Source organism: Tauraco erythrolophus, chromosome 1 (assembly GCF_009769465.1).
Source record: "Tauraco erythrolophus isolate bTauEry1 chromosome 1, bTauEry1.pri, whole genome shotgun sequence".
Classification (NCBI taxonomy): Eukaryota; Metazoa; Chordata; class Aves; order Musophagiformes; family Musophagidae; genus Tauraco; species Tauraco erythrolophus.
In genome coordinates this window covers 285,006-345,953 of record NC_141465.1, presented here as the reverse complement: position 1 = coordinate 345,953, position 60,948 = coordinate 285,006, and the positions used below count along the sequence as shown (strand labels likewise).

At 51.3% G+C, this 60,948-nt stretch overlaps 2 protein-coding genes across 2 annotated transcripts; one reads left to right on the top strand and one right to left on the bottom strand.

Annotated features, from left to right (window-relative positions):
• Positions 1–3,226: 3,226 nt before the first annotated feature.
• On the bottom strand, positions 3,227–24,243 carry WDR3 (WD repeat domain 3). The gene is made up of 26 exons (XM_086608250.1): positions 24,073–24,243; positions 22,616–22,825; positions 22,054–22,172; positions 20,691–20,769; positions 20,265–20,360; positions 19,688–19,798; positions 18,562–18,663; positions 18,347–18,444; positions 17,346–17,441; positions 16,785–17,015; positions 15,884–15,977; positions 15,406–15,507; positions 13,212–13,297; positions 12,628–12,763; positions 11,864–11,920; positions 11,084–11,184; positions 10,829–10,940; positions 10,579–10,713; positions 8,971–9,021; positions 8,232–8,297; positions 7,338–7,430; positions 6,732–6,779; positions 5,901–5,944; positions 5,286–5,414; positions 4,416–4,509; positions 3,227–3,809 (listed from the first exon to the last, which is right to left on the bottom strand). The coding sequence occupies exons 1-26, from the start codon at positions 24,241–24,243 to the stop codon at positions 3,654–3,656; spliced, it is 2,817 nt and encodes a 938-aa protein (XP_086464376.1). The 3' UTR covers positions 3,227–3,653.
• A 688-nt stretch (positions 24,244–24,931) lies between these two features.
• GDAP2 (ganglioside induced differentiation associated protein 2) lies at positions 24,932–48,052 on the top strand. The gene is made up of 14 exons (XM_009983688.2): positions 24,932–25,070; positions 25,266–25,512; positions 27,045–27,184; positions 29,895–30,048; positions 31,510–31,598; positions 34,198–34,274; positions 35,300–35,459; positions 37,116–37,266; positions 38,195–38,271; positions 39,623–39,699; positions 40,266–40,405; positions 40,994–41,048; positions 46,290–46,433; positions 47,314–48,052. Exons 2-14 carry the CDS (start codon positions 25,337–25,339, stop codon positions 47,359–47,361), a joined length of 1,488 nt encoding a protein of 495 aa, XP_009981990.2. The 5' UTR covers positions 24,932–25,070; positions 25,266–25,336; the 3' UTR covers positions 47,362–48,052.
• Positions 48,053–60,948: the final 12,896 nt, after the last annotated feature.

Here is a 60,948-nt window from a genome sequence, read left to right as displayed (position 1 = left end):
TGTAGACGCTTTCATTTATTAAATCAGATTAACATGAATAAATATTTCGTCTGTTCCCTGTTAATGGCAAACATGGTCCAAAAGTTGCCCAGCCTTCTGACATGGCTGTCTGCAACAAAATACAGAAATCTTCCCACTGCGACTCCAGCGTTTGATGCTCTGCACTTCAGAAGGGTGCCGGATGGTTCCCAAGGGGTTATTTTGCTTTGAAAGGGGGTTATAACCTGTGCTGAGGCACCTGGAGTCTTTTCTAAGTGCTGAGCATGGTGATTTCTGACCAAATCAGCTGATGAGCATGATGGTTTCATTGGTGTCACCTGTGATTCTTCAAAAAACAGCTGCTGCTCTGCTCTGGCTGCTAATTCCCAGGTGTCCCTTTGCTTTCACCATCACAGGTTTAACTCTCCGTGTGCTCACCTACCTTTGATGAGCAGCAGACACCACCTGGGGACTGGGAGCGCACAAGGTGTCGCTGGCAGAGGGACTGTCATTAGTGGCAGACACTGGATCGGGACTGGGAGCACACAAGGTGTCACTGGCAGAGGGACTGTCATTAGTGGCAGACACTGGATCGGGACTGGGGGCACACAAGGTGTCACTGGCAGAGGGACTGTCATTAGTGGCAGACACTGGATCGGGACTGGGAGCACACAAGGTGTCACTGGCCCCGTATCCTCTGGAGCACCATCGACACCATCACCCTCGGCTGCTCCTCTGCGCATCTTCCCTTCCCCGCGGCCGTTTTTCCGCTTTGCCCCCGCTTACGCAGGGTGACTGAATTAACCCCTCGGTGTCTGTGGGACATCGCGTTCCCTATCCGCGCGCGGTTCCGCGTTCGTTTCGGGAATTCATTTCCAACGCGGCGCTTTCCCGCGCTTCATCCCTTTCCCAGCGCGTCACCTCCGGCGGGACGGGCGGTTTTCCGTGACGCCGCCGGGCGCGGTGCCGCTCTGCGCCGCCAGGGGGCGCCTCGGGCTCGGCGGTACCGGGGGGTCCCGGCGGGGCCGGGCTGGGGCTGCGCACGGGGCTGGCGGGGGCGCGGGGCGGTCCCGGGCGGGTCCCGCCGCTCGGCCCTGCCCCGCCGGGCCGGAGATCCGCGGCAGCGCGGGGAGGGAGCGTGGGGCTGCGGCTGCCGGTTCTCGCTCCCGGCCCGAGCCCGTCCCCCGCCCGCGGCCCCGGGACGGGCATGGCGGGGACCGGGCCGAGTCCCGGCGCGGCGGACAGGAGGAGCCGCGCTCCGGGCGCTGCCCCGGGCCGGCACCGGAGCCCGGCAGCCGCGGTCCCGAGTGCCCCCACCCCGCGCCGGTCGCTCTTACCTGGGGCTCCGGGCGCGGTTCCCGTCGCTCTGCCGGTGCCAGCGGCGGTAAAAGGGCGGCGGCGGCTCCGCGCACACACCGAACGAAGGCTGGAAACCTCCGGCGGCGCTGGGGCTGCCTCGGCACCGTCTGCCCGGATGCCGCTGTGCCCGCACCGGGTCCCGGGCCCCTCGGCACTCACCGGAGAACGGCTCGGAGAGGGGACGGGGCGTCTCCGTGCCCCGAAGTGCCTCCTTTGGCCGGGCCCGACCGGAGGGGCCCCGCCTGCCCCGGAAAGGGCCAGAGGGGGCTCCGGGGCCGAGCCCCGACGCGCGGGGTTCTGCTGCCGGGCCCTGAAGCAGCACCGGGGGCCGGTTCCCCGCCCCCAGACCCGGGCCGGTCCAAGCCCAGCGTTCACCAGGTGAGCCTCATCTCGAGTGCCCGAACCACACGGCTGAGTGTGAGCCCCAGGTGACAGCGATCCGTCTGATGTCGTGCCCTAAAACTGCCCAGGTGAGCCCGGGGCTCGACCCCCCCCCCGATCCGGGGCTCGGCCTCTGTTTCTGAGCCCTCAGCCTGTCCGAATGAACCTGGATTCGTGCCCCAAAACACACGTCTGTCTGTTTCTGAGCGCCAAAACACAGCACTTAGGTCTCTTTCGCACCCCTGAAACTGCCCAGGTGAGCCTGGTTTCACGCTGGTTTCACTGGCCACACAGGGCCGGATCCCCCGGTCCGTTCCCAAGCACCGCCCGACACGGCCGGGGCTCCCGGGCCCGGCCCGACATCACACGCGGGGCTGGGGGGTCCGGGGCTCAGCAGCACCGGGGGACCCGGGTGTTTCCCGGGCCCGAGAACGGAGCCTGGAGCTGCGTTCCCGGGGCTGGGAAAGGTGCTCCGGGGGCTGGAGCATAGACTCAGTGCTGGGAGTTCGGGCTCGGAAACAGAGACCCGGTCCCGGAGCGGCACGGACCCCCCGGACTTCCCCCCCGCCGGTACCTGCGCCCGCCGCCTCCGCGCGCGCCGCTCCCGAGCCGGGGCGCCCCCTGGCGGCGCAGAGCGGAACTGCGCCCCGGCGCCTTTTGAAGCCGCGGCCCACGGCGCGCGCCCGCCCCGCGGGGCCGGCCCGACCCGCCCCGACCAATCCGCGGGGCCGGCGCCTCCGGGCAACAGCCAATAGCGGCGCGGGGCGGGGCCAGCGGGGCGGGAATCACGGGCAGAGGGATGAACGGGGCGGGAATCACAGGCAGAGGGATGAACGGCGTGGGAATCACGGGCAGAGGGATGAACGGGGCGGGAATCACGGCCGGAGGGATGAACGAGGTGGGAATCACGGGCAGAGGGATGAACGGGGTGGGAATCACGGGCAGAGGGATGAACGGGGCGGGAATCACGGGCAGAGGGATGAACGGGGTGGGAATCACGGGCAGAAGGATGAACGGCGTGGGAATCACGGGCAGAGGGATGAACGGGGTGGGAATCACGGGCAGAGGGATGAACGGGGCGGGAATCACGGGCAGAGGGATGAACGGGGCGGGAATCACGGGCAGAGGGATGAACGGGGCGGGAATCACGGGCAGAGGGATGAACGGGGCGGGATTGCCGCGGCCCAGTACAACACTCCATCAGCAGCAGAAGGGCCCACTGTGTCCATGTGTGTATCCGTTCGCTCCCGCAGATGTTGTTCTCTGGAGAAAAGGCCCTTGAGAACAGGCACCCGGGGAACGGCAGCTGCGGCTTTACTAGAGGAATATCAGGACAGACTCCACGCACAAAGCTGTCCCACACAGCACAGACACGTCCGCCTTTAACAGGGCACGGCCCGGTTTGGCCGCCCCACTGAAAGGCGAGCAGCTGCAGCGGACGCTGGCACAGCGAGGGGATGCAGTGCACGCTGGCACAGCGAGGGGATGCAGTGCACGCTGGCACGCTTTGGCAGCAGCCCCGTAGCTGTGCCCAGGGGCTCTGAGCACTGCCCCAAACCGCTCGGACAGGGCACGGCCTCACCACTCCGTGTGCTGGATCCGCTCCACGCAGTCAGCGCTGCCAGAACGAGCAGATCTCTTCCGCAGGAGAAATCAACTCCGTTTCTAACGGGCATTCCGCTGGAGGAAAGCACACGGCTTCCACGGCCACCCCGGACACAGTTCAGATGCAAACATTTGCACAGAGAGCAGAGTCCACCTCAGAGACAACCAGTCTGAGCTGGGGTCGTACACTGGGTTACACCTCACGGGGGCACAGACTTTGTCCCAGTCACCAGGCACCATCACAGATCTTCACCCCAAGAACACCCTCCATGGGCAGCACTGAGGTTACACGGCCTCATCCAGGTGCTCTGGGTTTGGGGCAGCAAATGCTAGAGCACTGCAAGAACCATCTTCTCTTTCTTCTTCCTCTTCCTCCTCTTCTCCTCAAAACGGTCAGTAGCGTCAGCAAAAAACGTCACCTCGTCCTTGGCCTCAATCTCCCTCTTCAGGTACTGGAGCCCTGCCATGTTGAACCCCAGCACATCCTGCAGAGACAGACCAGCACCACACTGGTGGGCACATCTCAAGCTTGTTAGGGGCAGAGTCCTGCACTGGCCACCCTCTACTAAGAAATGATGAAAGCAAGACCATCCACAGATTTAAACAAAGCAACATTTTTACGTTAAAACTTCATCTGAGCAGGAGAGGGGCCAGTCCTGAACTCTGTTCCCCACAGTTCTCTCTTAAGAGCAGCTCTCACCCACTGTATTTCCTGAACAAAAAGTTGCTGGCGGGCACCTGAAGCTGCCTCTGGGAAGATGCCCAGTTTGCATTATTTGGGAGACTAGTAGCCCATGGAAAAGCCCAAGAGAAACAGAGTTTGTTTACCTCCTACATGTTTACAGACTAGCAAGCCGAAGCCCAAAGAAAACCAGGAGTAAAGGAGGGAGGCAGGAGCAGGAGCACAGGCTCATCACTGGGTAGTCTCACATCGGGAAGAACACACGGAAAAGGTTTGCACAGGAGGTAGGTGAAAGGGGCTCAGACCCCCAACCAAGTTTCCCACTGGAACCCACAGACAACACGCTCTCCCAGACATTGGCCCATCCTGTTATTCCAGATCCTGGAAAAGGGGAAGGTGCAACACTCACCCGGGCCTCACTGACTCTGGAGATGGTGGTTTTCTTCAGATTTTCTATCACTGTCACCAGCATGTGGTTGCTTGTGATCTGCCCAAAATGTATCCTGGGAACAAAGCAAGCGGTGATGTAATGCAGCATTGTTCTTAGACACATCAGAAAGTCCCTCTCCTGAGCCTCTGCATTTTCTGGAAATCGGATTTTCCTTAAATTAGGCCTCCTCAGACCAGCCCTATATAACAGGCATGGGCAGATTTATCTGGAAAAGTTATTTTCTGAAGCTTTAACATACAGTGGTTCAAGGGGAAGGTCTCTCTGAGGGCGTGGGCTCTACAACAGCTCTGCCAGCACACGGTGCCACTGCAGCCTTGACACAGGATCTTCCATACAAATGGGACTTGGGAGACCAGGACCAACAGCCCTGTCTGGGCACGGCAACGCCGCACCGATCAGTCCATTCCCACACACCATCCGCTGCAGTGACTCCTCATCTCCTGCACAGACCACATCTTTATTCCCAAGGATGCTTCCCAAGAGCCTCAGAACCAGGGACATACGAGAAGGCCCCAATTCTCCCCACGCTCTTACGCCCCGTGGGTTCATGGCAAGCGATGTCATCCTGCAGCTCCAGGAAACGGGGCGTATTCCCCGGCTCCGCGCTGTCCCGCAGCGCCGTCTCACAGCACGGGAGCAAGGAGCATCCCTCTGCTCACGGAACCGGCACACCGCGAGCTTGTGACGCGCACCTGCGCGAGGGCTCCGGAGGAACCGGCAGCCCACGAGTGACCACAGCCCTGCCACGGCTTCCTGGGGCCCAGGTCGTGGGCAGCAACAGCAACCGAACGAAGACTAGCAGGTCTGTCCAGCAGATGGAAGACTCACTTGAGCAGGAAGAGGAGAGCTCGGCACAGGAGTTCCACTTCTGAGCCCAGGTGAATATATTCATTGAAGAGTCGGAGCACATCGGGGACGTAGGAGAAGGGCAGCACCAGGAGAGACTCTTCCAGCTCACTGAGGAGGAAGCAAAGGGACAGAAGTGTCAGTCTCAGCCACTCGCTGCAGATAAGCAGGGAACACTTCTGCACAGGCAGGTTCTGGTGCCAGAGCTGTGCCAAGCACTCATCGCTGCTGGTCTGTGACCGCCCACGAAGCACGGCGCATCCGCACAACGACAGCCCAGGCCAGCAGACGTCTGGCACAGGGAGCGGGCACACAATCCTCCCTCCTCAGCAACCCCACGCTGCTCTTCACGTACAGGTGCATCTCCAGGCAGCCAGCCCACATACATGAGCTTCATCCAGTGCTCCTCATGGAAGGAACAATTTCCGTTCCCTAATTCCATGCACGCTCCAAAAAAGGCTGCCAGGAACAGTAACTCCAGACTCTCTAGCCCTGCCCATACCCAGCACGAGAGACCGTTCCAGGACTCCAGCCAGTCCTGGGCTCAGAAATCCCATACTCACAAGCCTGTTCAGCAATAAGGCTCTTGGGACTCACCTCGACTTGATCTTCTTGAAAACTTCCAGCACGTAGGCAGAAGGCTGCAAGAGAGGAAAGACACCAGTTCTGCATATCAAGAAACATTCCAGGACAAACATGTGCCTTAAGGTCCATTTCACCCAGTTAAAAACACTCAATTCACATCTTGTGAGATGGACAGATCAAGCTGAACATAACAAAAAGGAAACTCTTCAGCTCCAATCAGCTGCCAGTCTGGGAAGTTCTGCCTCCCCAAAACATAAACCCAGCCTTCTCAGGATACCCTAAACTGGTGAAGAGTATCATGAAAAATCTAATTTATATTCAAAGAGCTAAATAATCTGATGTTCAGTTCAACGAATCTTGCACAAACTGGATAAAAAGCTTGGTGAAACAAATTACACGTACAAAACCTTACACAAGCCCATCTCCCAAAGACTTAATTCCAGCTGCTCCTGTTTATCTGCTGAAAGGGTTTGGCAGATGCAGAGCAGAGCTGGGAATTGCCAAGAAAAATGCCTAGTTACTAAGTCACACGATTTCGTTCACTTCTGTTCAGTCTGTTCAACTTATAACCAAATATCCCAATCACCATGGAGCAAGGGACAGAAACAGAATTAGTAACTGCTGTACCAATGCCACAGAAATAATAAAATAAAATTTAAAAAAACCTCCACAAAAACCCCAAACTGTGTTCACTTTGCGCAAGCTGAAGAGCTGAGTTTTCATTTCGAGTTGAACCACGTAGTCCCCCTTCCCCGCAGCAACCCAGTGTTTTGGCTCAGCCAGCAAATCAACCAGCCCCACGCCAGTTGAGAATGGCCCACAGCCGGTGGGCATTCCACTTACTGTAATATTTCCATAGGCACGGAGGATGGGATTGACGGGAAAGGGAACCTGGAGACACAGAATGGGTTAGAATGAGGGAGGTGGGTGTGTACAAATGCATATTCAGAAAGAAAACTTCACCCTGCGGTGTAAGAGGGCTTTTATCAAGTGTCTTCCTGCAATTCCTGTGCTTCTACACTCCCCAGAACGTCGCTGGAGGCCTTGTTTGCTGCTACTGGACAATCTCATTCTCAGACATACATGACTATAACACGTATGAATCTTCTTCCACTTCTTAACTGTCACTTTTCCCGCTCACATCACAGCCCTTTATTCAGCAGGGAGCGTTGAGATGAAGGCAAGGAACAGGCCTGGGATGAGTCTGCAGCAGCGCGCTCTCCCAGGGACACAGCGTGCATCCCACTGGGACTCCAAACATAAAGATGATTGGAAAGAACACAGCCTTAATGTGCCCCAAAGCACGGGGCACTTCGCTCTCCAAAAGATTTCTGCAAATCTCTGCTCTTTCCAGCTGTCCTGATTCTATCTGCGTGCTGACCCTCTCCACCCGAGCGGGAAGGATACGCCCGACGCACCTTGGGATCGGTGCATTCCTCACTCTTTTACCTCTTTTCCTGCTGCTTTGCATACAGCCTTGTGTTCCTGTAGCTTTGCCATCTCTTCCCGGTACAGCTCGACAGCTTCCATGATCCGCTCAGCCTGTGTGGCACAAGAAGGGCACATCAGCGACACCAGACAAGCCAAAGCTCGAGTCCAACGGGACAGGCAGAGGGGGAAGCAGCGTGGCTGACACGGAGCATCACGGGAAGATAACCTCTACTCCAGACTGCACCACCCTCTGAGCACATCACTCATGTCCTGAAGATGTCAAACACCACCCACATTCCCCCCAGTGCCCCAGGTGCTCTCTGCTGCAGCTTCAATTACTGTCTTGACCTTGAACTGCACTCCCAGCAAGCAGGACCCCTCCGAGGCACGAGCCGGGGCCATTTCAGATTAAGGACTTTCTCTGTATTTACAGGAGCATCAGACTGCTGAAATCTGCGGTGTGAAATTACCCACCCCCACACCTTCCTGGTACACCTCCTGCCTCGGGCACTGCAACACATTTCCACCTTCTGCAGATGCCCACGGGACTGGGCAGCCCTTCGGGGAGAGGCCTAATGCCTGGAGAACATTCCAGCTGCCTCCTGCCTCACTGGGCTGCAGAACCCAAAGGGCAAGAGCAGCCCTGTTGGTCCCACACCTAACAGGCAGAGAAAGCTGCTGCTGCAGGAATCTCACCCCTCATTCCCTGGGGAGATCTCAGGAGGAGATGATTCCTGGTGCTTGACTTTCCAGAGTCAGACCCATCCCTGCTGGCCACAGAGGACAGACTGCTCTTGCTGGCAGTGACAGCACAGGTTACTCCTCTTCAAACTGACGCTCTGACCCTGTGGCCGACCCTCCTTGAGAGACTGGTAAGGCACAAGGCAGTGCTGGTGGGCCCACACATCTTACCGCTTTGATGGTTTCGATAGTCTTCCTTCCTGCCAGCCCCGTCTCCCCTTGCGTCTCTCCAGCCACCTACAATGAAACACAGAGTCTGCAACTCCCTCCTTCCGCAGCCGATACACACAGACAGCCCCTGCATGCCACCACAGCCCATTCTAAGGAAAACATCAGCCCCGTTCCCTAAACTGGTTCTCCATCTGGGAAATCCAGGATTTCCCAAGCGCGGAGCTCTTCCCCAGGAACAGGGGAGCTGCTCTAACACGGAGCTCGGGGAGGCAGGTGAACACAGCTCCTGTTCCACCAACAGAGGCCAGCGATCCCATCAGTGTGAAAACGATCGGGAACACAACCCAAGCACCTGAGCAAGAGGGACTGGGCTTCCCCACCCGTCCTGCCCTACATGGACCTGGAAGCAGCTGTCAGGAGACAGCCCAGCCTTGTTACAGAGCTGGTGCGGACCTGAACTGGGGAGGTAGGAAGGGCAAGGGCACAGCAAGGTTTCAGCATCCGCAGTGACTGTGCAGTTCGGCCAGCTCCACACTCTCCTGAAGTTGCCAGTAGGAAGTAGCAAAGTCAACTGCATCACGGGGCAACCACAGCTTCAGCAGCACCTTCCCCTCCCTGCACCTCCTCAAAGCAAGAAAATTCTCAGTCCTCTCTGACACCTCTTCTTTATCTCTTCCAGAAATTGTTATTCCAGACTTTGTACAGTCAGACTGACACACATTCAGATGGTGCAACTCACCACGGGCTGCTCCTCCTTCGCCACACTCTCTTCATATTCAGCCTCTCGTTGCTACAGGATGAGAAGATGACATATTAACACAGGCGAGCAGGCTGCAAGCAAGGGTACAGGTCCCTTCCCGACTGGTTGAGCAAGGGAGGCTGCAGCTTCACGTAGCCCATAGCAAAACCAGAACAGATCAGCAGAGATCAACTATCCCACTGGAAAATGCCCACTTGTCTCTGGTCCTAACCCCACGGAGAACGCTGGAATCTCCCAGACAGAAAGAGGTCTCCGCTCTGGATGGAGGAACCGTCACAGACAGCCCACCAAGCTGAGACAGAGACAACAGCAATTCAGCACCAGACCTTCCACCTGGCACCCAGCACAGAAGAAACAAGTCTAGAAATGTCCCAGGGTTGTCCTAGCCTGCAAAAGAAAAGAGCCTCCTGTCTGGCTTCTCTCACATCAGTAGGGCCCCATCAGTGTGTAAGTTGCTCCTGGTGTATTCGTGCCCACCTTGTTACTCAAACTTGACCCAAAACACACTTTTCTGGCACACGGAAAAGGAGCTGTCTCTGTCTCTCTCTCCTTTTACCACCATCATTCCTAGCATGCCAACCACTGGGCATCAAGATGTTGCCTATGGGTCACCACAGCTCTCTCCAAACAGGCTGTGACAAAAATCCCCACACTTATTGCAGGTTTCTCATCCACTCCTGCTTCTGCACGTTTCTACATCCTTCTCCCACTGTGGTTTGAGAACTGCTTTAAGAAGGGGAGACAGAGCCAGACTTCTCTGAGCAACACAGTGAAAAGACAAGAGTTACAAATTGTTCCAAGGGAACTTCCAATTCCATATGTGAAACAAACGCATCTGACAACCTCAACAGTGGTTCAGCTCTGGAACAGGTGCTCAGCCAGCCTGGAAAATCTCCTTCCTTGGACATATTCAGGTATCAAGACAAGTCTCTGAGCAGTCTGACACAGCCTTAAGGCTATTCTGCAGTGAGCAAGGGGCTGGACTGGAGACCCTCAGAGTTTCCTTCCTATTGAAGTCCTTCTGTGAGTCCAGGATTCCTCACAATACATGCTCGAATGGAGCAGAAGGGGCTTCTTCCAGCATCCCTGACCTTTAGGGCCTCCTACTGAGATAGAACGGACCTCTCACAACTGGAAAAGACAAACAGCATTTAACAGGAGCTGTGCTTTCCATCGTTCCACACAGCCACCTGCTGAACCACCTCCAAAGCACACTTGAGTTGAAGGAGCACAAGAGAACAAGAGAAGGTCAAAGACTGTCACCAACAGATCTGTAGAAAACCACAGCTACAGAGGAAAGTCTAGGAAGCAAGAGAAGCAAAGCAGAGAGCAAGTTAGCCAGGCATCTGCAGCACGGGCCAGCATCTGCCACATCTGCGGTGCTGTCTCCAGACAGCTCAGGGCAACAGTTTCATCACGCAAAAGATGCCAGTCAACCCTGAGCACCTCAGCGTGAGGCTGGTGTTAGTAATGAGCAAGTTTGCCAAGCGTGGAGCCAGACCCTTCCGCAGGGAAAGATGAGGAATCTGCCTGCTGGGGAGAAAACAGGTCTGGAAGCTGACTTTGGAGGAAGAATGCAACTCTCACCATCTCCCTCTCCTCTTCCAAAACAAGTGGCTCCCTCGTCCTTTCCCAGAGGCGCAGGGACTTGTCATGGGATGCTGACACCACGTAGTCTCCATTGGGACTGAGTGCCAAACACCACACCTCTTGGTGATGCCCCTGCACGGTAGACAGAAGAGGTAAGACATGAACACCACCCAGCTCCCAGCCACTGAGGGAAGAGCTGCTCAGGCAGGGATAATGCTTCCCTTCAACAGTCTCCAAAACTTCCTACCTCCAGCGTCTGGATGTGCTCGAATTTATCTGCATCCCACTGCTTAATCTTGCCATCCTTCCCAGCTGTGAAGAAGAGGTGGGATTTCGCCACAAACTGCAGATACATCACACTGGAAGGAAAAAAGGCTCAAATTCACCCACTTGGGGAACACTGCAGACCTCCCTCCACTCTACACTGGACAAAAAGGTTAATGCTGGATCACAACCCCTTGGAGATAAGTAAGAGCCCAGAGATGCTGTGGATTTGACTGACCTGTCATCATGAGCAAAGAGAGAGCGGTGACAGTCCCCAAAATCCAAGCCCCAGATCTTCACGTTCCTGTCAGCAGAGCCGGTTGCAATTAGAGTGCCATCCTACAAAGCAACAGAGAGAGAGGAGGGTGTGGGTAGCTGGCTGGCAGCCCCAGGAGGAATTGCTGCTGAACCACTGACCAAGCAGCGCTGAGCGAGCAGACACCTGGCTCCTGGAACATCCCTCCACCTCCTCACCAGGTGGCCCACGCTTGGAGTACTGGCACAGCCCACTGACAGCACCCTGCTCTTCTCCGAGCCTCTACAGCCATTTAGCACCTTGGCTGTATCCTGACGTTTCTGGTTTACAGTGAGGCTCACTGCAAGGACACCCCAGAGCAAGCTGCAGCCCAAGAATGACCAGGCATGAAGAGGCTGCTCCACCTCAGCACCTGCTCTCTGCTCCCAGTAACAAAGATTTCAGGCTCCTCTCACATAGTTAGGAACGTTAGCAGAGAGCAGGCTGCACCTCTTAAGAGGAACGTAGGGAACCACCACAGCATTTTGATTCCCACTGGCTCACAAGATGCTCTGGTCAGTTCTGTCATGACTGTGACCCCTCCCAGCGAGCACCAGAGTGTGGGATAAGGAGGGGTTTGCTGTGTCCCATCAAGAAACGGCTAAGTCGAGAGCAAGGAGGTGACAAGAAAGCGCTGTCCTAGAGGCCCTGCTGCCAGCAGAGGTTCTCCCAGCCATCCGTATCACCACGATCCCCCTCACGCACAGCCCTGATGATACTTACATAGGAGATGTCCATGCACAGCACCGGCAGCTTGTGTCCGTACAGCGAGAGGAAAAACTGAAGCAGAAGAAAGGTGCCTCAGTTAGACGTGCCGGGTAGAGATGGGCGAAAACCTCCAACTCCAGGCTAGTTCTGCTCTGCCTCAGCACCTCTGTCTTTCCAGCACTGCCCCACTTTCATTCTTGCCCTGAACACCGTAGGGCCATGATGGCAGAGCTGAAAGAAGGGTGGAAGTACCCAAGCACACGGAGCTACCTCTGGTGCTAATCACCACGGCCTGTGGAGTTTATCTCCACTGCTCTTTGCCTGTCTGTCAGTGCTGGTCTGTCTTGTGTCTTTCCCCAATACTCACCTGCCAAAACACAACTCACAAAACCACCACACACAGCTCATAAGGAAGATTCTCCTCCCCCAGGCTTTGCCTCTGCCATGCCCTATTTAATGCCACGTGTGAGACATCCTTCCCCACCCTTACAGTGCCTCGCAGCTCTGGAGTACCACCATGCCCACAGGGTTTAGAGTGAGCCTTGCCATCTGCAGGTTCATAACACTTTCCAGATGAAAAATGGATCTTCCCCACAGTGGGCCAGCCACAGCTCTGTCAGCTGTGCTAGCAAACAGGCCCCTGAAGCGGGATGCACGGCCTCTCTTTGATTCTTACTAGTGTCCCACAATAGATAGACACTTTTCCCATGTATTCCTGATCTTTCAGGCTGCAATTACATCACTCCCTGCAGAGCCTCAGAGCCCATTTGGTCACGCACCTTGAGCGTGTCTACATAGAAAATCTTCACGGTGCAATCCAGCAAGGAGACGGCCAGCAGCTTCTGGTTGGGGCTGTACCGCACACAGAGAACATCTTCATCCAGCTGCAAAACACGCACGTGTTTCATGGAAAGCCTGGCAACAAGAAGAGGAAAAAAAACAATTGTTATCCCAAACAAGCTGGGAAGAGGTATGAATACAACTCCCACATTGCACCCTGGGAAAGCAAGTTAATTCCAACACCCAGCATCTCATTCCCCCTGGTGACGCGAACAAGACGGGACTGGGAGCAGTGCAGCACTGCAGGCTGACGACCTTCGCTGCTGAATTTACTGCTTAATGGTCGGGAGGCCCGTCCTGTGGTGAGAAACTAAACTCAGGCACAAGCAAGGGATCGGAGCGGGGCAAGTGCCTTTCCCCAGCCAAGCTCAGACCTTCACGAAACAGCCCTGAGCTCACGCTCTCGTGCACGTGTTCCACGTACACGGCACGGGCACTTCCCACAGCGCACATCGGCCAAAGCACCCGTCAGCCACAACGGGCACTGCAGCTGAATGCCATCTGGGAAGGTTTCTTCTCTCACCTTTTCTGCACACTGCTCTCGTCCTTCACGAGCTCAAACTCCCAGAACTTGACACATTTATCGGCGCCTCCTGTCACAAAGCCACGCTGCAGGGGGAAACAAAAAAACTGTAGTGAAACCAGCTTTGCTATAACCCAGGCAAATTCTACAGCAAGGAATCGTCAACACACAAGCAGCTCTTTGAAACGTCCCACATTCCTACAGTATTAATGATTAAGTATTAATGATTAAGTCTCATATGCTTTAATCTGTAAACTGAATGAATCTCAGGCAGATTATTACTTGCTACAGTTTTGATTCCAATAAAAATCACTCCAGCTTCTAGCGCGACGTGACCATGTAAGAAAAATCAGGAAGGCACACATGACAAACAGAAGAAAGTGGAAATTGATAGAAACTGATACGAATCTGAACTGTGGTAATGCAGAAAAACTGACACAAGGAGTAAACGAGACAAACAGATTTCTACAGCCAGGGTGGTGAGGCCAAATAGAGTGAGTGTGCGCATGTAAAATGGGAACATTAAAAAAAATAAAATCTTTTCAGTAGTACTGACCCATTTCTGGAGAGAAGTATGAGAACTATTAAACAGCAATGCTCAGTAAACATGGGCTCAGTAAATCTTTCTTATCTGGTGTGCTCAGGGAGAAATCATAACCACATGACAAGATGGTGATGAAAAACTGCTCCAAAACCTCACGAGGCTGTCACAAAGCAGCCACCTGTGACAGACATTTATAAATCAATGGTTCGGATACCTGGAATCCAAGACTTCGAGACCTGTCAACGTCCATTCTCAGCAACTTTGGAAATACTGGAGAGGATCCAGGAAGAAACTAATGCAACACCATAATTCAGACAGAGTAAACAGGCAGGCCTGGCAACTGTGAGCAGGGTCAACAGCAGTGACAGGTAACTGCATTTCCGCACAAAGTGACCTGACTGTGGGGAAAAGAGCTTATGGAAAACTAATTTGATGGGGATTATCCTTTTCCTTAAGATTAGAGCTGTAGCTGACAACAGCAAGAGTGTTGCTCTCGCAAGGCATGCCTCTTAACACATGGAAATGTGTTACACTTCCATTACAAAACGAGGACAATATAGTTCAAAAGAGCACGTGCTCCATGGATTAAAGACCAGCTAAGAGGTTTCAAAGCTTAATTTTAAATAAGAAATACCTAATAACTTGACACTATGCTGCTTAGATTTTTTTCATTGCTAGAAAAATAATCAGTTAAATAGATCTATATAATGTCAGAGCTATTCAATCTGTCTGGAAAAGAGTGCCCAAACAGAACTAAAACATTAATTTATACACCAGGAAGCAAGGATCTAAGCCCCATGTATGTGCCTTCTGCAAAGCAGTGCCCCAAAATGGGCTTTGAGAGACACAGTGGATTGTTCTCTGAACACGTTCTCACTGCAGAGCTACCACCAAAAGAGCTAATTAAGTCCTTGGACAGATTCAAAAGGCACTGGTGCATTTGGCACTGGTATAATCCCTATCACACAGTGCACCCAGGCCCTGAGGACACCAGCAAAAACAGACTACAGTAACTTAAAACGTCCCACAAGAACAATTAAGACCCTGGAAAACACATCCTGCAGGAACAGAAGTTCAGCCTAATGACCATCAGATAGATCCAGAATGGTTTGGGTTGGAAGGGGTCTTAAAGATCACTTAGTTCCAAGCCCCTCTGCCATGGAGATGGGGAAGGTGATTTGGTCACTCAAGAGCACAGCACAAACAAAAACCACCGCTATGTTAAGGGGATCTTTAATCCAGCAGACAAGCAGCAAGTTTAACAAGGAGGATAATCGGCCGCTGTAGCAGGTTATGAGGGGCTGGAGCTCTCCACAGCTGGAACACATCCACAGGTATATGTTGCTGCACACACGGACTCCACTGGGGAAGTCTGAGTGTTCTCAATCATGCAGAAGCCAGATGAGATGACGAGACGGCCTCACTCAGCCCAAAGACTCATTGCTACGTGCCACACAACTGGAGAGCTATTTCATCAAGCTGTGCATGTATCCACAGCTAAAGTGCTTAGACACTACCAGGGGCATCCTCCACCTCCCAGGATGAAGGACTCCCATACTCCCATCAGCAGTGCAAACACAGCGCTATAGGAAGGAGCAACAGGGAAAGACATGCAACAGATGATGCTTAGAAGGGTGGTGGCCGAGTTACCTGGTCTGGTGAAAGAGCAATGGACCACACTGCCCCGTCGTGAGCATCAAGTGTCTCCATCAGGCTCCCAGAAGCCAGGTCATACAGCTGCAGCTTCCCTGTCTGAGGGCAAAGATACAGCACAGATGACAAACCAGCCCCTCTGCCTTGACGACACACGAGAGCTCCTAGCAGAAGAGCACCTCTGCCACCCATCTCCCGAACAGCTAGCTTCACTAGACAGTTGTTACACACAGACAGCCAAACTCCTGATCTCCTGACTTCCTAAAGCTCTCCCCAGCTGTCCAGCTCAAGGCACAAAGTTACATCAAGAGCCTGGGAAGAGAGCAGCACCTGACTGTCAAAGAGGTTTCTACACCTAAAACAGAGTGCTCCAGATCAGGAGATGCAATGCATTTTTTGTAAGGCTGCCTCAGCAACATTTCCAGAACGTGCTTCCGGACCTGGGCAGTCCGGAGCGCCGAAGGACACTGCTTACCTTGCTGCCAACGATGACCTGCCGGTCTCCGGGGACAAAGAGCGAGCAGAGCGCATACTCACAGTCCATCGTCCGGATGCACTGCAAGGTTGACCTGCAGACAAAGGCAGAGCCGAAAATCTCTTGTCACACACGAAATCTGGCCCACAAAGCAAGACATGCTCCACAGCAGCCTCTACCCACAGCTGTCTTTTCAGCTGGGGCCAGAAGACAAACTGTCACCATCCTACAACCCAAATGCTATCCAGCACTACTGCTCAGAACATTTTCCATAAGAACACACCATTACATAGTTTGCTATCATGACTTACAGCTATTAGGAGCAAGGCCAGAGCTCCTGTTCTCAAACAGCAACTCCTGTCCTTCAGAAGAGGAGGAGTATAAGATAACACGCTCCAAGGAAACAGAGCTTGAAATCAGCACCTCTCCAGAAACACTGGGACAACACTCTAGATCGGAACTGCAGCCTACTCAGCCTAACACTAGATCCTTCAGATAAGATGCCATATGTTCTCTAAAGAACAGGCAGTAACTAGTTTAGGGTAACAGTTAGTACTTCTTACTAAAAAGGGGAAAAAAAAAAAACCAAAAAAACCAAAAAAAAAACCCCAGTCTATACCTGACGGCTATGTATGTTCATTGTGTTGAGAGATACCTGCCACTAAACTTAGCCTCAGCGCTGCTTGAGAGCATCAAACTCCATGAGTCCATTACGCTGTTTGAGCTCTATAGTTTCTCAGTTCCCCTAATAAGGAAAGAAATCAAAGTTTTCTATGTACTTCCTTTACTTCTTTCACTATTTCACATTGTTCCATCGCCTCCTCTCCAAACACAGCATCCCTGAGTTCCGGGAGACTGACACACACAGGGCAGAGGGGACTGACACGACTGGCCCACGTACCTGTTCCAAATCTTCACAGACTCTGCAGCTGCTGAGAGGATGGCGATGTTGTCAGAGCTAAAAGCCAGCGTCCTGACATCACTGCGGTGGCCTCCAACGGTGATGCGGGACGCACGGACAGGCTGTGGGACTTGTTCTGACAGGTTCAGGTGGTACAGCTCAACGACATTGTTCTGCAGCAGCAGTACGATCTTCAGCTCTCCTTTTGGAGAGAGAAGCAAGTCAAACGACCTGTTTGACCAGACAAAATCAGAGCTGTACACGGGCAAGACGACAAACCACAGAAGGGATCAAACATCAGGAACAAGTGAGAAAGAGGAATATAGACAGAGTGCATCCCACAAGCAAGTGCACACTAAGCCACAGAGGTGTGCAAGAAGAGGACCGCTTGTGGAAGAGGTGTGAATGGACTGGAGATCCTGGCAGGCCTCTCTCCATCTCCAAGAGGAACAGGTGTTGAAGGGGAACTTCTTCCACCTTTCCCTGAATCGAGCTGTGCAGAGCTCTTCCCAAGCAGCTGCACAACCACAGCTCAGCCTCTGCAACAGGTTCTCCACTCACTTGATTTTAGAAGAAGCTCTGATGTTAGCGACCCGCTGAATCTCCTCCTGCAGGCTCAGCTCCACGCTCCCTTCAGGCTCCTCTTCAGAGTTCTGTCTAGAAATGTTGGATAATGGAAGAGTGTCAAATAACCCAGCACAGCCACCACAAACAGAGACAGGGAACAACATAAGGAAATCAGTTAGCCTGCTGAAAACAACGGCCTCTTATCCAGCATTGAGAACAGGCTGAGACACTGAAGCCCAGGCTAGTATGCAGACTACTAAAGAGACAAACTGTCCTAAAAAAGGCACCCTCCTCCTCTGGAGCCAAAGCACTTGAGCAAGGCACATCAGAAAGATGGATATAAAACAGATGACAAAAAGCTGTGTTTGACAGGGAGATCAGCTTCTGCTTATCTCCTACCACGCACCAGAAGTCCTCAGCCATTGCCAAAACGCATCTCCAGATTTACATGCCCTGTGCTTCAGTTTCCACCCTGGAGAGACCTCTCCCTACGGGCTGTTGTGAGGCCCCTGCTAAGTGTCAGGATACCCAGAGAGACACTTAACATGAAGTAAACACTAAGAAAGCTCTCACCTGTACCTCTGCCTGTTGTAAAACAGGAGCTGAGATATCAGAGTCACTCTGACTTCTCAGATGCAACTCTCATTGCTGTACATCCTATCAAGGACTTCATTTGAGGCACCAAGCAGTGTAAATATGAATGCCAGGTAGAAGTGAGCAACTCCGAAAAGAGCATTTTATGTCCATTCCTTTGCACACATCGGCTTTTTTTGCAGGGGAAGACTCAGAAAGAAAGGTATTTCCTTAATCTCTGGGAGCAGTGTTGCTCAAACAAGCACCAAGGATGCACAGGAACAGCGATCCCAAAATACAACAGCTAGCACAGACGGAACGACCAGTAGCTTGGAGTTCAATCACTGTGTCATGCTGCTGAAGGGCTGTTCTAACAGTTCTCTGGACACAGACAGCATCCACATACATCCAAGACTACTTACTTGGCTTTTTTCCTTGCTTTCTTCATTTTCTTTTCCAATTTCTTTCGGAGTTCCTCTTCAGAAAGGACAGAGAACACTTCCAGAACAACATCTGTTCCCTAGAGATGGAGCAAACGAAGTCAAAGGCATGCAAAGCCCCGGCTGGCCCTTGCAGAAACTACCTAAGGTCTCTCACAGCTTCGCACAGCCCGACAGCAGAGCCCCCTACTACTTACGTGACAGGCCAAAATCTTGCCCGTTCGGTCGGTGGCCAGAGTAACTACGCGGTCTCTCCCCTCCCGCATGATGGATCCAACTTTGCTGCACTTCACGAGGCGCTACAGAGAAAGATGGAGAACAACTTTGGTCTGAGAGGTCAAGTGATCTTCTCAAGCAAAGTCAGAAACCTACTGGCAAGGGAAGTCAAGAGGAAAAGAGCGGGAAATGAACCTACAGGTCCTCATAGAACAGCTAGCAAGGATAATCTAGAGACGAAACAAGCATTTGTGTGAGCTACAGGCTTATCTCCATATGTTTTGTTGCACTTTAGCTGAAATAACAGTCTCAGTGGAACAGTGACTTTAATGACAAACTATAGTCACTCAAGAGACAGAGCTTTTTATGCCGCAAAGGCAGCAGAGCTCAGTTCCTCTGTCGGAAGAGGCAGAGAAAATGAGAACAGCAACTCTTAAATGGGTGGCTGAAGGAAAAGAAATCCTCTGGAGTGGAAGTTGGAAAAGTACTTAACACAGGTCAGGTACGTACCGTAACTACAAGCAGTCTGAAATCTGAGCAGGACCCCAGAAAGTTCCGCCGGAGAGACAGATGCAATAAAGTCTCCATAAGCAGCACAAGCAGGAAGAGCTTTCTGCAATCAAATCTCTCACCATATTTCGTTGTGGTGCAACTCTGACCTCTCAGCTTCTGCTGCTGACCTGCAAAGCTGCGCACCAGCACTGAACTCAGCAGCTGCCAACCAGCTAGTAACTATTTCATTCCCCTGTTGTTTGATGAAAGAGCTCTCTTAGCACCGTCCAACTCTCTCAACACTTGCTAGTCATCCCCAACCAGAAGGCAAAGAAAAAGCCTTCAGTGGAGACTAACACGGGTATGTGTTCTGGCACACATACTTCTGCTGACGTTTTGCAGGCAGGTGGGGCAGCAGCTGCTGTGAGGAAGATGTTACGAAGCATGACAAGAACTGCCACATTTACCCTAACAGGCTAAATAGGACACTTGGGCTATAAACTCAATGCAGAGAAGAAATCTGTGAGCGACTCTCAAACTCCTGCTGGCTCTGCAGCACCATGCAAACGGGGTCAGGCACACCATCTCACAGACAGCATGGAAAACTGAGCTTACTTCCTCAGGACACTCATCCAACTCCAGGGTCTCATCCTCTTCAGTGTTTTCTTCTGCTCCAGGTGAAGAACCTTTGCTTTTCTTGGATTCTGGCTCATCAGGGTCTTTTACCTGTTCATGGACAAAAAAAACATCAGGAGCACCCTAAACCACAAGAGCCACAGTGTTCTGGTTTCTGTCCCACACCTCACTGCCCAGGAGGAACAGGTCGTTAGCACACAGTGCAACAAAGGCATGGCCTACAGTATGTCCGCAGGCACCAACCACTCCATGTCCTCCCCTGCTTGTCATCCACCCACAAGACTGTCTTCTCTAGCCGTAAGCCAGAAGGCAGGAAGATCTGGCACACTCTGGAAATCTTGTTCTGGAAGTGCTCACAGCATCACTTGAAAGCTCGAAAAACAGAAAATGGCAAAGTCTGTCCCAAGAACAGCTCCTGGACCCCACAGACAACAAAGACATTGCTTTGGCTCTGTTTCCCGGAAGGTCAATCAGATTTAACATGTTCCAGTCCCATCCTGGCCCAAAGACAAGCAGCTGGGCAAGACTTTGAGGTGTTACAGAGGGAACATCTTACCTCCTGGATGTACGTGATATCCCACACCCTCAGCTCACTGTCAGCACTCCCAGTGATCAGACGCTTCTCTTCGGATATCAAAGCCATCCCCCAAACCTGTCCAGAGGCACAACGTGAGGAATTGGCTTATTAACTATCATAACAACAGCAGAGCATCTTTAATTCATTTATTTAAATGGCAACCAAAAAGAGACTGGATCTAGCCGAGACCCCGTCCCGGGATATCTGTATTGGAATTGTCACACACTGCATGTTGACACCAGCTCCTGAAAAGTTTGCAAGTATCTCGTTTGCTTATTCCTAAAGCCTAATGACAAGCAAAATGTATCCCGGTGCCAGCTCACAACTCCTGAGAGCCGGGAATGTGTAAAATGACACACAATCCAAAGTCCCTCCACCCAACAGCTCCCCACACCTCCTTTTTACCTCTGTACGGTGTCCAACCAGAGTTTTGAAGCAGTGCTGGGTGTCCAGATCCCACCACTTCACCAAGGTGTCTTTGCCACTGGAACAAAGAAGAAAAACTCAAGACATGAGGAAAGATTGCTGGAGCTCACATGCTGAGAAAGGTGGTAGAAATACAAAAAAAAAAATCTAAAACATGCCACCATGAATCACAGAGCAGCTGCACGGACACTGAATTTCCCAAGCTATGCAAGAACGAAGGGTAGCAACACAAAGGTCCTGCAAAAAGGCATCTGGCAAGTCACTGAGAACTGCCTCCTCCTCTGGTTTCAGCCGCCAGCCCCAGCGTCACACAGCCTCCTTTCTGCCTTATTTTGGGTGAGAACAATGCTCAGCGTGAGAATCACGGAATGGTTTGGGCAGGAAGGGACCTCGAAGATCATCTGGGTCGGCCACCAGTACTTGTAAATTGGACGTATGAAAACGTCACCAAAAATTCTCTACACAAAGGTCTGCAGTCAGCTGCTTGGACAAAAAAAAACCCACAATTTAAAGGATGGAAAACTTTGCATCTGCGGAAAAACAGGATAACATCTCTACTCTGTTAATAAAATAAAAAGAGAGAGGAACTCTTTATCTCCATTTAGCTACTGAGAGAAGAAAGAAGCGTTTCTAAAGCTCATCTGCAAAGACTTGAAATTGCATTAAGAAACAGGCACCATCTACCAAACCAACAAAATACCACTTGTTCCATCTGAAACAAAAAAAAGCACAAGAAACCTGTTCTAATTTTACACCGACTGATTGCATGCACTTCTCTATTAAGCTATTAGATGACATTTTAATAAATAAATTATTGACTGACATTTGAGCACGAATATCTTCTGTCAACCGTTTCTTATTAAAGGGACACAGTCAACAAGCCTAAAAAACAACTCAAAAAACCATCTACCATCTTTTAATTAATTCCTATAATTACAGCTTACTAGGAAGCAATTTTTCTGTCACCTTGCTGCATGAATTACACACACAGAAGGTAAATCTGCTTAAGATGAACAGAAAAAATGGTTACACATATAATGACCATATTATCAACACTCCTTGTCACGATAATTCCAAGTTGCTGTATTTACCAGCAAGCTGAGCCCTTTTCCAAACAGCACTTTTCAGGACAGCCATTTCAGTTCCACTTACCACATGTGGGTTCAGGCACTGGACTTAAGAAGCATGCGGACATGACAAAATTATATTCTAAGATGCTGGTGGGTCTGAGATATCAGAGTGGAGAGGGGAAATACGGATGACTGTGGCACCTAGGATGTCCAAATTGCAAGTCCAACCATGGCTGCTCTCCCAATCGACCACGACACCGAGCCCAGCTCACCTGGTAACCAACAAGTTCTTCTCCTTCAAGAAAAGGACTTGAGTGACAGCGTCCTTGTGTCCTTTTAGCCGGTACAGACCGCTCTCGTTGATGACATCCCAGACGATGACATCTGTATCCTGGAACACACAGAGTGTCTCCAAGGGACTGGCATTTGTCCCCGCAAAACATCCACATTTGCTGTGAGACTGAAGAGATTTCCTGAGAGCAGCTTCCTCACTCCGAGGTGGAACATCAGGGGTGAGTAACGCAAGTGGCACTCCTTCCCCAGAGGTGAAGGAATTATCCCCCAATAAACGTCCCTCTGCCTCGGCTTGAGTCGCTTTTGCTATTCCTGACCTCACAAGCTTCTTCACCTTCCACAGCTCTACTGGTGCCCCACTCCTGCCCTGCACCCCTGCTGCTCTCCCAGCCCCATCGCTGTCGTGCAGCCCTCACCGCCATCCCCCGGCTATATGCTGCGGCCACGTGACCCACTTAATACCACACATTTTGGTGCAGGTCAGCCTTCTCCATGGACCACCTCTATGAGAGGACTGTCCTCCAGATGTGCAGCCCTCACCTTTGAGCCAGACACCAGCCGGCCACCCAGATGGTCATACTGCAGGGCTGTAACCGCAGCCTTGTGTCCATTGAACGTGATGTTTGCCTCTCCGCTCAGCAGGCTGAAGACACGGATTGATCCATCTTCATACCCAACAGCCAAGTTCAACTCGTCTGGAGAGGGGCAGAGGCAACTGACCTCCTGCTTGAGACCCTTAAGGATAAGCACCTGCAATTTTTAGGAGACAAAAGAGTCTAATTTTGATAAATGGCAGGGCAGAGCCAGAAACTGACGCAGCAGAAAGAATATACTCTGCTTTTCTGCTGAACTTCCAACCAAGTGATTCTGCCACCTCAGAGTTCGTTTTCCAGCCTCCTGCGCCAAACCCAGCATCATTAACCCCGTTTTACCAGGCAGACGGCAGCTAGGAGGGAAGTAATTCCTCACAATCAAACGGGAAACTGGCGCGGAATGAGGGCTGGAACTCAGGAGCCCAAATTTCTGCCCCTGCACGTTAAGTGCCCGAGAGCACGAGGCGCCGTTCGAGGGAAAAGCCCGTCCCCGACGCACCCGCGTCCGGCCTTTCCGGGCGCCGCGCTCAGCTGCGCTCCCGCGGCTGCACAAGGGCTGAGCAGGATAAAAAACCCCAAAACGACGCGCCAGCGGCCGCCGCGCCGGCAGCGGTACCGCAGACCGAACGCAGGGCGCAGCGGGCGGCGGGAGTTCCGGTGATTCCAGTCGGACGGCAGGAACGTGGCCAAGTCCCGACAGTTCCAGCTCACGAACGCGCCACCGGGACACCTTCCGCACGGGACGGGACGCTCCGCAGCCCGAACGCGGGCCCCGCAGCGGCCCGTTCCCCCGAGTTTTCACACAGCGATGGCTCCTGCCCGGTACACCGGGAGCGGCTGTCGGGTCTGCGGGGCGATCGCTCCTGCCCGGCACACCGGGAGCGGCTGTCGGGTCTGCGGAGCGATCGCTCCTCCCCGGTACACCGGGAGCGCTTTCCCACCTGCGGCAGCGATCGCTCCTGCCCGGCACACCGGGTGCGGCTGTCCGGTCTGCGGAGCGATCGCTCCTGCCCGGCACACCGGGAGCGGCTGTCCGGTCTGCGGAGCGATCGCTCCTGCCCGGTACACCGGGAGCGGCTGTCCGGTCTGCGGCAGCGATCGCTCCTCCCCGGTACACCGGGAGCGGCTGTCCGGTCTGCGGAGCGATCGCTCCTGCCCGGCACACCGGGAGCGCTTTCCCGCCCGCGGCAGCGATCGCCCCCCCCGCAGCGGAGGCACTAACGGCAAACGCCCCAGGACCACCCGTGGGCCGGGCCGGGGCACGCCCGGCGCTGCGGCCCGTCGCCGCGGGCAGCCCCCCCGGTGCGCGCGGGCTCCGGGAGCGGCGGGGAGCCGCGGGGCTGCCCCTCCCTCCGGCGGCCCGTCCGTCCGTCCCGCCGCGGCCCCGGAGAGCCCCGCTCTCACCTTCTCCGCTCTCCGCGCGTCCCACACGAAGACGTGCTCGCAGGCCGGCACGGCCACGCACCGGCCCCGCTCGCCGCGCGGCGCCACGAAGGCCGCGCTGCCCCTGGCGCTGCCCACCAGCCCGAAGAGCGCGGCCGGCCCGTACCGCAGGTACTGCCGCGTGAGGCCCATGGCGGCACCGAGCGAACCGCGCCCCGCCCCGGCGCGCCCCGCCGGTACCACCGACGGCCGCACGTGCCCGCAGAGGCCGGAAGCGCGTCGGGCGGGGGGGGGGAAGCGCCGCCGGAAGCGGGGCGGGGCTGCCCCGGGAAGCGGAAGCGCGCGCTGGCCGCTCCGCTCTTTTTGGGTGATGCCGCCAAAGCGGCGCCCGACCGGGATCCTGCGGCCGGGCGGGGCTGGCGGCGGCGGCCCGTGAGTCCCGGGGCCGGGAGGGAGGGACCGCGGGAGAGACGGCGCCCTCCCCGGGGGGTTCTGGGCGCCCCGAGTCCCGCTCGCAGCGCCCCGTCCCGCGTCCCCAGCCCCGTCCCCGCAGCGGCCGTCTGTGCCGCAGGAGCCCCGCGGGCGGCACGTACGGGCGGGGGCACCGGGAGCAGCTCCGCGCGCCCCTCCTCTGTCCCCGCTTAACGGGCCCGGGTCTGGCTGCGCACCGGAGGGAAGCCCCCGGTGTCGGTGAGCCTTCGGGCCGAGCCCGTCTGACGCTCTCACCGCTTGTCCGTCGGCAGCAGTCCCGTTTCGCCCTTCCCGGGGCTGTTCGCGCCCGTGCCGGGAGCCGCCGGGCCGGGTGCGGGGGGACGAGGAGCCCCAGCCGACGCGTGTGCTCCGGGCTGGCGGCTGGGCTGGCGGTGGGTGCTGCCTTTTCGGAACTGTTGGTGGGTGCGAACCTGCGAAAGGGTTAAATCACCGGTGCGGGTGCAGCAACCTGCGTTCAACGTTTTCAAAACGCAAGATCACGAGTCAGTGGGACCGATTTAATAGAAGGCGTTTTCATTTTGCAAAAGGTTCATCTTGCTGCGAGCGTTCCTTTCCCTTGCCTTCCTGCATGCGGATGGCAAACAGAAAGCGGGAGCGGTTGAGTCGGAAAGCTGTTTTCCTGTTTTCTGCCAGCTGCCGTGCAGTCTCCTGAAAGGTCTGGCTGCGTGGTGATTCCTGTAGTGAACAGCTGGTGACCTGGTTTGATTTTTCTCCCTTTAAAGCTCCTGGAAGACTCCAGTGAGAATTGGAGTGTGACAAGTTAGCAGAGCAAAGTCGTTGTTGTTTCCATTCCATGGATCCCTTGGGTGCTCCTTCCCAGTTTGTGGACGTTGACAGTCTGCCAGGCTGGACTGATGCCTATGAGGATAAGCAGCTGGGCTTTCGCCAAAATCCTGTCGAAAAAGCTCGAGTTGATGTGCGATCACCTTTTCCATACAGGAAAGACATCAATGCAAAAATAGTCTTATGGTAAGTTCCGTGTGGCTCTGGTGTGTTTGGCATCGCGTCTCCGTTCACCGCAGGGTCTGGTTGCCTCGTGTAGTGATCTCCTGGAGAACAAAGCCTTTAAACTCCCTTTTCTTAAATCAAACATTACCCATCTGGGAAGAAAATAATTGGTTTGTTCGCTGTAAACCTGCAAGTCTTGAGATTTTGCTCCACCATAGGTTATAAATTGCAGATCCATAAGCATTGCTTGATGGAGCAGACTCGAGCACTTCTGTCATACTGTATGCTTATTATCAAAACCTAATTGGGTACTTCAATACAAATTTTTAATTTTTTAAAAACATACTTGCTGTCTCCTAGCTTTTTTCGTTCTTTGCTGGCTTTAGTCTACTTTCCCTTTTCTGTTTTAGGCCAGTGTTTTTCCTTCATGTGGCTCTCGTGGCTTGCTTTGGGCTACTTCTTTTTCCTTCTCTCCTCCCTCTCCGTTCCGTGTTCTGTCTCCATGGTTTTCTGCCAAATCTACTGATGAAGTACAGTGTGCTGAGCTGAACTCACTCCATCAGTTTTTCTCTCCTGTAACTCAGATACTCGAACATGCTCTCTAGATGAGTAACTCTTTGTTAATCAATGTGAAGAGAGAAGGATTTCTCAGGGATGCAGATTCAGGGATCAGCCTGAACCTCATTCTGGTTAATACATGCAGGAAATGGGACTGTTCATGGATTTCCTGAACCTGATTAAGGAAAGAGAAAAGTAAAAGGTTAAACATCTCTTACAACTTGAGCTTGGGTGCAATAAATGTGGGTGATTACAACTGTTATTTGAATTTCTCCCTGCGCGTGGGAATCTTTATTTCCCTTCCTGTGCTCTTTGATCTCTAATGGCTGCTGCTGTGGCAAAAAGCAGGTCAGGGCTGCGCTGCCACATTGTCTGTTGTGTCCCTGCATTGTTTGTCTTCTGCCTGTCTGATCCCTGAGCAGCGGAATGAACACGATCAAATTGCAGGCTCACAATTCTGGAACAAAAGCAATGACAACTTGTCTGGCTGCAGGGTCGCTCTCGATCCTCAGTGGTCTGAGGAGGAGCAGCAGGAGTGAGGTGCCCTGAAGAGTGTGTATGCAGACCCAAGAAAGCACATTGGGGAAAAAACGTTGTAGTTTTAAAAGTAATACACCACAAGGACTGCCCTCTTATCCCCACGAGAGAACACGTGTTGTTTTGGCACACGCTGCGCTCTGTCCGCTGCGCACCTTCTGCTGTTGAACGTCCCTGCATCCACCTACAGCACCTTTTCTACAGCATCGCTGAGTTGCTGCTGAGGCTGGGAGTTTTTAGGGAAATAACGGGCTGCATGCGATCCCTCTTCCTTAGCTAGAGGCAAAGGATGATCCTGCATGGTGAGCACGTCAGGGAACGCTATGCTCTGTAGGCACCAGAGTACTGGTAATGCTTTTCCTTTAACTTGGCGTTTCCTTGCTTGTCAGCACTTCTTTGAGAATATCCTGCTTACTCTTATATTTAGCCTGCAATAAACTGTTTCCTTGTTTCCTCAGGAAAGGAGATGTAGCATTACTGAACTGCACAGCCATAGTAAATACCAGTAATGAGTCCCTCACTGATAAGAATCCAGTATCTGAAAGTATATTCATGCACGCTGGGCCTGATCTGCGGGACGAACTCCAGAAGCTCAAAGGTAAGTGGCTGGAGATGGCTTTATCTTGTTGAAATCTGCTGTCCTCGCATAGTACAAAGCAGCAGGATTTGGGCATAAACTAAAATCCAAGTACAGCTTGTTTTCCCTGCCTGCAGTGTGGTGTTAGTGTGAGATAAATGGAGTAAACGTGCCAGATCGCTTTTTGCTGCTCACGTTAGAGTGCTGAATCCGTGGCAGGTATTCGAGGTGCTGAGCCCTTACCTTGTGATACAAGAATTCCCGTTGTTATCTGAAGCCACTTCGGAGCGGTTCGCTTATCGGAGTTTTTCCTCAAGGGACCAGCCTTGTACATCTTGGGATCCTGCTCCCATCCTGTTCAGTGTGTGTACGCTGTGGAGGACAGGAACTGAAGCTCACCAGTGCAGAAATTAAGTGGATTCTGAGGTACTGTGTGTCATCTTTCAGGATATTAATACACACACAGTCTTTCAGGAAAGTATGTCAATAATGGAATGATAAACCACTGCGTGTCAAAATCAAGTCTTAGTGACTGCTGAAATTTTTCAGTTCATTTGTCTCTTCTGCACAACAAATTACTTTCTAGTAAAGTTACAAGACCAACGTGTTCTTGTTGCAGTTTGATAAAGACCTTCTGTCACAGCAGTGCGTAGTAGTTTTCCAACTCCAGTGAGACTTCTCCACTGCACACTTTACATGGAGGATTCAGACTTTCAATTTTAAACTTGGAGAGAAGCTGTTCTGTGTTTGAAATCGCATTAGATAATGAATAAGATCTTGACTTTGTTCCCAGCTTTGCCACAGACCTTGACCTTGTGCAGCTCACTCTACTAGCTCCCCTCACCCTGTATCTTCAACTAGGAGTAATGCTTGCTGCTTATTTTAGTTTTAGAAGTTTTGTAGCGATCTCCAGGCAGAAAGCATTTGGAAAGTACTCAGTGTGATGTACGTGTAGTCAAAGATTACTGATGCTACCTCTGCTTGTCTGAATGTATTAGTTTCTCTACTGAATTCACAACTATCCCTCAGAAAAACAAGACAGTTTTTCCTACAGGCCTTTGCTTGCTCTTTTCAAGTTGTGTGACTTGGCTGGACCATGGAGGAAGAATAGTGACTTGATATCTGACATACTGTTTCAGTTCTAGCTACTGCATGTTCCATATTGTGCTTACTTAGTTGCTCTCCTGAGCTGAGGTGTCCCAGAGGAGGTGCAGTGATTCACAAAGGGATGCTTAGTTTTAGTATGCTGTTACGTTCCTTCTGATCAACTCGGAAGAAACAAGGTGGAGGTCTTATAGAAGCTAATGATGTGATTTATTGGATCAAAAACTCTACAAGATGTTGGCTTAAAAGCAACATGGTGTTGCTGTTTAAGTTTTAGTGTGAAATGTTGTCAGCCTGGAGTTGTCTCTTGCCATAACATACACGTTCATGCATGCTGATACCTGCCTGAGCACCTTGAGGAGCAGAGTGGGGCGGGAGGGATGAGTGCTCCTGTTCAGTGGGCAGCTTCGTGATTGATTTAAGCCAGGCTGTGCAGTGCTGCTGCCAGAAGGGTGCCCGCGGCCGCCTGGTCACGTCTCGTTTCTTTTTGTGGGCACTAGCAACCTGTAAGATCAGGCTAAAGCTAATCCAGGGAAAATACTAGTTTTCAGCTGGATCAGAAAGCTGAAGTGCAGCTGTACGAGCAGAAGGAAGAAGGTGGAAAATGCTTGTCTTTGAGGGTAGGGAAGGAGAAAGACGAGAAGCACTTCCTCAGCTGTCCAGAGCTGGAGCAGACTAGGTTTGGGTGACCACGGGGAGAGTTAGACTTTTCTTCCAGGTGCCGAATTAAAAGCAGATTTCAAACACAGTAGCTGATCTCGGGCTTGTCGTTATCTGAAATGCATTGGCAAACTGAAGGAAATGGCGAGGTCTGTGGGTGTCATCAAGGGTTCTGGCAAACTGATTTCCCTTGGAAAAAACTGCAGGAATGAAGCCTGAGTAACCTGCAGGGATAGCCAAAGAGCAGTCAAAACCGAGAAGAGGTGAAGATGTAAAGTATGCTGGCGTGGAGTAAACGATCCCGGAGTTTGTAACTGGAGGGCGTTGTAAGCAGAACAGTTCAGTGTGTTGGCTGAACTTCCTTGCCTTGAGACTAGGTACCCGGTCTGTCGAGGAAGTGTGATCTCCATGAGAATCCTACTTCTGCCTTGTGGGCACGAAGAAGCTTGCAAAGCACAGAGAGCTGCTTTGTTCTGGGAGCACAGATGAAACAAATGTTTGATCTGCTCATTTTTAATAGCATTGCCAACAACTGGTGGGTTTGATTAAGAAGACCTTTATCCAAAAAGCAATCTCCTCAAACGAGTTAAATTTGGCAGAACTCTACGACTGGTTATAAAGCATGTTTGTGCATCAGTTCTCTGCACATTGTTAATTCATTTCTCCCTTTGGTTCTGTATGTAGCCTAGGAAGCACTACAGTTAACACAGCATTTCTAGCAATTTCCGGGGTGTTCTTGGATGCAGGGCTTTAAAATTGAGAGGAATGAGCACAGCTGTCACCTCTTCAACCCGACTAAGGGATCCTCAGCAGCTGTTATGACATAGACACCAAATGTTAAAGGTAGAATGCTAAAACACTGAGCTCGTGCACGAGTAGAGTTGTCTGACTGGAGGAGGTCAAGGGCTTGAATACTTCTGGCTTTCTCGCCGCGACGTTGGTGTTTATCCTTGCGTTGTTTTTTCAGGGTGCAGGACAGGCGAGGCTAAACTCACCAAGGGGTTTAACCTGGCCGCGCGTTTCATCATTCACACGGTGGGACCCAAATACAAAAGCCGGTATCGCACCGCGGCCGAGAGCTCCCTGTACAGCTGTTACCGCAACGTTCTGCAGCTCGCCAAGTACGTACACCGCCGCCACGTGAGGGGTTGTCCCCACAGTCAGTCCACGCACGGGCCCGGTGGCTCTGAGTATCTTCTCATGCGCTCTGAGTTTGGTGAAGAGCGTGAGAACGGTAATGGCTCCGTGGGATGCTTTGTCTCTTGTTATCTGTGCTGCGGTGTAGACGATGTGCAGAGAGATCTGAGCGGGTTCCAGGCCTGAAGCACTGTCAGTGCTGAGGAGCAGCAGCACTGGCAGCTGCAGCGGGCTCCGTGCTGCACAACGCCGTAGGTGAGCTGACTCAAGCAGCCGCCTCGCGCAGACGGACCCGCAGGCAGATCTGCGGCGCTGTCAGCTCTGGCTTTTGGCCCTTCTGCGTTCGTACGACGGCCACCTAAAGCTCTGAGTCAGGGCGGGAGGTTGTTTCTAAACCCACAGTTGCTGCAGATGAGTTTGTAGTTTTACCTCTTTCATCTGTGGTATTTTCTACTTTCTCTTAGCTAACAGGTGTTTTGATCTTTCTGCTTTCTGTTTTTCTGTGTTTTTCCTACATGCTGGTTTTCTCCTGTGATGGCTGTTTTAATCGTAGCAGTCACAAAAAATACCTAAACGAGCAGTGTCAGGAAATACACTAACCAATTCTTCCAAGTCTGGACCGTGTGCTGCAATGCAATAGTAACTCTTTCACAATCAAGATTACAGCTAAGGTTTCTAGTAGGCACCAGGTTTTTTTCTGCCTCAGAAGTTAACAAGAAACATTTTAGAAACAATTTAAAAAGTCTCATAATTCTGCTTACTGAATTCTGAGTGCCTTTCAGTCAATCTGTTCTCTAGAGTAACTTTTGATGCTTGTGAAATTGTCTGCCAACTCTGAGCTTGCTCATGTTCCTCTGGTGACTGTTTGCAACACCTCTGCTTTACTCCTCTAAAAATGTGCCTTTCTACTGGAAGCATCTTCCTGATCTTAAAGTATGTTTCGCTCCATGCCAATGATTGTCTAACTGTACCTGGGCTTGAGTAAGCCACCTTGGTCTGTGTCCACACCTCTGACAAAACAAGTGATGGGTCAGGTGGAGGAACAGGAGAACGTTTGCAGTAAAGAGCGCCGTCTTTTCCCCTCGTTTTCCTCACTGTCAATCCTACACAGGAAGGAAAATGTTTTGGAAAGGATTTCAGGGAGCTTGAGGGAAGAACTACTTCATTCAGGACATGAGAAACTGCAGGAACAATGTAGCTGAGATAGGAGGAGAAATCTGAGAACAAACACAAGAGGAGACAGTGTGGAGTCATTAATGGTTCCCTCCTTCTCTGCCTAACAGGGGCATGTATGTATCTTGCCAGGAAAGAATCCTTCTGCAAAGACCTGAAAGAGGGTTGCTGCAGCATAGAGGCAGGAAAAAAAGTCCTGGTGTTATCTGCTTTACTGACAGACATTTGCTCTCATCTGACCGTCTCTTTATTTGTTTCTTTCTGGATTTCAGGGAACAGGCAATGTGCTCTGTAGGATTTTGTGTCATTAACTCTCTGAAAAGATGCTACCCCTTGGAGGATGCAACCCACATAGCACTGCGTAAGTTTGCTGGCGAGTGATGTGAACTGGATGGCAGGATGCAGCACGTCACTTACCTCTGACAGGCTGCTGCTGATACGGGGGAACCTTTTTTCAGGGGCTGTAGTTCGTTAGAGGCTGTAAAAAGGTAAGACCTTTCATGGTTGATCAGGAAATGGAGGATAAAAACAAATGAAGCTTTTTCTGCTGAGAGGTTGTCAGTAAAGATCTGTGTGAATCTGTACTGGAATTTGCAGTCTTCAATATATTCATTAATAACCTGGAAAAGATGCGGAAAAGTGAGTTGAGAGTGTCTGCTGGTACCAGAAAATGGTTCAGAATAGCAAAGATGAGGCCTCGCTGTGAATAGCTGTAGATGGACCTCAAGCAACAGAGCAAATTTCGTTTGTCATTTTAGTGTCATCAGCGTATCAAAACGTAAAGTGATATTCTTCTGCCACTGACCCACCCCTGTGTGCTTCTGCCTTCGCATGTAAAACGGTGGGCTAATCCTAGGGAGCAAAATATTGCTGTTTCAATAGTGCCAGGAAAGTGACAGCTCACTGGAGCTCAAAACAGAAAGCGAAGGAGCACGCGACAAAATGAAGAACGTTACATAAATCTGTGCCTTGTCCACCCTTTAGAGCTGCACATCCAAAAAGAAAGCAGTAGAACTAGAAGCTGAGGAGGTCACCAGGAATAGGGAAAGGCAAGAAATAGCAAAGTAAGCTGAAGTCTTCTTCAGACTGGAATACAAGGAACTCGAAGGGAGCGTGACAGGTGTCCATAAACTCATGAGTGGTGTGGGAAGGGTGGAGAGGAACCAGCTGTTCGTTGTCTCCCAAAGTAAGACCCTTCAGACAATGTTCGTATGAATCAGATTCAGAGCAAACAAGGGGAAATAGTTCTTTGTGCCTACATTATTTGTTTTGTGGAACTTCTGACCAAAAAGCATCATAGATGCTAAAAGTTTTCAAACTTGCTTGGTTTCAAGAGGAAACTCTATTAAAGAAAAAAAATGAGGCTACTAAAAACAAATCCAAAAAGTTCCTAGGATAAAAATACTTTATTACTTAAGTGCTCAGGGAAGAATAATATATACTTACCTGGTTCTTACTTGAACCTTTTCTCTTGACTTTCATTTCTATTGGCCTGCTCCTGTCTGCTTTCCACCACCCAGTCCCTGGGCCTTCCTGCGTGGTACTGCTGCACAACGGGAGAGTTGCTGCAGCTGGAAGGAGGAAGTTTCCCTCTGGCTGTGCAAGCTGACAGTAGAAATCGTTCTTACCCTCTGCTTAGCAGAGGTGCTCACCCTGGAGAAGCAGATTTGTCCATTATTTTCTCTGCTGTCTGCCTGTCGAGTGAGACATCTGAAAACATCTGCTCACACAGGCTCAGAAAACTGTTTGCTGTGGAACCACACAGCTGCATTTGTCCTGTGAAGTAACGTTGCAGGTCAACCCAATTACACATGAGTTTCTGTACAGAAAGGATTTGAAAATAGCTTTTTTTTTTTTTTCCCCCTCTGAACTGCTGTCTCTTGAAGAACTCTTGCCAATGTGTTCTCTGCAGAGCAGACTTCTTTCCTTCAGGGCTCTCTTCTGTTGCCTCTGTAGGGCTGTATGCTGCTGGATAAAATACTGCTAGACCCGCCTGTTTGTTTGGACACTTTCTCTCCTGGCAGTCTGATAGGAAAGCACTTGAGAGTCCTGGCATGGGTCAAGATTATTGCAGCTCAGGGACTTCCTCTGTACAAGGACGTGTCTGGGAGCTGGGTTACAAAACACTTTTTTTTTTCCCCCCCCCTTAGCTGCAAATGTGTAAGAACTTGACGGTGTCCCTGGATTATGCTAAAGCTTTGGGGGAGTCCGGAAAGAGTAATAGAGTATCTCGTGATCTACAAATACAATTTTTATATGGCTCTTTGGCATAGCTGACCCCAGAGGTTTTGTGTGGCTGACTCTGTCTCGTACCAACTTCTGCTTTGGCTTGCTTATCTTGCTTTCCTGGTAACTTAGGGCATAATGACTTGTTCTAGGAATATCTGGTTTTGGCAATTCACACAGGAAGGATTTGGCTTGATTTTGCAGGGCCATAGAATCACATTGCACAGGCTGAGGAATACCCAGTAAGCTAAAATAGAGGAGAGAGAGCTTTACTCTTTTTGTATCCATCTCTAAAGCGAGAAGCAGGAGAGAGTGGAGCTAGAACTTCCAATACGGGAAACAACTCATTTGGTGTGTTAAACTACCACATAATCCATGTTTGCATACAGCCCGTGGAGCTGTTTTGTGTGAGGAGGAAGATGTGTCTCCTGGAGAATGGTGGAGAATGGATGGAGAGCAGCCCTGAGGAGAAGGACTTGGGGGTGTTGGTCGATGAGAAGCTCAACATGAGCCGGCACCGTGCGCTGGCAGCCCAGAAAGCCAACCGTGTCCTGGGCTGCATCCAAAGCAGCGTGGGCAGCAGAGCGAGGGAGGGGTTCTGCCCCTCTACTGGGTTCTCGTGAGACCCAAACCATTCTGTGATTCTGTTCTGCACTCTCTTGACTTCCTCACTTGTAGTCATGTGTGTAAATTTCTCTTCCTGTTTTGCTAATGACACGTAATCTTCCTTGCAGGCACGGTTAGAAGGTTCCTGGAGATTCATGGAGAGACTCTGGAGAAGGTGGTGTTTGCAGTCTCTGACCTTGAAGAGGTATCTCCTTGATGTTTGTTCCACCAAAATTCATGGGCTTGTGTGATCTTCTCTGCAGCAGTAGTAACGTGTGCATTGTAGAGCTGGATTCAGATTGCCCCTTTGTCTTGTTTCGCAGAGACTTTTGGTTCCACAGCATCCGTCTCCTACCAGCATAGCATCTTTCCAGTACTGTTTATGCTCTTAGCAGGCACTGTGGACGTGCTCAGAATCTTTCTGCTTCTGGCTTCTATGATCCTGAGCCATGAACAGGTGCCAGTACTGGAGCTGATAGCATGTGGTTGTGCTGGATGGTGCCTGCCAGCCAGAGGGGAAACTCCTCCTACAAAGTTTCCTCCTTACAGAATGCTGGGTCCCTCGTGCTTTAAAAAGGCTGGGTTAGCGTGCCCAGGGGTCACCTGCAGGCATCTGAAACTGCTGCAATAACAGCCTTGCTGTTTAACGACCTGTGTTCAGACGGAATATTGACTCTGCTCCTGAACCAGACGTGCTGATGGCAGTTCCTGGGCAGAACACCCACACTGTGTTCAGGTTCCGTGGCGTTGGCTGAGGGTTCTAAAACTGCTGAGCAGCTGGAGAGAGCACATGAAGTATTAAAATGTTCAGTAGAGGTTTTTCACTGTTTTCCTCTGTGTGGGGAGGGTTTCTCTTGGTTGTTGCTTTTTATTTTTTCCCAGTCAGATCAGTAAAGGTGATCCGTGTAGTGATGCCTTTTAATATAAGCAGCTCTCGCTGCAGTCTCGTCCGTGCATTTTGTCACTTCGTTACAAAGCTGAACTATCTGCAATGTGCCCGAGTTCATGCAGAGTCCTCTCAAAGTCATTTGCCAGCATGGCAAAAAGTAAAAGTTAACCTTTATCAAGGTTACCTGCCTTCGTGGCCAGGTAGCAGCCCAAAATAAGCTGCTGAGGGAAGCGATACTTGGCCTCCAAAGCTCTGAGCAGGTCCCAGCTACAAAGGCAGGTGTCACTCAACTGAAGAGCAAGGATGCGTGACAGACCTTCACGCGTGTTTCTTATTTGTAGGCCGCTTACCAGAAGTTGCTGCCTCTGTATTTTCCAAGATCCTTGGAAGAAGAGCTACAATCCTTGCCTTACCTCCCTGCAGATATTGGCAATGCGGAAGGGGAGCCGGTAGTACCGGAGCGGCAGATCAGGATTACGGAAAAGCCAGGTGTTCCTGATGGTGAGTTTTTAGCTGCACCTTGGAATAAGTACCTCTGTGTGAAAGCCAAAGGAAAAACAGAAAAGGCACGTGGGAAGCAAAGAGATGTCTTCCCACCTCGTCCGAGGCAGGCTGTGGTGGTATCCATCTGCCTGGTTGGCCTCATGTGTTCCACAGCAGTGCGTTCCGCTTTCTGCGGAGAGCGGTGTTGTTGGAGGACGCGGTAGAACCGTTGTCGTGCCTCTTTCCTGGAGGGAGAGGCGAGGTGGTTCATTCCCTTTGCAAGTGTTCTCCCAAGGTGATGAGGAACTTTGCAGGCAATTTTTGCAGAATCTTGTGCAGCCTCCAACTGAAAAAGACCATTGCTGTTAATGGTCTGGCTAATATGTTAGCAAAATGTCTCAAATTATCCTCTTGCTACAGCGTGTGCCTCAAGCTAGTACATGGCCAGGGAAAACGAGCAGAAACTCCCTAAAAGACAGAGGAAGTAGATCAGCCCAGAGATCAGTGCTTGGGAAATGGCTGTCAGGGCCCAGTGAAAACAAGTCTGTCTGTAAGGAGAGTGCTGAGGTGTCAGGGTTGAGGGCTTGAGATACCTGTAGCAAAACAGTTTAATATATAAATGGGCACAGCCAGCACGTTCTACCTTATTTATTAAGCAGTGCTGTGAAAGTTCTGCCCTTCTTCAGAGGAAGCCTTAAGCCATCCAAAGCAGGGAACTGGGAATGGCTCTCGAAGGTTTTTCTAGTGTTGCATGGCCGGTTGGGATAAGGCTGAATGCGCGACGAGGACATGGACACTGAACTTTCCTCTTCATGGTTTGATACCTGAGGTACCTACTCCTGCTGATCAGACTCCAGTCCTTCCTCTCCCTCTGTCCAGACTGCTGGTTGGGTGATACTTGCAGCTGAGGCAGACCAGTGAGAGACATTCAACCAGTAGCTGATAATTTGTGGAATTCCTGGCTTCCTGTATAGGAGCGAGTGAGCGCAGCGGAATCCTGCACTTCGGTCCCCTTGCTACTCTAACATGTCACACTAGAACCAGGAAGCTCAGTTCTCGTCCAGATTGCTCAGGGTGGTGGTACCAGAAGCCTTAGCGATGTTCTGTGATGGCATCGAGTTCAGTGGAGCATTCTGGTGTTGTCAGCAGCAAGCGAGCCTGTGCTTCGGGGCACCGTCACGGTGTAAACAGTGCTGCAAACTAATTCAGACTCAGCACCAGCTCTACAGCTGCACAGCCTCCGTTCAGGCAGTGTCAGTGATACAAGAGGTGAGTCCTTTCTGCAGAACAGCTTCTAAACTGGGTAAAGCTGCAGCATCTCTCTTTCTGCACACTTATTTTTCCACTTGTGACAAGTAGAACAACTGTAAAGGCCAAGTCTCTCTCTGCAGACTTTATTTTCTGAGAGTTAACCGTTGCCCCTTTGTTACAAGCTGATGACCAGGGCTTGCCCAGTTAAGTTTCTAGGGAAACCCAACACTTGAAGGGAGTCTGTAGTTATCAGTCGCATGCCCTAAACTGTCAGTGGTCCTGGCGACGTGTCGGAGCCGCGCCGTGGTACGTGGTGGTGGCGTGACGACTGGCTTGGTTGACTGAGGTGTGTAGTACCTGTGTGGTGTGTCACTGTCTTGTACGCAGCGTGAACGTTTTACACTGCCTCTGTTTCTCCTGCAGATGCTTCAGATGAAGAGGGTCTGGAGGCAGATCTGTCCTTCATTGGCTCCCATGCCTTTGCCCGCATGGAGGGAGATGTTGATAAACAGAGACGCCTCATCCTTCAGGGACAGTTGTCAGAGGCAGCCCTGCAAAAACAGCATCAGAGGAAGTGAGAATTTCCTTGTCCGTGTGAATGTTCGGTGTTAGCTGCTCAGGGGCCAGCCCTTGTGATGGTTTTGGTATCTGTATAAGCCCAATCTTCTGGCAAGGAAATGCAGATAAAGCCTGGTGTCAGCCCGGGTCGCTGCGTAGCCTCGTGGGGCTGAAGGGAGAAGGGAATACCCCAGGAGGGAAAGGGAAGCTAGTGACCGACCCCCTGGCATGCCCAGTGCATCCCACCAGCTGCCTGACTCTTTGCCACAAGATGTCACTACTTTGTCACCACTTTTTGTGGTGGGGTCACCCACTTCCAATACCACCACTTGCTCCTGAGGCTCTGGGAAGGTGGCAAAACATTTTTCTGTTGTCTTTCACAACAGAAAGATAACTAAATGAATGCTGAGGCTTTTTTCCTCTCCTCTCCACCCCACTAACCCTAATGGGCTTGAGTACTTTTTAAAGAAGCCCGTTCCATGCTGGAGTCCCCTTGAGTCATGATGCTTGGCTTGTTGTGTCTCAGGAGGCACTAAGTTGTTCACCATTCAAAGGGGAAAAAAATGCCTACATGACACTGGTTGCTGCATAGTGGTGTTTGACTTCTGGACTTTTTTAAGAATTTTTTTCCCTATTTTTTTAACACTTACACTGAGGTATTTAAATGGAAGAAACTCTTGAGATCTTTTCAGCCCAACTGCAATGCCACTATAGTTACTAGTTGGAGCATGTTCATGGTGTTAGTGAAAATCACTAGACATGTAACTAAGACACTCAGATCTTTTTTTTTTTCCTTTTTTTCTCCACCCCCCCCCCCCCCCCCCCCCCCCCCCCTCCCCTCTTCTTTCTTTTAACAACTTGATAGTTGCTCCATATGCCTCTTCAGGCTTCTAATGCTAATCCAAAGCGGGATTAGATCTGACCAGATGTTTTTCGCTTTCTAGTTACAATCGCTGGCTGTGTCAGGCGAGAGCTGAAGACCTCTCTGATATTGCTTCTCTTAAAGCCTTGTACCAGACAGGTAAGTTCCAGGTACCAATGACTGATGTATATTGTCTGAAAGTGAAAATACAAAATAAAAATATAATATTTTCTTTTGACTTGAGTATACAATAAGTCATTTTAAGCTGGAAGCCTGCCCAAGAACTAAGCGACATCTCTGCAGTAAAGCAGGAATTCTCTCTTGATTGGCTTCGGAAGTGTGAGTGGTAAACTCCCAAACTGCTCTGCTTTAATGATCTGAGGGTACATGTGTATCCTGAAGTATCTGTAGCTTTAGATGCAAGTCAGTAATGTTAGATTAAGGCAGTGCCTAAGGTGCTCTGTATGAGATGCTGCTTCTTTTGGTCTGAGTTATCTCCACCCTTTCATTACAAAGAAATGAACGTTCCTTTCAGGTGAGCAGCGTAGAGAATAAGCAGCTACTAAAGCAACTTTTAATACAGCTTTCCTGGACAAAATGGCTCGCTTTGGTTCCCCCTGGTTAGATGTGTGTTCCTCTCCTCTGTGTGTGTCTCCTAGTGCTAAAGGCTGAGTGCTGTGGGCAGCACATCTTCCAGCCTTGAGTTCAGTAGATGGGGAGATTGGGGAGGGTTGAGTAGGAGAAGATAGCGGTGAGGTCCTTGCAGCCTGGGAGGCAGAGATGAGGAACCCATACTCTTCAGTTCACTCCTGCTCTTTAGGCAGCATCGTATCTGGATGTAAAAACTTGCTGTAGTCCCAGTGCCTTTCTGCTGCTTTGCGCCATGACAGGAAGAAAGAGGCAGGTAGTCAGGCTCTCGAAAGCATGGCTGTGTTTCTGCACAGCAAGTCTGTTCAGCACTTGGGTATCTTTGGCCTTTGGGAAATCCAGATAGACACCTTGATCTTTGTGCAAATCCCAAGGCTGTGCAATGCCTTCTGCTTAATAGCTGCAAGTTTAAATTCTTTAGTCCGCCTTAGGCAAGGCTGTCTGGGCTGCAGGTGGTCCGTAAGGCGTGCTCTGAGAATGTGCACTGGAACTCAGAGCTTGGTTTCTGGCAAGAAGTTTGCTTTGGTGGTAGAACTGCAAGTGAAGGGTTTTCTTAAATAAAAACCATGTTATTACTTGAGGTTTAGGTAAATGCGCAGTACACAGAGCAACATAAAATTGCAGTCCTTAAATCTTAAGTTTCTTGAATGCGGTGCACCCTTTTTTAGATGAGAATAGCTACTGGTGCTACTGGTACAGAGAGAACAGTAACTCCAAGCGTATTTCCTTGGTTGTTAAGGTGGAAACCAGACGTGTGGCAAAAATTCTGAGCTGTGACTGGTTCTCCCTGATCTGAAAGGGACCGACTCGATACCTGGTGTAACTGAAGAGAAGTTGAGACATGTTCCTCTTTCTTTTGTAGGTGTAGACAACTGTGGCCGCACAGTGATGGTGGTGGTTGGAAGGAATATCCCTGTAACATTGATAGACATGGAAAAGGTAAGGCTTTGTAAAACTGGAGTTGAGTATGTTGAATATGAATGTTCAGGATGCAAGAGTCTGATTTTAGGGGTAATTAGTGTTAATACTAGAAACATTATCTGTAGTAGGCTGAAAAGAGATTAAATAGAAACTGTTTTTATAGGCAGATGCAAAGCTTGATACATTTTTGTGTGTTGAGGTGGCTTGTTTTAACGGAGGAACTAGACTGTATTTAGATAAACTGGCCTAACATGGGCTCCTCTCTCTTCTCAAAGAGACAGGGACATGCCCTGCTTCTATAACTGCCAAGACATGAAGAGTGAAGTGGAAGAAGTCAAATTGTTTTCTCATGGAAACAGCAAGAACTTATCTCCATCTGTGAGGTCAGCTAGACAAAAGACACATCTAAGTTATTAGAGTCAGGTGGAAGACTTGGAAAATTCACCTTGCTTTTGTAGCTGAAACATGATGCCACCCAGCCTTGCAGTTCTGATTTGTGAATGAATTAAAGGAAGCGTATTAAGATGTTATGCAACTGTGAAAGAGTCCTTTGCAAATACAAATTCCATTTTTTTCTGTCTCAGGCTCTTCTGTATTTCATCCACGTCATGGATCATATTGCAGTGAAGGAGTATGTCCTGGTTTACTTCCATACGCTCACGAATGACTACAATCAACTAGACTCTAATTTCTTGAAGAAACTCTACGACGTTGTTGATGCCAAGTGAGTGTCAGTAGGAAAAGAACTCCTGATCTTCCTCTGTGCTATGCAGCTGTTTGTTGTTCCTTGTGTCTGGTTTCCCTTTCGTTTGTGAGAGTTTTGCTGGGACAAAGCCCTAGCTAAATAACAAAGGCAAGAGGAAGGAAGGTGTGTTTTGTTTCCTCCTCAAAACCTTCAATTAAACCAGGAAGTTCTGTCCTCTGCAGTCTCCCTTCTGGAGCTGTTTGGGTGTACTGGGTGTGTTGTCTGCCTCTATCCAGAGGTGGAGCTTCTGGAGCCTGGTTTTCTTACAAGTATGCCGCTAGTTGTGCGGGAAGAGGCGTAGGTAAAATTGACAGTCATAATTTGTCCACATCAAAGACTGCAGGCTATGATGTCCCTACCTGAAAAATAATCATTCTGCTTTTCTTTTTGTGTTTATGTTTTTTTTTTTTTCCCCTTTACAGTTACTTTTCTGCTATCTGCCCTTATATTAGATCTGACGTTTTGCTTAAGTGCCCGTGATGTAATTTTACAGTGATCTATGTTGGGTTGTGTAGGTGAGCTTAATTAGAAGTCACTTCTAAAGACTTTTTTCTTTCTCTAAACCAGGTACAAGAGGAACTTGAAGGCACTGTATTTTGTCCACCCAACATTTCGTTCAAAGGTGAGGTAAATAGGACAAAAGGAAAGTGTATCTTGGGTGTTGGCAGAGTAGCACATGCAGCTGTAGTGTGAGAAACACAGAGGTACATAGAAGACTTCCAAACTTAGGCAGTATCTTCTGGATCCATGGTCAGAACTTGAAATTCGTGCCCATCTTTAATCTGGCTGTAGGCTCGCAGCCTCAGTAATACGCCAAACCCCAATGTGATGAGCCATCTGTGCCTGTCGTGGGTGTGCTCTTCACAGAGGTGGAAGCTTTGCATCTTGTTTCTTTCAAAGAGAAACATTTTCTCACTTTTCCTGCTGTCGGGTTGTCAGGGTGATGAACCGTGACCAGAAATTCCTTGAATTTTTTTGTGTGGTTCATTTCCTGGATGTTCCACCTTTTCCTTTCCCCACAAGAGACGTGGCGTGTGCTGCACATCACCCAAGAGCTGCCCCGTGTCAAGCTGCAATGAGACGAGTCGGGACTGTAGAGTGTGGAGTAGTGAAGAAAGGTGGGAAGAATGCCTTTGTGACGGAGCGCGGAAAAATCCTGTTAAGCCTTGAGGAGGTGGAAAACTGAACTCATGGAGCAATAAGATGTTCTCTTTGGCTATAATCTGCGTGGGACAACAGAAGATGGAGCTGGCTCCCTTCTGTACTCGACACGCACTACTCGTATTGCAGCAGTGTGAGTGCTTCAGATGGACTAAGTGTGAGGAGCAGCCCTTCCCGGAATTGTTGTTTGTCCTATTGAAACAGTTAGAAATGTGATCTTCCATGTTCACATCAGATTAGCCTCTGTGTTTATTCTGCTTTTTGCTGACATTGATCAAATTAGAGAAAATTATATGCCTGGAAAAAACATCTATGTGCACACCTTCCGCAAGAATTTCTTTCCTAAATTTCCAGAGTTCGTTCTTTGCATGTGCACAGCTGGGATGCCATGAGACTTAGAGCTTCCTTGTTTTTATGTGGACAAGACTGAGGCTTCCAACAGCATACCTTCCCGTTTCTGTCAGGATATTGATTATTCCCACAGGGTACAAGATCTGAGGTCTGAGTGCCAGAATTAGAGCTTCCAGCTCTGATGCTCCTGAAAGTGTAGGAGGTCACAACATTGAGTGGAAAAGTTGCAGCTAGGAAGTAGTAGTGTTTTAAATTCCCAGCAGTGCTCTGTCTCCCTCCTCTCTTCCCATATGTTTCTATTTGGTTGAGAAGAGGGGTTTTTTGTTGGAGAATGAGAACTTGTGTTCACCAGTCCATTGCCATGTTCTCTGTCCCTTTGGGAGCTGCAGTGGAACTCGGTAGATCTATGGGGCAGGCAGATAGTTGCTGGGAAGCAGGGAGGGTGAAGAGAACTGGAGCCCTCTAACTTGCTGGGAATGGAATTGCTTTGTATCCTACTCTAGCAGCACAGCTGGAGGCAGAAGAGGATGTGTGTCCACATCTTTCTGCCAAGCCTGTTCTCTAACTGACAGGCAAGTGGGATTGATTGCCGCGGGCTGTTGCAGAGACCATCAGCTTATGAAACACAACGGGGAATACGCAGCAGAAAGTCTTGGTGGAGAAGGTGGCTGCTAAGAGGGAATGGTTCTTTTTCTCTCCCCTCCTTTTTTGGCTAATACAGGGCTGCTGTCCCTGTGGAATATTGCTCGCCCAGAAGCCACAAATCTCTTCAAAAACGTTTGGCACATTCATCTTCCTACTTGTAGCTTTGACTTCCTTCCCTAGAAACAGTGGAAAACACCCCATGTCTCAAATGTAGGAGGAAGGCTCGTGCATTCATGCAGCTTCCCAAACCCATCATCCTTGGACTTGGATCTCACTTGTAAATCTCTGCTGTAAATGGTCCGTTTGCCCGGCCTGTTGGATCCTGACAGAGTGGATTTGCTGTCTGCTGGAGCCGCGTTGCTCGTTTCTGGCCAAAAGGGATCAAGAGGCTTTTCCTCCTGCCTCGTGGAAACTCACGTGCCCCTAGAAAACAAGTGTAGTTCTGCAAGTGCTTCACAGGGCCAGGGATGGGTCTTTGGTTTCTGGATGTGACAAATTCTGTCGTTTAGACGTGTATTCCGAGGGGAATTGCTCTCTAGAACATCTGCTTTGCAGCGTGCAGGGAGGGGGCTCAGCAGGTATCCTGAAGCAGAGGAACTGAGGCAGGGTGTGTTGCTGCACCGTGCGTTTCTGTACGCGAATCCTGCCTTTGCTCGTGCCCTGAGCATCCTCGTCATCTGCGAAGGGCTCGGCTCTCGTGCTGCTGCATCGGAACCGTTCCGGAGATGAAACGGCATCGCAGGTAACGGCAGCGGCTCTTGCAGTGGGGGCACTGCACCAGCAGGACTTGGCACTTCGAGGGCATCTTGATCGGTCACAGGTTCCTTCGTACGTCTGCGTGAAAATGTCCTTCCACTTGTTATTGCCGTAGCTGCAATACAAGTAAATATACAAATAAAGGGCTCTTCGGGGCGTTTTTGCATGGAGCCTCCCGGCTCCCCTCTCCTGGGACCTCTCCAAACAAAGCTCGTAGAGCTTGGTGTGCTCTGCGTGACGCGTCGGTGGCTGCATCTGAAACAATCCCGCCCAGAGAAATTCTGTTTTCGTAAATTTAGTAACTTGGCTGTAAACGGAGAGTGTTTTAAAACTGAACCATACCCGAATACTCAGATTAGATGTTCATAGTTGTCATAATCGTTCCATGAATGGTGAACGATTTCTGTCTTGGTTTTCTGTAGCAGTCATAACAGCGCTCTCTGGAGATCAGGTGCCAGTATAAAGGTGGCTGAAAATCGCTTACGGCTTTTTCTACACAAGCTACTACAATCTGGGAAATTTTCTTACAACTGGGAGGAAGCTTGTCTTTGGGGTATGACCCAATGAAGAGATTAGTGACACGCTTTCCTGTGTTGTGCTGGGTTTTTTTGAGGGAAAGACATCTGTTACGTTAACTCCGTGGTTTTCTAGCTTGGCAGAGTGACTTAAGTAGCCTCTTATTTGGATTCAGAACTGCAGGACAACAAAATTTCAGTGGACAACTAGATTTTTAACATTTTGACTGCTCTGGTGTAACTTATTCTGCTCTCAGTGCATTAACAGGGATTCGTTAGTTTAAAGTTCTTTGTCCTCTTACTGATAAGGAAACGGCTGTTCTTGTGTTACTGTTCTATAACCTCTGATTATTGAGAAAGGAGAAAATAGAAAAATTCTTGAGAAACATTTCTGGCCCCTTCCCCTTTTTTACTGCGTTACTGGGTAAGATGTGTCACACTGCAATGGCTTGTATGCTGAGAGGAGGGAGAAGAAAAATTGCTTTTCCCAATATCAGTTTTTGTGATGGCTGCAAAATTATTCCCTATTAGGCTTTTATACATCAAACCTCCGTAGCAGTTACGTTTAATGATTGTCATTCGCCTCGGAATACCTGCTGCTTCGGTGCAGGCTTGAGAGGGTGTTTTTCACTCACTAAGCTGCCATCCAGTGTCCCTCATAAGAGGTCTTGTTAGAAAAATATGGTAAATAATGAGTGCCAGTCATAGTCTGTCTCCCTGCCTTCTGCTAACGTAAATCTCTAATTCTGTTCTTAAAATACGGAGTCAATCTTAAATGTTCTGTCCTGCTCTTTGCCTCCTTTTCCCTTTTTCATTGTTCCTTTCTCATGAAAATACGCTGTTTTGAGGAGGCAGCGCAGTTATTCCAGGAGAGCTTTTAGGTATTGACTCTTTCTTTAAATGTCATATTCAGGCAGATGGTTTTTATGGAGCTAATGTTTTAGTTTATTTGAAACTCTCGCTTTCCTCAAGGCTTTTCTTGTGGTGTTGCTTCTTTTCTTTGACTGCAGTCAAAGTACAACTACCAAACAGAATCAGAGAATGGCTGAGGTTGGAAGGGGCATCCAGAGGTCATCTGGTCCAGCCTCCCCACTCAGGCCAGGTCAGCAAGAGCTTATTGCCCAGGGCCATGTCGGAGCGGGTCCAGAGGAGGCCACAGAGATGATGCGAGGGCTGGAGCACCTCTGCTATGGAGACAGGCTGGGAGAGTTGGGGCTGTTCAGCCTGGAGAAGAGAAGGCTCCAGGGAGACCTTCCAGTACCTGAAGGGGCTACAGGAATGCTGGAGAGGGGCTTTGGACAAGGGCATGTAGTGACAGGACACGGCGCAATGGCTTTAAACTGGAAGAGGGCAGATTTCGATTAGATGTAAGGAAGAAATTTTTTACACTGCGGGTGGTGAGGCACTGGCACAGGTTGCCCAGAGAAGCTGTGGCTGCCCCATCCCTGGAAGTGTTCCAGGCCAGGTTGGATGGGGCTTTGGGCAACCTGGTGTAGTGGAGGGTGTCCCTGCCCACGGCAGGGGGGTTGGAACTGGATGATCTTTGAGGTCCCTTCCAACCCAAACCATTCTGTGACTCTGTGTGAGTGGTCCCTAATATGAGCATTTGTGACATGTAGAACAGTAACTGCTTGTTCTCACAGGTTTCTTTTCTTTCCCTTCAGTCTGCTAGGAAAAAACTGGATAAGAAATAAACAGAAAGTAATATAGTGCTTAATTTTGGAGATGGTTATTTTAAAAGCTTGTGCAGTCAATATAAACAGGAGTATTTAATAACTTGTGGAAATATCAATGGTGTCTTACTGGGCTTCACAAAACAAATTCCTTATCCTCTTTGTATCCAAAAGAGACAGAGGTGTGTGTGCTTAAAGTAAAATTTAGTAGAATAAGCCGATATGGCTTTGATAAGAAGTGTTGGTAAAACAGAAGGACACGCTTACTTACTCAGCCAACCCAAAGCAGAGAGGAGATATCAGTAGGGCCTTTGAACAGCTGGAATTCTCTCTTTTTTCTCTCCATGGAGTTGCATTTTCTGTGTAAACTTGAAGGCAAAGTGTTGAAAATGCTTCTATCTGATATAAAGTCCAATAGATCATATTCTGAGCTGGCTAAACTGGAGGTGAAAATGTGCCAGTATCCAGAGGGCTTTTGAAAACAAGCAGCAGAATAGCTGCCAGGCTTGTGCAGTAGAAAGGGGCCTTAAAGCAGCTGTTGGGGAGGGGTGAGCGTGGAGTCGGAACGCAGTGGCTCGAAAGCTCACAAGACCGTGTTTGCCAGCAGCCAGTGATGTGGGCTTCCTGACCCTGTTCTGTTATTGCCATGATATTTGTGTTTCAAGCTTAACTCGAGCCTGTTTAACTGGGGAGTATCATGTTGAACTTGAAGGTTTTGAAACTGCACCATCTTAATTTGGTTTTGCTGGGGTTTATTATCAGGTCTCGGCATGGTTTTTCACAACCTTTACAGTCTCAGGGCTAAAGGACAAAATCCACTATGTGGAGAGCCTCCAGCAGTTATTCACAGCCATACCCCCCGAGCAGATCGATCTCCCCCCGTTCGTCCTCGAGTACGATGCCAGGGTAAGTGACCGCATGCGCCGAGTCTTTGCTCTTAAGTGCAGTTCTTGTGCTCCTCCCATTCTGCTCTGCATGAGCTTTAAAGGGGCTGACTTCCACAGCTTAAGAATGGGGAGAAAGGGATGGTTCCTGGGGAATCTAGTTGTCCTTCTGTGAATGATTTTTTTTTTTTTCCTTCCTCAGACTAAGCAGGGGGCTTGGCTGAGAGGCAAGCCAATCCTTTCCCAATAGAGCAATCTCCTATGTGAATGAGGCAGACTGCCTTTCTTTGGCCAAGGGCTGTAGCAGAACATGCTAACAGCCTGTGGACAAGATGAAAATGGTGTTATGTACCAGCTACACACCTTACACCGACGGCAAAAAGAAATGCTTTCAGTGTTTCATCTTCCCTGTCCCGTGTATCAGCAAGCATGCAGGAAGGGGTGGGAGGGGGAAAGCTGGGGGGGAAAATGGAACTGTAGGTGGATTCCTTGCCTTTGTGTTGTCCCTTCTCCATGCCAGGCCTCTAACCAAAGGGTGGGATGAATCTGCCTTGCGTTGGCCAAATCATTCCAAAGAGGACGTGCTGTAACGACAAAGTAGCAGCCAGAGCTGTGTGTCTGTGTAAGCAACTTTGTTTGGAGTGACTGGCTGTGCTGGCATTTGTGGCTTCCTGGCATCACAGCTTGGGCTTTCTGGCAAAATTTTAACTGACACTTTTTGCTGAAAACAGAGGCAAACCCAAGGTCTGTTTTTCCCTGACAACCAGCAGTCCTCTCCTGGGTGAATTGCGGCAGTCGCTGTACTCGCGGAAGATGAAGCCAGGGGTACCTGTTTGTTTCTGCCTCTCCAGGGTGCACTGGAGAAGAATTTTGTCCAACTGCACCTTCTGTTCTCGTTGCAGGAAAATGGGCCTTACTATTCTTCTTATCCTCCGTCCCCCGACTTGTGATCCGCAGTCCTGCGGTGCTGCTGGTTTCCCATGGATCCATTGACCTGACGCCTGCCAAAACCTGTGCATTTGCCCATGTACAGAATTCAGAGAGAGGGTTTTCCTCCCCCAGCTCTGGTATTTTTTTACTGATGAGATATTTTCAAGCACTCAAGCAATCAGAGAACTTTACGCCACTGTGAACTGTACAACTATTTCAAATATATTTATCCAATGGAGAAGTTGATTTAAAGGTCACTAGGTGCGTTTTGTTTGGTTGTTTTTTTGAAGCTGTTACATTTATTTCTGAACAGACTTTCTCTTTTCTGGGAAATCCATCAAAAGTTCTTGATCATGTTTTCCACCATTACCATTTTCCAGCTCCGTTTGTAATACTCATTTCTGACTGGTCTGTGCAAATATCGTGCAGTACCAGCCTGACACGTTGCTCATCATATGGTCTCTTGTGTTTCATGTCTAGTTACTTTCCCTTTCTGTTAGTGCTGATTACTTTGGTCTTGACCCAGCGAAAGTTTCTGGAATTGGGAATGCCGTGTCTGCAGGCTGAACAAAGCACTACAGCCAAGCCAAGATTTCTGCAAGACTTAGTACCATAAATGCTCGGTGAGCCAGGAGCCTCGATAGTCCCTGTCGGTTTTCACTGGATGATGTGACATGTCAGGATGCCACTGCCCTCCCAGTAAGAATAAAATTGAAAAGAATTTGCGGTTTCTTTTCTCCAACTGTAGTTGTTTATGTTCTCCTTTGACATGGCCAGATGTGTTTGGGTGATATATGAATGCCATCTGCCTGGAGTATGTATGGAGAGGAGGTGGAAACGGTGACTCCAACCCCAGCCTCTGGCGGCAGAGACTGTTTCTTAGAGATATCTGTGTGCTGATATTCCTGTTGTGCTGGCACCCGCTGAGTTTAACAGACATGACACACGTAAGAGCTCAGCCACGGGGTACTTATGGAACTGGAGGTGGAAAGTGTTTCAGCCTGCCAATGGAAAGCTAAAAGAGGAGGCAGAAGGTCCCTTGCAAAACACAGTCAGGGATGGCAGTCCCAAATGCGGAATCCCTGGTAGGAAGAAAGTCACAACAGTAGTGAATATGAAAATGATGGTATGATTTTCATGTTTTCATTCTGGCTACTGTCCTGCCCTGACTTGTATCTGCTGCTCTGTCTCTATCAAACTTCAGTTTTCCTCCTTCTGCCGCTGCTGCAAGAACTACCTTTTTTAAGCATAAGCAAAAGTTGTAGGTGCATATAGCAAAAAAACAACAACAAAAAAACACCCAAACCCAAAAAGGTGTATCTCCTGTTTAAAGATACTGTAAATTCTTGGGATAAACAGGCAAAAAAGTTCTCCCTTGGTCTTGGTCACGTAATTGCATGTCACGATTTGTTTGCAGTCTGAAAGAGCTTTCTGTGAGTCAGGAGTGCAGTGACATACAGGCCAGACAGATTCTCCCTTCTTCCCTACCTTGGCCTCCTGTTAATGTTGTGTTTATACTGCACATATCCTCAGCATGTTGGTATGTCAGTTACAGATTCAGGTAAGAACTCGGCTGGGGTTTCACAGTCCCACAGCTACAACATGTGAAAAGCAAGTGCTTTTGCTTTTTAGGTGCTCCCCAGTGTCCTTACGTGATTCCATTATTGGATCCAAGGTGCTGCTAAAGCTGGACACTGCAGCATGATGGAAAACCACCTTGGTGTTAATACTTGGGAACATTGCACCTTATATGGTCAGTAGAGAAGCTGTGGCTGCACCATCCCTGGAAGGGTTCCAGGCCAGGTTGGATGGGGCTTTGAGCAACCTGGTGTAGTGGAAGGTGTCCCTGCCCATGGCAGGGGGGTTGGAACTGGATGGTCTTTGAGGTCCCTTCCAACCCAACCTGTTCTGTGATTCACATGGGATTCTTTCGGCACTTTTCTGGTGGTTTTTGAGAAGGAAATAGCAGCAGCCCCTACAAGCAGCTACCACGTGTCCCTACCTGCTCTTTTCACCTAGCTGTTTACAGCTGCCCTTGCCTAGTGACTTTTATAGCCAGCGATGAATTTTCCATGCTTCGCTAATGATTTGTGTAGCTTTCCACCCACAGGAACCACCTGCTGTTTTTCACACCCCTGGCATTTCCAGGGGGGCTGCTGCTGGGCAGCCAGTGTCCCCTCAATAGGCAGAGTGAAGGTGAGCCAGGGCGTATTGCGAAAACTGAACTCTCTGCTTCGCCGTTTTCAGGTGGTTTCTGTCCCTTCAGCTCCCAGATGGCTGAGTCATAAAACCTAAACAGTTCTTCTTAGGACTCGGTCTGCACGTTTTTCAAACCCTACTCCAGTCATTTTAAGACATTATTTGGCTCAGTGAAGTGCGAAGCCGCCTCCAGAGCATTTGCAAGGCAAGGAGATCTTGGCACCGTGCATCTTATTGTGTATATTTTTCCCTTGAAAGACTTTGGTTTAAAAAAACTTTCTACCCAAGTCTCACAAATCTCAGGGGCAAGACAGACCTGCATTGTGCTGCAAAGATCCTGCATTTTCCAGTGAGTCTGGAGTTGTGGCAATTTAACAATTTCTTTTTAACAAAGACTTTTAAAAGTAACATGCTTGGGGGGGGGATGATCAAATCATTGAAGTGCTCAGGATATTCATTGCTATTAAAAAGCTTAATTGTTTAATTCTAATGTGCAAAAAGAAAAAAAATGCATTAAAGCAGCTGACCTGCATTTGGTTTAGGCTGAGATAAACACCGCCATGCCCTAGTTAAGGGTGGGTACGATGCTTTCCTCTCACAGAGGCCGGGGAGGCAGGCTGGGTATGTCGGAACTCCGTGCGTTTTAACGCCTCTGCCCAGCGCGGTCACTGCAGAATTACAAGTTCTGGTGACGATTTTATTGCCTGGCTTAAAGCTGTTTGACACCATCAGTATGCTCACGCCGGGGTCTCCGTAGGGAAGTGTGTTAGTGTAACCGAGTGTCGTTAGTGCCACCGTCACTCCCTGTGTGATGCTGGCAGGGGAGTGACATCGTGTCGTCAGTAAAACTCGGATGCGGTGCTTGGGCCCCCACTAGCCACACCTCATCTGAAAGCAGCCTGGATTCCTTTGCCCACACTGCCATCAGATGTCCCAAGAGCTGATCTCTGACCATGGACAGGTGACTCCAAGTATCTTGGCTTACCTGTTGTCGTTTGGCCAAGTCGCAGGTTCAAGCAGTTGCCAAGGCAGCGAAAGGTAAAGTATCTGGTGGCTGCTGCTCCTGGTGTTTTGTGCTTCTTTCTTAACCAGATGCTGTTGGCAGTAGGAAGTGGCAAAAAGTTGTGGGCAAAGTCAGAACGTCAACTTTCTTCAGGTCGTTGAGCCCATGTGAATTTGCCACATACGTAACTTAGAGCTGAGCTGTTTTTTCCCCTCTGTTCTCCTGCATATAAGACCCTAGAATGAAAACAGAGCTGCTGAGTTTCTCTGGCATCTTCTCTTCCCCAGCAGTAGCCTAAAACCTTGTGTTTTTCTGTCTTACGTGCCTCTTGCCTCAGCTTTGTGCTGCATTAGACCTTCTCCCTGGTCTGTCCCTGAGCACTATGTGGCTGTAGTGCTGCGAAGGATTAGCATCCTGCTGCTGAGAGCGGATGCTCCATGTGAAATTAATTTAGGTGGTTCTGCTGCTCCACAGGCTGATATCAGCCCTTCTCCTTTGTTGAAATGAAAAACGAGCACAAGGAGCTTACTCCCTTTCCTTGGCCTCTCTGGGCTCAATCTCCTGTGACATCTGTGACCAGGCAACCCAGTGAATAGTCCCAATCTGAAACGTGTTTGCACCTCTCACTGTATTACAGAAATTCCTGGATATGTTGATTCTGGCTCAACAGAAACAGATCCCAGTGACTTGCTAGCAAGTACCATCTTGGGAAAGTAAGAGAAGGGTTTCAGTGGTGTTTGGGGAAGAGGGCAAGAAGTAGTCTACCTGCAACAACTCAGTTTGTGGTCCTCCAGTGCCAAGGAGGACGAGCACCAATGCCTAGCCTGTACTCCTAAGGCCACTGGCCCGCTGGATTTTTCTTCAGTCTGCCCTGGGAAAGGAATTAGTCCCAAGTCAGAGGGATAAACAACGGAGTCCAGCAAGGTGCAGTCCCTGCGCTGGGCTCAGCTGAGGATGGGGATGAGCTAAAGCAGCCACCAGCCACGCTGGAGCAGGGAGAGGCGAGCGAAGCTGCTGCAAGGTGCTATTTCCTTCCAAAACTGAATTGAGAGGAAGATGTTTCATGCCTGGATGTCAGGATGCAGAGCCCTCTTGGCTCGTCTGCTTAAACCTAAAGCAAAGCGTGTGGGGTGGGGGGGGAGGAAGTTCCTGCTCTGGTCCCAGAGTAGCTGGAGCTCTTTGCTCCAGGAGAAGGGAGAAAAGTGCTGTGTGAAGGTTAAGGGCTGCGCAGTGCTCTGCCTCCCGTGCACACCAGGTGCGTGGCTGAGAGCAGCCGGGCACTCGCCTCCGCGGCCCCTCTGAGAGATGTGAAATGGCGAAACCATTCACAGCACGCGGGACCGAAAAGCCGCCAACGTTCCTGATGCAACTGGGACGCAGCCCTGCGGGAGGGGGCTGCGCTTGGAAGGACATCATGTACACAAAGGAGGGAAGGGGACTGCACGGGACCATCCGCAGCAGCCTGCCTGCCAGCACAGCATCTGGTTTTAATTGGCTGATCAGATCCTGCTGGGAGCCTTTCTCAGCTGTGCTTCCCGTGAAAACCAGACTTCTGGTCCAGCTGAGGCAGCGCCGCTCGTGGCTACGAGTGCGGCCAGCCCCAGAGCAGCAGCACTCGGTGTCGCGTGCCCAGCGCTGCCGCCGAAGCCTTACGAGAAGCCCTTCCTCTAGCGAGGATGTAGGCAGCAGGGCCTCCTCCTCGTTCCTCCTGTCTGCTGCAGGGGTTTATCCTCCCCTTTCTCGGAGGCAGGGAGGAAGGTTAAATGCCCACCCCTGTGCTGTGGATGGAGAACTGCCCGAGGCATCGAGCTACAGTTTGGTGTTCTCTGATACTGATGCTTCCGAGTGGAACTGGTTTTAGGCATGAGGTCTGGCTTTGCAGCCAGGGGGTCGGTAATGGCATGAGTAGCCTGAACCGGGCCCTGGAGAGATGGTCTGGAGAGACCGTCCCTGGACTGGAGACCCAAGCCAGCGTGCGCACCAAGCATACGTGTTGGGTCTGCGGGAGTCAGCGTGGTCCCGGCTCCTCCGCCTGCTGCCTGCTCAGGGCCATAACGTTAAACAGGAATTTCTGTAAGTCCAGAGCGGTCACAAAGACCGTTATGAGACCAGACAAGAGCATTGAAAAATGCAGACATGTTTTATGGTAACGGTCCATGAAGTAGTTACGTTAAAGGGAAACGCTCCATATCCTACCTCAGTAGCTTTGTTTGCACTTGGGCATCTCTTTGATCTGCACTCTGTTACGGCCTGTACCAAAGCGTTTTTGAGTGACTGATCCGGGATTTAAAAAAATAAATAAATAAAATGTTAAGCCCCAACAACCCCAAAGCACGACATGCGTTCCAGGCCTGGCTGGTGCAGCAGCAGCCAGCAGCGGGACCTGCTGTGGAACAGCAGAGCCGAGGGGTGTGGGATGGGTGCTCAGGACAAGGCGTGACGAGACCTGGAGAAGATGGTGGGGTTTGTGCAGATCGAGTGGCCGTGAGCGAGATGCCCTTTAGCCCTGACGCAGTTCGGCAAATTCTCCTCTGCTGCAGCACGTTTCAGTGTTTCACCCTATGTGCTGCGATCATCGCTGTCATCATCCAAGAGCAAAACTAGTTCAACACTCATCACAGAAGCAACGATGCAGAAATGTTTCACAATTAGCAACGAGCCCTCAGAGTGAGCCACTAAAACCAGACTTTGGTGCTGCCCCCTGCAAAACCCCGTGCTCCCTCCGGCTCCATCCTCCGTGGCTCATTTCCGAGGGGCTCCCAGTGCAACACCTGTGTTGGGAAGGCACATCGGTGCTGGCTGGATGCAGGTTGGTTTATTGATGCGGACAGGCAGCAAGCTGCAGAACTGGAAACAGCCCTTGCACCTGTGGAAAACCCCTCGCAGAGCCAGCAGCCACGGTTTCTGCTGGAGGGCTGCGTCGTTAGCCCGGCCTCGCTTGCGCTGGCCAAGGCACTGCTCATCACTTGGCTCAAGGAAATATACTGCAGCCCTGGAGCAACCAGTAAGGATGAACTGGGCAGCGAGAAATTCCAGTGGCATCCCACCCCGTAGCACGGCTCAGCGCAGTTTTAAACCATCATCATTAAATTAAGCATGTTGACTCCAGACACTTGAGGTTTGGAGGTTTTTTGGGTGGGGAGGAACCTGTTTAGGAGGCCCCTGGACTCACCAGTGGTTCTTTGATGCGTCATGGGGTCCATGCACGGAGCGTGTCCCACACCGGGGCACGGCGGGGGAGATGGGTGCCGTGCCCGTGGCAGCACTGCGCACGCGGGCGCTCGCGCTGCTCCGAGCCCTCCGCTTCTAGCTGCCAGCGCTCCATGCAGCCTGAACAGCCCGGCGCTGCTGTGTCTGGCAAAGCCCAAGAGAGGAGCCGCCGTAGCAGCTCCAGGACAGTGGTAGAGGGACGTGCACATGAAGCCAGAGGGAAATACTCTTCTCTCTTGGCGCTGAAACAAGCCCTAACGAGAAGCAGCCCTCCCGAGCTTTTGAAGAACGAGCTCGCCAGGAGACTCCTCTGCTCTGATCAGCCTCCAGCCCTCTCGTCCGCTTGGGAGAAACAACAAACCGGGACGTACGAGCCATTTTCAGCCACGCAGTTGAGTCACCTCACGCAGGAGGACTGGTGGGCTCAGTCCTGGCTCATGCGAGCTGCAGCATTCCGAAGCGTGGTTGTGTCCCAGGACGGACACACGTCCGCTTGGTACAGCCAGCCAGGTCCTGGGCAGCTTCTTGGGACTGCCCAGAAGATGAGCCAGAAAGCACAGGGCCTTCTTCAACCAAAGAATAAACTCTGAGAATGTTATTTGGTGGCCCAAACTGTGATCCTGCTGGCATTCCTTTTCCTTTTTTTTATTTTATTATTTTATTTCAACTATTTCCCTTTTTAAAACCATTTTCCTTTAATTTTTGCTTTCCTGCTGGCAGACACCTTTTCATAAGGTCACATGCGGCTACCTTCCCCCGTCGTGTTCCTGCCCCTTCCCAAGCTAAGTAAGGCAGATTGGACTCTATATTAAAAAAAAAAAAAAAAAAGAAATTATCACAAAACCATTTACTCGCCCAGAGACACCAATTGCCAGGAGCAGCAGCACAGGGAATGAGGAACCATGTCCAAGTCTACACTGGTCCTGTCTCCGGCCCCTCATCCCCACCCGGCACACTAATCCATCCGGGCGTCGGGAGCCACAGCACTGGCCGGGCACAGGCTCTGGTGTGGCTGAGCCCCGGGGTGGGCAGCGCCAGGCGCAGGCAGCGGGAAGGCGAGCAGCTGCCGCAGTGCTGGTAGGGGTGACCCTGAGCCCGGCCGTGCCCGCTCGCCCGCCTCGCGCCGCAGAGAGGCACCGAGCTGCCGAGGGCGGTGGGAACGCGCCGCGCGGGCCCTACGGCAGCCGGGTTTTTTGCAGGTTTCTGCTCAAGCTGTTGGGCCTGCAGCGGGCAAAGGCAATTGTATCTTTTTCCCAAGACCGTTTGAGCAACAATAGGGATATCCCCCTTTTTTTTCTCCAAAGCTTTAGCAGCAAAAGCTCCAGCAGCAAAAGCTCTGTCAGCGTTTTCCAAAAGCTCCTTGGCCAGGCAAAGCCAGAGGGTGAACATGCAGAAGGTTTCCCAGAGCAAGATTCAGTCTTTCCCACAGTACAGACCGTACCAGTTAAGCCAAAGCATCCTCCTGGGTGGAAAAAGGGCTCGTGCTGGGAGTGGGTGAGCTCTTTGCAGTGTCACTCACAGGGGCAAAGACGCGGCGATGCCATGTCCCTTATGGGCTCCAGAAGGTCACAGGCAATTTGTGGCTTTGCAAGAGTTTTATTAGCTGGGCTTTTTCTTTCCAGTCTATAAAAACCCCAAGGTAGCCAAGAAGGGGTTTGGGTTTGGGTTTTTTTTAGACATGGATTTGTCTTTTAATCCTGAATTGGGTTCTCTTTGCATGACCTGCTCTCCCTGACATCTCCTCTCTCCCTCCTTTTTCCTGCGGTAAAACAGATGAGGATCATCAGAGATGGAAACCTTCTCCATTGCTAGCTGAAGCAGTGGCCACTCTTTGAAATTTCACATAAAATGCTTCTTCTGACCACTTGCCAGACATCTGGAGACAAACAGCTGCTGAAAGGAATCAACATAAAACATGTATGTTTTGAATCGTTTGATGGACTGAAATATTTTTGCCTCTTGGTTGCTCTTGTTTTCCCCTCTTGCTTGGGCTGTGTCAAATCCATTTTCTGCACCACCAGTACTGAGCAAACTCTTCCAGGAAAAAGAGAGCAATCAAGACCTAATTTCCTAAATAAAAAAATGAAAAACACCAAACAAAAAGAAGAAACCCAAGTCTGCCCACATTGCAGACATTTGTGTCTGCTTCTAAAGAAACGACCAACCAAAGACCATCCTCCAAACTGTCCTCCCTCCTCCCCCTCGCAAGACGGGCGAGAAAGCCACCTCTCCTTTCTGTTTTAGTCCTGCTTTTCAAAGAAAAAGGAAGTTTTCCATGTTGGAGACAGAATGAAATGGGCTAATTTATGCCAGCAACTTGCGTTGATACTTCCAAACAGCATTAGCCCCTGATTTTAGAGAAGTGCAGATCCATCAGGCTCATACCCCTGCCTGGAACATCACCAGAGGCCATAAATAAAGGAGAAGCAAAGACACACTGAGACCATCCAGCGACTGCAGCCAGGGGATGCCTGCTGCAGAGGAAACGGCGTCCTCTCACGCACCCAATGGGATGTTCAGCTGAGTCAGCTGAAAAGTAGCTCAAAGGGAACGAGCTGACATTTATTTGAATTTTCAAAGGGTTTTGGTAAGGTCTTTTGCAAGGTAGTCTGCAGACACGGTGTATGGCTATAGGGCCATGGGTTTTTTTTCTCTCGAGCCATTCCGCCTCATGGCGTTTAGCCTAAAGGTTATTAAATAGATATTAAAACCTTCCGGACGAGTATAAGGCCATATGGACTTTACTCCTTGGTTCCTGACCCATATATTTGAGGAAGAGCAAAGCCTGGTGAGTCCTGCCTCCCGCGGTACCAGGGAGAAGTGCTGCCGCGGCTCAAGGCCAAGCGCAGGAGCAGGAACACGGGTAGGAACATCTGTTCCTACATGGGTAGGAACATCTGGTCACACTCGCAGGGCAGTGATTAGATCAGCAAGCCTGACGACAGGGTGGATTCGGGTTCAGCCTGGTAACGGACGGGCTCAAGCACGACTGGAGGGACACCCATGGACCTTTCACGAAAGCACCGTGTCCACTTTCTCTTTGACACCCCGGCATGTCCCATGCCGCCGTGACCGTACCAGCCTCACCCAGCCCAGGAGCCGCGCATGGCAGCTCAGCCCCTTTTCTTAATTATTTTTGGCCCACTGTAACTGACGGTCCTAATTGCCCAGGCTCTGCCACAGCAGCGATGCTGGCAGCGACCGGCAAAGCCACCACGACCGACGGCTGGCAGCTGCCCGGCTGGTGCCACGGCCCGAGCAGTGCAGGAGCAGCCCGTGATGCCGGCGCTCGGGAGAGGGGTCATGCAGTTGCCGCCTCCCCAGGGACACACCTCCTGTAGCATCCCAAAACACGCCGTGACCCCCGAGCTACGGCGCGAGCGCAGGGCTCGTCCTGCCTCCCCGTTCTGGGGCAAATGCCCGGCTCACGCAAGCCTGGGGACACACGCCGGGGCAGCGGGCGCTGCTAGCGGCCAGATGCACTTGCTGAGGGTCCTTCCAAAAAGGCCACAGCTGGGGAAAGGGTCTAATCCTGGCGCAAATCCTCGCCTCACCGCCTCCTCAAGGTCTTTTCAGGATCTTTTCCTCCAGGACAAGACACTGACAACCCTGCGCACAGCTGATGTTTCATCTGACCTCGCTGCTGCGCCTCCAGCGTGCTGCTGCCCTGCCAGGATCGCCGGCTGCCAGGCGTTTTGCGGCGGAGCAGCGGGGTTACGGCACGCCGTAGCACTGGTGCTGGCTCCCCTGCAAAGCCCAGAGGCAGCTGCCAGGGCCCCGCGTGCTGGCCTGGACGGAGATGCCAGATGACTGGCACCTGGTGCTGGGCAGAGCAGCCAAGAGGCTCGGCCAGCACCGCGAACTCTATCGGACACACCATGGCTGCCATCCGCAGCTGCCAAACTTTCCATAAAACTCTGACTTCTCTTCAGAGAGTCCCTTCCTGCTGCAAAACAGAGAGGTCAGGCAAGCGAGCACGTCACTCGCCCCGTCTGCTGCGCTGTACTGCTCAGACGTGGGCGCACAAACCCTCCTGGGCACCCCACACCTGTTGGTGGGACCACGGGTGGGGCTGTTCTGCGTTCCCAAAGGAGCAAGTGCCTCCAGGGACTACACGCACCCATTTCTCAGATCGGTTACTGGGATGGACTACGAACAGCTCAGACACTTCCTAGGCTGGTAACTAGACCCACCCACACCCACACATCACTCCTCCAAGGTGGACCGGAACATCTCCACCCAGCCACCCCACTGTCCCCAGGGTGGGACAGGAATGAGCATGAGCAGAGCAGGGTGTGGGTGGCACTGGGCACACGGAGGACTGGATTCAGGTTTGGGAAACGTGGGCTTGCACAGCCAGGCCACTAAAGAGCTGTGCATGGAGCGGGTGCTGCACGATCCACGGACCCCGCTGCAGGACATCGCTCCAGCAGCAGGCACCCCGCTGGTGCTGGGTGATGGTGACTCAGTCTGCCAGCAGGCTGAGCCAGGGGTACAACAGCACGAGGGATGTCGCTGGCGCGTGGCGTTTTGCTGGCAAGTCAACCACCAGCTCCCCAGAGAGCTGAAGGGTCTGAAGGCATCGTACCCCCCCCGTACTTAGAGACCCCCCACCCAGCTCAGCCAGCCACCCGGGCACGGGGCTCCTGCGCCAGCCCACGTCAAACCCTGCGGCTGCGGGTGAACACGCTGACGGTGACCGGCGGGGATGGAGCAGAGCTCTTTATCCCAGGGGCGCAGAGGCAGCTCCGCTCCCTTTGCTGTCCTCAGCAAAGATGGCAAAAGAAGATGGCAGAAAAGCCCCCTTGCTCATGCCCCCCAGGAAACACCTGGTCTGGGCTTCGGCTGGCAGCCCGAGCCGCCGCGCGCACGAGGATGCGTCTGGTTTCTCTCTGCTTTTCCCCCTCCCTGCTCAGTACGTTATCGGCACCTGGGACGCGACGCAAGGTTTCGCGCAGGCTGCACCTGGCCTCCAGCTTCATCCCGTTTTAGCTGCCGTGTCCCCTCGCCGAGCTGCTGGTCTGAGCCAGAAAAGGGCACTGAGAGTGGCTATTTCCAGCCACAGGCCCTGCCGTCCCACCACCCGGGGTCAAACGCAGCCAGCCCGGCGGGCAGTGCAGGTCAGGAGAGAGATGTCCTTCGCAGGACACTGACAGCCCCCAAACCTCCTGGCTTCGGCATAACCAGCAGCCCTCTGTTTCTGAACGTTTTTGCTGTTGGCTCTGGCTGCCCAGGAAACCTGACCTCTCCTCCAGGGCGATGGCACGGCCACGGTACCCACCAGCCCGTGCCACTGCTCTGCCAACGGGAAAGCCAAGTGTGCATGACACCTCCAGCAGAGAAGGTCGCCTTCTGAGGCTGCTGATGTTCTGGTGGTCCCTACTTGAGCACGAGACAGCTTTTGCCTGCATCCAGCCCTAGGGGAGCTAAAAGCCTGGTCCTAGGCTCAGAGGTTCCCCTTTCCATTTCCTCAGGCCGTGTCCGACTCACAGCTCCCTCACCCCAAGCCGTGCCTGAGCTACAGGTGGCTCTTCTCACGTAGGCTGCCCGGGATGGACAGGGAGCACCAGCTCCGCTCTCATGGCAGCTCCCTGAGGGCTCAGAGGGCAGCAAGCTGCCGGTTGCCATCAGAAGCACAGACCCTGTTAGCCGTGGTGGGCACTCAAGCCAAGCCGCAGCTGGGAGGGGATGCCAGGCAGCTGCGACCCTCCCCATAACGTCTTCCAGGGGCTGACAGAGACCGGACCGCGCTGGCGCACAGCACGCTTCACCAAGCCAGTCCTTCCGCTGCCCGGGAGCTGTGGCCAGCCCTGCCAGGGAGGCCAAGCTGGGCTGAATCCGGCCGGTAGCTGTGTTGCAAGCAACATTACTCATCCCCTCGCTGAAGAAGCAACGGGCTGGATGCAACTCAAATGTCCGTGTTGGTAAGACCTCCAGCTGCCTGTCGTCTTGTTCGGGAGGTGAGGGAGAACCTCCAGGCTGCAGAGTTTTATTTCAGCCCACCTCACCTTTCTCAGGCACTGCAGTCTCCATGATATGAGGCTCTGCCTTCCTTGCTGGAGCTCCAGCTCTGCTGGTTCCTTCTGCAGAGCAGGAGGAGGCGTCATGCCGAAGAGGGGCACAGCCCCTGAGCTTGGTCCCCGAGCCAGCCGAGGCTGCTCCGAACAGCCAGCTGGGATCACACTCGGCTGTTTTAGCAGCAGCACAGGAGCTAGCAATGGAGATGGGGAGGAGGTGGAGGGTGGCGGCAGCAACCCTGGCAGAGACAAGGGACTTGCATGGCACCAGGACGTGCCACCATGCAGGGCACAGCAGGACTCCTGTCCTGCTTAGCAACAGGGCTACCTGTGACGAGCTGTTTGCTGCCCGTAGCCTAAATCGAGCCCTGTGGCCAGCACCAGCTTCACTGCTAAGGAGCCAAGGTAAGGGGAAGTGAAAGCCACAGGGACCACGACACCTGCTCTGCCTCGCTGTTGCGCTTGTCTCTCTCTCAGGAGACCTTGAGTTGCTATATTTGAGCACTGATTATGTCCTGGCCCTGCTCTTATCCTTGTTTGTGAAGTTTGACTGGGTTCACACACTCCCGTGTACACAACGTGCCACCCTCCGCCTGCCAGGGAGCTCTCACAGCTGGCCGGGATCCCCCCACGCCGCAGGGACACGGGCTCCTGGCGAGGATGCAAACCCTGTCCCCGGGCTTTCCGCACCGCCGCCGTGCCAGGGCACACGCGAAACCAGAGAGGAGCTGGTGACAGCCCAGGATGGGCACCCCCCAGTGCTGCACAGCCAGAGGTGCCCAGAGATGGAGGGAATCGGCTTCTGGCCTGTAGAGCAGAGCACCCTCCTAGAAATGGCAGCAAAGCTGCGGGGGGGCTCTGCAATCAAAGAGGGAGAGGAGAGCAGAGGGCCAAAGTCAGCCCGGGTGCAGAGCAGTCCTGCAATGGGGTGTGCAGGGAAGGCAGAAGCTGTAAGGGTTGGGGTCCGTGGGAGAGGAGGAAGAAGAAAGGAAGGCCACTAAGCCCCAGGCCATGCTGGACGGCTGGGCTCCTGAATTCCCTGTTGTCCCCTGTCAGCAGCACCTTCTTGTTTCTGAGGGCGCTAACGACAATTTTTCCACTCTAGGAGACCTGTCACCTGGGGAGGGCTGTTCCACAGTGTGACCCTTCTGTTCAGTCCCACCCCACTGGCAGTTTCT

Bases quoted from the DNA above. Each gene is read 5' to 3' on its own strand.
- WDR3 (XM_086608250.1), bottom strand. From the start codon at position 24,243: ATGGGCCTCACGCGGCAGTACCTGCGGTACGGGCCGGCCGCGCTCTTC. The intron at 10,941-11,083 runs GTCAGTCAAATC...TTTTCCTTCCAG, and splicing joins CTCTTTGCTCATGATGACAG to TGTGATGTATCTGCAGTTTG. The intron at 6,780-7,337 runs GTAAAAGAGTGA...CTGTGTCTCCAG, and splicing joins GCAAAGCAGCAGGAAAAGAG to GTTCCCTTTCCCGTCAATCC.
- GDAP2 (XM_009983688.2), top strand. From the start codon at position 25,337: ATGGATCCCTTGGGTGCTCCTTCCCAGTTTGTGGACGTTGACAGTCTG. The intron at 37,267-38,194 runs GTGAGAATTTCC...TTCGCTTTCTAG, and splicing joins CAAAAACAGCATCAGAGGAA to TTACAATCGCTGGCTGTGTC. The intron at 46,434-47,313 runs GTAAGTGACCGC...TTCTCGTTGCAG, and splicing joins TCCTCGAGTACGATGCCAGG to GAAAATGGGCCTTACTATTC.